At 42.5% G+C, this 72,089-nt stretch overlaps 3 protein-coding genes across 4 annotated transcripts in view; all 3 read left to right on the plus strand.

Moving 5' to 3' along the window:
- LOC123765622 (uncharacterized) overlaps positions 1-3,422 on the plus strand; it is a 5,172-nt gene extending 1,750 nt beyond the window's left edge. Inside the window, exons 2-4 of the mRNA XM_045754296.2 lie at positions 569-612; positions 1,607-1,766; positions 2,000-3,422. Coding sequence (XP_045610252.2) covers positions 569-612; positions 1,607-1,766; positions 2,000-2,896 — 1,101 coding nt within the window. The 3' untranslated portion in view covers positions 2,897-3,422. The remainder of the gene's footprint in view (positions 1-568; positions 613-1,606; positions 1,767-1,999) is intronic.
- A 6,553-nt stretch (positions 3,423-9,975) lies between these two features.
- LOC123765491 (endoplasmic reticulum-Golgi intermediate compartment protein 3) lies at positions 9,976-43,850 on the plus strand. Of its 2 annotated transcripts, none has more exons than XM_045754110.2 (11): positions 9,976-10,051; positions 11,826-11,954; positions 12,895-13,053; positions 19,262-19,381; positions 19,658-19,769; positions 26,236-26,401; positions 28,093-28,150; positions 33,715-33,950; positions 34,226-34,320; positions 34,700-34,865; positions 40,004-43,850. In XM_045754110.2, the coding sequence occupies exons 2-10, from the start codon at positions 11,852-11,854 to the stop codon at positions 34,833-34,835; spliced, it is 1,185 nt and encodes a 394-aa protein (XP_045610066.2). In that variant the 5' UTR covers positions 9,976-10,051; positions 11,826-11,851; the 3' UTR covers positions 34,836-34,865; positions 40,004-43,850. The 2 variants fall into 2 exon arrangements, with proteins under 2 accessions (XP_045610066.2, XP_069190026.1); XM_069333925.1 differs by lacking the exon at positions 9,976-10,051 and adding an exon at positions 10,266-10,287.
- A 27,477-nt stretch (positions 43,851-71,327) lies between these two features.
- LOC123765492 (myophilin) overlaps positions 71,328-72,089 on the plus strand; it is a 41,423-nt gene continuing 40,661 nt past the window's right edge. The window contains exon 1 of the mRNA XM_045754112.2: positions 71,328-71,869. Coding sequence (XP_045610068.1) covers positions 71,792-71,869 — 78 coding nt within the window. The 5' untranslated portion in view covers positions 71,328-71,791. The remainder of the gene's footprint in view (positions 71,870-72,089) is intronic.

Below are 72,089 nucleotides of genomic sequence, written 5' to 3' on the forward strand. Positions count from 1 at the left end.
CCTTGGTGCTGGTACCTCCCATGTTCCTTGGTGCTGGTACCTCCCATGTTCCTTGGTGCTGGTACCTCCCATGTCCCGTGGTGCTGGTACCTCCCATGTTTCTTGGTACTGGTACCTCCCATGTCCCGTGGTGCTGGTACCTCCCATGTCCCTTGGTGCTGGTACCTCCCATGTCCCATGGTGCTGGTACCTCCCATGTCCCGTGGTGCTGGTACCTCCCATGTTTCTTGGTACTGGTACCTCCCATGTCCCGTGGTGCTGGTACTTCCCATGTTTCTTGGTACTGGTACCTCCCATGTCCCTTGGTACTGGTACCTCCCATGTCCCTTGGTGCTGGTACCTCCCATGTCCCTTGGTGCTGGTACCTCCCATGTCCCTTGGTACTGGCACCTCCCATGTCCCTTGGTGCTGGTACCTCCCATGTCCCTTGGTGCTGGTACCTCCCATGTCCCTTGGTGCTGGTACCTCCCATGTCCCCTGGTTTTCACTGTATTTATACAGTATCTGAGAGATGTATTTTTACACTGCATGAGAGATTATTTATAATTTAATATATTCACTGTTACAGGTGTCTGCGGTGACGTCACAGGAACAGGACAAGCTGTCAGTCAGGTTAGTCAACTCTCCATCATGTTAGTCAATCCTCCATCATGTTAGGTAATCCTCCATTATATTAATCAGTCCTCCGTCACGTTAATGAATCCCTCCATCATATAATCGATCCTCAATTTTAATCAATTCTCCATCGTGTTAGTCAATCCTCCGTTTTAGTTAATCCTCCTTCATGTTAATCAATTTTTATCAGATAATCAATTCTCCATCATGTTATTCAATCTTCCATCAGATAATCAACCCTCTATCAGATAGTCTATCCTACACCAGATAGTCATCCTCCATCTGATTGTTAAGTTTTCAGTATAGTCAGTTCTCCATCATGTTAATCAATCCTTCAGTGATGGTAATCAATCCTCCATTAGATGGTTAATCATCTATCAAATAGTCAATCATCCATCAAATAGTAAATCATCAAATCGGAACATCAATTCTTGTTGAGGCTACGCAGTCATTCATCAAACAGTCAATCATCCATCAAATAATCAATCATCCATCAGAAAATCACTCCACTTTCAGGCAAGTCACTCCTCCATCAGGAGAACCGGTCCTCCGTGCTTCCTCCCCCACAAACAGCGCGTCCATAACCCCACAAAAGCCTCGACTGGAGCTTTTAGGCATTATTACAATTATAATAATGCCTAAAAATATGATAAATAAGAATATTTCTTCAGTATAATTTTTTTTTATGTAAAAAGTATTGATGAGAAGCATAGTGGGGTTGTATGGATAAATATGACGTGTTCCGTTGTGTGAAGCGAGCCACGGGCGTGAGCCAGGGTGTGGTCACTACACTGTGTTCAAACATTGTTGTTGGTATATGTAATTACCAATATTAATTGCTGTCAACCGGTAATATTGGCAGATCACTTTGACGTCAAATTATAAATAATAATAATGCATCAATTACTACAGGTGTAAAAGTGTACAATTATACAGGCGAAACAAATGGTTGACAAGACCCGACTAACGCACTCCCCCCCCCCCCCCCCAGCATGCGCTGTATGTCGCTGGGTCGGTTCCCGCACCCCAGAGACTGCGGAGGGTTCGTCGACTGTCTACCTGACGGCGAGGGGGGCCTGAGGGCTCGTGAGGGCTCCTGCAGGGGACGTGCCTTCCACCCCACACTCAAGAAGTGCGTCAGCTTGCAGAAGGTGAGTGTGGCTCAGTGTACTGTCTTGCAGATTGTTGAGGAGTTGGGGGATTCAGTTCTCATAATATTAATGATGTTTCGGACTTTGCAAAGCTTTAGTGGAGTGCAAGGGGGGGATCATGTTGGAGATCACTGAAGCTGAGAGTTTCAGCTTGCAGAAGCTGCATATATTAAGATTAAAGGCTGTAAGGTAATTGTGTACTTAAGAGTGAATCATTGCTGCTCCGGTCACAGGTGGATGGATGCCAGCCCCGCGCGGCTAGAGCTCTGACCTCTGACCCCAAGTTAGACTACGTGTGTGAGGGCGCCAGCAGCGAGTTCGTGTGTGCCGACTGCAAAACACTGGTCAACTGCGTTAACGGCACGGCGTACCCGGAGCCTTGTGCCTCGGGCTACCTGTGTGCCACCAAGGAACATAAATTTGGAGGTGGCGTGTGTTACCCTGACGAGCCTATAGGGTGTGCCTGCGAACAACCCAATCAGTTCAAGGTTGATGTATACGATGAAACTCACTTCTTGTTCTGCGAGGCCAAAGATGCGGACCCACAAATCTACCAGTGTCCTGATGACCATATCTTCGACCCCACCATGAGCCAGTGCACAAATAACAATGGGTTGCCGGAGTGTACCGCCATCGGAGTCTTCGCCAACGTCAACAACTGCTCCCAGTATTATAACTGCATTCCTACCATTGACGGTTGGGTACAGAAGCCTTTCTCTTGTAACAACGAATCTCACTTGGGACTTATGTATAACGAAGCTAGTGGCCAATGCGAGGACCCGTGCGATTGGAACAAGGGTAGTTTCAAATGTGAAAACGAAGGTCGCTTCCCCGACCCTCTCAACTGCCAACGTTACTACGATTGCGTGGCCGACTCAGCTCAGCCGTCAGGTTTCCGTCAGTCTCTGCACGAGTGCCCAGAAGGCTACGAGTGGGACCCTAGTGCAAGGAGTCAATTCGGCCACTGTGTGGAGGAGGGTAACAGCTTGGCTAAGTGTGTTCCCGTCACCGCTAACAAGTGCGTTGTCCCTGACGGCCTGTGCAACCCGGAGCCGGTCACGATCCAGCCTGAACAGCCAGAACAGTCTTCACAGCCTCCACAGCCTACACTGTCTGCACAGGCTGCGTAGTGACCCATACAGACTGACGTAAGTTACAACCCTCTCCCCATTTTAATAAGTACTAAACTGTATTTAAGGCATTAGGACAAAAAATAATAAGTACGATAGTAAATAATTATACAGTTCGTAAACCTCTCTTTCCCCTTCCCCTCAAAAAAATTCCATTGTTATTATCATCTTCCCAACATATTAATATGTACAATACCGTGCTTGAAGAAAACTAACTTCCACGGAGCAGCTATGGTTTGGTAAGGTTTGGCCTACTTGGTTAGGCTAGCTTAGGCAGTCAAAGTGCTAGGAAAGTGGAGGCTTCTTTTAGTCATTTTTTCCAAAAAAATATGTATAATTATGTATTGACGTATTTAGTATAACTTTCTACAAAAGCCTTGAATAGTTTTGTATTTATTAGAATGAGGTGAGATTGTTCATGACCCCGAGAGTCCACCGACCAACACAGTTTGTCTTTGTTATGTAGTATTAGTGACGTTAATTTATTCTTTGTTGACTGTAATCAAATAAATTCATGATAAGTAAATGATTTTTATTCACTCTGAGAGCTTTTTAGTGTGTGTGTGTACCGTCTCCCGGCGTACTGTTTCTCTAGACTGAGATCGAGACTTGGTACCAGACTGGTGTCCAGACTGGGTTCCAAGCCAGGTTCCAAATCAAACCAAACCAAGGTTGAGACTGGGTTCTGGATTGGGTTGGAAACTGGGCTTGAGACTTAGTTCAAGACTGGGCTCGATATAGGTTTCCAATCTGGGTTCAAGACTGGGATTCAGATTGGGTTTGAAACCAGCCATGAGATACCAGCCCGTCCTCCAAACAAAGACGCAAAAGTGATTCCATGCACCCGTCAAACCCCCTGTTTATGAATGAAAACCGGTTTACACACGACTCACAACTGATTTCGTTTGAACACTTCCGGAACAAGTGCTTCACTGACAAATTTTGTTCGAACCCCAACGCTATAAATGCTTCACCCACGTACTACAAATTCAAATAATCGCCAACAGAACCTAAACACCTAACCTAACCTAACTTAACATGTGGCTATATATGCACAATATGCTAATATATTATAATATCAATTTAAATTTGAGAAAATTCCCGTTTTAAATGAACAGCATGTTAAAATTTATGAATCCGTATGTGGGGGCGACCGCTATCTCGTTTTCTGTTTTGGGTCCTCTGGTAGGGTAGGATAGGGCACTTTAGTTGCCAGTTTCTTGACGGTTCCAAGGGGTTGTCATAGCCAAGGGGTGGTAATGGGAGACAAGCTCCCATGACCTATAAAATGCTCCTATACGGCATGCGTCTCAAATAGCCTCTGACAATCAAGTCCAACTCCTGGCCTGCATGGGTGGCTTAGTCTTTAAGTCCGACGGAACTGCTTTTACCGACAGGAGAAGGGGCGAGGGCGTGCCTCTGGCGCCTTAAAGCCAGCTGCTCCGGGTAGATGGGACTCGATAGCCTGGGAAGGCAGCTCATCTAGGGGAAGGAAAACCCTGATTTTAAACCTCCGCTGCCTTGCGGCCATACCCCTTTTTTGGGAAAGGCTTCAGGAGTCAACCTCGAGGAAAAATCCGGAGTTGGAGCTCCTAAGGCAGTTCGTTGTTGACGTCGATCTCGTTCTGGCAGCTCCTGCGACGTTGCTGGAACCATGTGTCTTTCATTTTGCATTTGCAAAAGGCATTTGCCTTTCTATTGGATAATTTCAGCAACGTAGAGAGGGGGGACCTGCTGCATGGGTAACAGCTTCTCCTCCATATCTACCTACCCAGGCTTTGCGCCTTGTCAGGGCGAAACTCCATAGTCTTAGAGTGAAAGACGCCTACTATTCTTGACGTTGAGAAAACTTAGGAGGATTAGCTGATGCATAAACCAACAATATACAGTAATATTTATTTAAATTTGGGAAGAAACTGTTTACCTGAGAGGCACTAAGACTAGTGGCCTCGACGAGGACAGGAAGCCGGCGGCTTGTCGAAGGTCCCCCCCATTTGCCTTGATCTTTTTCCAGTTGTACTTTAAAGGTTAACAGTGTTAACAGCATTTACGGCTTTGGCGGGTAGGCAGTTCCACGGGTTTATAACTGTTTGGGTGAAGAGCCTCCCCCGTTCTCGGTCCTTCATTGTGTCTTGTTGAGCTTGAACCCGTTGCTCCTTGTTTCTGTTTATTAGTATACCAAATGAAACGTTCATCCTGTCAGTTGTTGTCTTCTGTACAAAAATGCTGTCATCAAACGCCTCGTAAGTCAGTGAGGATAGTAATAACCTGGGTGAAGTTTAAACACCAACCCACACGTCTCAAGAAGAAAGAGCAGTATAGATGTTTCAGTTCGCGGTGGACCATTATCAAGTCGCGTCAAGAAAATTTTATTGATTGATGATTGATGAAGATTAAGCCACCCACGAGGTGGCACGGGCATGAATAGCCCGTAAGAAGAACAATTGGTAGACCAATTCAGTATAAGGCAAGAATGTGAGATGAGACGAGAGAAGGTGAGAGGTATACCATAGGAATAAAGAAAACAGCAAAAGGGCCTAATACCGAAGAGAAAGAAGGGAAATAGAGATAAAAAGAGATAACAACATTCCTACCTAAATTTACCTGAGGGCCACAAACACTCTAGTGGCCTCGAGGAGGACAGGAAGCCGGCAGCTTGTCATAGGTCCACCCATTTATCCTGATGTTTTTTTCCACGTGGATTTTACAATTCAACAGAGTTTTAGCATACCTTATGTATATACTGACTTTGTCTATCATTCCTTCCTTCCTTGGTAATGGTCCAAGAAGGACCGAAACGGCTGACTAGACAGCGCTCAGGATTCGTAGTCCTGAGGTTCCGGGTTCGATCCCTGGTGGAGGCGGAAACAAATAGGCAGCGTTTCTTTCATCCTGATGCTTCTGTTCGCCTAGCAGTAAATAGGTACCTGGGAGTTAGACAGCTGTTACGGGCTGCTTCCGGGGGGGGGGGGACAAAAAGGAGGCCTGGTCGAGGACCGGTCCATCATTTTTATTACTAATGTTTATATTGTCAATCTGAAGCTGAATTGCATTTGTAGATTTGCTTCCAAAAAAGATGTAGTAGGTCTTTTCTATGTTAAGTGTTAGTTTGTTGGTTGACATCCATAAGTGGACTTTTTTAGTTCCTTATTAACAACATTATTTAGTGTATATGGGTTGGGGTTAGAGTAGATGAGGGTAGTATCATCAGCAAACAATATAGGTTTCAGAATGTTAGAGACATTAGGCAGATCATTGAGGTATATAAGAAATAGGAGAGGTCCCAAGATGCTGCCCTGTGGCACTCCAAAAGTTATTGGTAGAGTGGGAGAGGTTATATTATTGATGGCTACACATTGGTGTCTATCACTAAGATAGGATTGGATATAGTCCAGTGCATGGCCTCGGATTCCATAATGATGGAGTTTACGTAAGAGGTAATTGTGATTACCAGTATCAAAGGCCTTTCTCAGGTCAATGAAGAATCCAATCGGAAACTCATTTTTGTCAAGGGCTGAGTGTGGGAACCGACCTGTGAGATTTATATTTATTTAATTTATATGAATTTATATAGAATTTATATTTACGTTAATTTGTATACTTCGATAGCAATTGGTATGATGGTAAGTGGACTGTATTTCTACAATAATCTCACAAATCGATCCTCTACACATTAGGGGGGTTTATATTAAATTTATATATATGCAGCCAATCAAACTACAGTATTAGACTACATACATTGAAGAGGTTCCTTATCTTATTTGTACAGCAGGCCTTAGTCCACCAGGTATAACTAGGATGTAGACACCAAATTATCCTCTTTGAGGTAGCTTCCATCACCCAGTAACTGGTACACAAAGCATGCTTCCTCGTCTTGACCTGTCAAAAGGGCGCTAGCTATGAAGCCAGAATCCTAATATATGACAGCTATATCAGAGAAAACACTGTACAAGGAACCATAAAGACCTAGGCTTAATTACCTTTAGTATGAGGCGATCTCGTGATCTAACCGGATCACCCTATCTAATGACATTAATGGCCACAAATGATAGATAAATGGGTTTCGGCAGAACACTTAACTTGTATTTGTTGACAGCGTGTTGATGATGGTACACCTTTGGTTTCCATAACACTTCGTCCAAGTAAAATTAACAGGAGCCGAATTGCTCCCGTGCCTCTGGTCTAAGTACAATAACAATGGCTGACCACTCCCTCACAACTGACGCTACTGGCCTACATTGTCCAGATGACAGTAAGTGATAGAAGGGTCACATTTACTCTATTTTAATTCTGATAATTAAGTTAATTTATATGAGATGTTTTTATGATGGTAAAGTCCAAAGACTAATGTATTTAAGAATAATTCCCACCATAATAGGTGGTGAATTTATAATAGTATGTGGTAATGATATCCCGTTTTCTATAGACGGAAATTCCACTACAAATTACATTTTCTATGGGTTAACTTGTTTATACAACACAGCAATATTATCTGCCTGTATGATATTATTAAATGGTGTCGGATTTTCCGACACTGAGTAATTTATATCAAGGAGACTAATAATTGCATCGTTGGTACTCTTTTGGTAGCGGAAGCCAAACTGACAGGGGTTAAGAATGCCGAATTTTACGAGGTAGGAGTAAAGCTGTTTGTAGATAACTTTTTTCAAATATTTTTGATAGTATGGGTAGGTTTGATATCGGTCTATAATTGTTTATGTCTGCCGAATTACCTCCTTTATGAACTGGTGTTACTCTTGCTTTTTTAAGGATATCAGGGAAGGTATGACACTCAAGGGATTTGTTGAACAGCAGAGCTATAGGTGGCGCAAGGGCGAGGGAGGCTCTCTTGTATACAATGGATGGGATTTCACTGATGTTCCCAGCTTTGGTTTTTAGTGAGTGTATGATGGACACAACATCTGTCGGGCTGACTGGTGAAAGGAGAAGAGAGTTTGGATAGCTGCCTGAGAGATCTGTGTTGATATGTGTCTGAGTCTGTGGGATTTTACTGGCAAGGTTAGCACCAACCAATAAAAAGAAGCTATTAAATTCATTCGCCATTTCTAAATCAGTTGACGGTGTAAGGCCATCCATAGAGAGTGTTATCTGGTTGTGGGAGTGTTGTTTAGTTCCTAGGATATTAGAGATGGTATTCCATGTGGTTTTCATGTTGCCTCTTGCTTCTTTGAATCTAGTCTCATAATATGAAAGTTTAGCTTTTCTTATGATACTGGTAAGCACTGATGAGTACCTTTTAACTACTTCCTTTGTAATAGGCCAATCCTAAATTTCTTTTCAAATTCATGTTTTTTTTTTGTTGATTGATTTGAGTATGCCACTTGTGAGCCACGGATTGTTTATTCTTTTGTCAGTTACTTGTTTGGCAAGGAGGGGACAGTGAGTGTTGTAGAGGCTTAGAGTTTAGGAGAGAAAGAGGTTAGTTAATGAGTTTATATTCTGTGTATTATTGAATTCAGATTCCCAGTTAATATTGTGAAGTGCATTAGAGAGATTGCCTAAAGCTGATTCACTGTGTAGCCTGAATGAAAGTTTCTTGCTTTCTGGTGGTATTGTGTCCATGTTTGCTATGAGGAAGGTAGGATAGTGGTCAGTTGTTCTGTCATAGATTTCCCCAGATGTAAGGGGAGCTGTTATATTAGTCCAGAAGTGATCCAGGGTAGTGGCAGATGTTTGAGTGACTCGGGTGGGCTTGGTGATTGTGGGGATTAGCATACAGGAGTGCATGCTGTTACGGAAATAGTCAACTTGAGGGTTATTTTGAAGACCCAGGTCACTATTGAAATCACCTCCTAGAATGATGTGATTTTTGTTGAGACTGTTATTTATGATAAGATTCCTTACGTTGTCTGAAAATGAAGCTATGTTGGTATTAGGAAATTTATAGATGGCACCGATAGTCAGGGAGGATTTAAGGGATTTACTGGAGAACTTGGCAAAGGTATATTCACAATAGTCGTCTCTATCACTAATGACACTATTGTAGATGAAGGTATCTTTGTAATGTATTGCTGTGCCACCTCCTTTTTTATTAGGCCTACAGTTATGAATGGCTTTAAAACCAGCTAAGTTGTAGAGTTGGGTATAGTCTTTACTTAGCCAAGTTTCTGTTAAAATGATCAATGATAATTTAGTACCTAGTGCTGTGAGTAGTGCATTTATATCATCAAAATGTTTACCAAGTGATCTAACATTTTGGTTGTAAACTGATAAGCAGGTGCTATTTAGGAGTTTGTTTTTTGCAAGATTTGCTGTGTAATACCTGCAATAATGATGATCAATGTGCTGATTTGTGTGGGTATGGGACAGAAGATTTTGATCAGGATCAATATCAGTATGCATATAGATACAATAATGTCACGATACAATAAGATAAGCAATTACAGGAACAGTTAAATACTAAATTGCTGTAAATAGAAAGTAATTATAGCAAAACACAACAATAAATGTAAGTACACAAAAAATGGAAACAATTAGAAGTAGAATAAAGATCACTAGATAGCCATGAAGGATACACAAGTTTGGTGGAGAAAACGTGACAGACGTGACATATATGTAGTATGTATATAAAAACCTGATCGGATGCGAATGGAACGTTGTGTGAAAATTTCAAAGCAATCGGTGAAGAACTTTTGGAGATTAGCGATTACGCACAAACGAACATTTCCAGTTTTATTTATATAGATTTATTTATTTATTATGCACCCCAATTCCCGGTCATTTGTGGAGGGGGGGGGGAGGGTGGTAGAGGAATAGGCTACAGAGGCACTTTTTTTTTTTAATTTAGCTAAGCAAGTTACAGTCTTGATATGTTAATTAAATGGTTTAATGAATTATTATGTCAACAATGGGTTAAAAAACGACCACAAGTAGTTTTTAAGTACAGTTTCCAGGTGAAGTAACTTACAAAAGCACTAAGCAAGTTTCATAATCTGATTTCCTTGACATGTAAAACCGTTTAACAGGCTGAGAAAAATACATAGTAATTCATTAAAGAAATCCAGTATGTCATATTATTACTAGATCAACATTTATCAAGCTATAGAATCTGCAACAGGGTGCTATGCGCAATGCGATAACATTTGTTTCAATGGTGTTTGTTTATAAGTTTTGTTTACGTGGTACAGATTACAGGTACTCTATGCGGTTTTTGCCCACACGGGTATAAGTCTTTGCCATAAGGCTAAGAGTTTTATTGTGCTACCCAGCAGTAATGAGGACCCCTGACTTATATATATGGGGGTCACTGAGGGGTCACTGGGGGTCGAGAAATAGCGTCTGTGACCGGCCAGGCTCCCCTCGCCGGGAGTGACCTGGGGTCCCAGGCGATGAATTTGTTCGGGAAGTTGTGTAGCAAAGCTCAATATCAAGTGAGGTGACCTTGCGGTTTTGGGGGGGGGGGGCATAGTCAATATCGACAAAGTTCATTTTCTTATTCATTCAGGTAAACTCTGGTTATTGTTCAAGTGGTATATCTTGAGATGATTTCGGGGCTTAGCGTCCCGGTGCTTGACCAGGCCTCCCTTTTTTTGTTTCACACCATAGGAAGCAGCCTGTAGCAGCTGTCTAACTCCCAGGTACCTATTTACTGCTTGGTAACAAGGGCATCAGGGTGAAACTGCTTATTTGTTTCTGCCTCCACCGGGGATCGAACCCAGAACCTCAGGACTACAAATCCGAAGTGCTGTCCACTCAGCTGTCAGGCCACAGCCCAGTAAACTCGCCCCAACGTTTCACAAGCGCTTTGGCCTTGGAAGATTGACTGGGCGCCAATCCTTAACCTGTGTGAGCCTGTGTTCACTCAGAAGTGAATGGGTACCTGGTTGTTAAATGATTTTGCTGGTCGTATTCCTGGGAAAATTAGGACTTGCCTGAAACGCAATGCGTGCTAGTGGCTTTACAAGAATGTAAGAACTCTTGTATATATAAATATAATAAAATAAATTTAAAATAAAAATGTTAAAAACTGTATCATTAGGTTAGGGTGAGTTCTGTTAGGTTCAACAGGCTCAAGTACAGTTATTTTGCACAGCCGTCATTTCATACAGGGGATTCTGCAATTTTTAATGCATTCTATTATTAAAACAAATCTTCATATTTTGTAACATAGGTACATGCTACACAATGCCTTACACATACTTCACATAGCTGTTTCATGTGTTAAATTATGTTTGAAAATCTCCACATAAATTGACTGATATACGAATTAACCTAGATTTACCTGAATTTGAATGTAATCATCTGTAGTGGGGATGATAAGGATAGAAATTTGGCGGAGATACAGGTCAATTTGCACGCGAAACTGTTTGCTAACAGATTTTAATACCTTGCCCAACCCATCCCGACCTACTAAACGTAGCTTAACCCATCTATCCTACTACTATATACATTTTGTTTTATTTAAAAACAGACTTTATTAAACATTTATGTGATATAAGGCCACATCATGCCTGTGGTTTGTGGGATTCCCCCATTTTCCTGAAGATTATTTCCAATTTGATGTTAGACTGCAGCATACTCTTGGTATTTAAAGCTTTGGCAGGTAACAGATTAAATGGTTTCGTTACCCTATAATTGAGAGAGTATCTACAGCTGACTGTCCTACAGTGAGGCTGTGTGTGCTTGAAAATGTTGCCATTTGTGTATGTCTTGCTGAACCTTTCCAAGTAGGCCTAGAATAGGCTGCTAGGCATTAGCAAACTGTGGTAAAAATACCCTACAGTATCAATGATGTTAGATAAAATTATACTAGTACCTCAAAATTATCAGCAAGTTTACAAATGTAATATAATAACATGCTGAAATTGCCTCTTTTGTTTCAAATTTGGTAAGAAAATTGTAAAAAAAAAATTCCAAATGTGATTAGGTTATTTGTATCCAAATAACTTATTTTACCTACATTTCCCAGAGAAGCTGCATGCAGCAGCAAGTAACATGTGGTCCACAGTTAAATCCCTTGCTGACAGACTCCGGCAGTTTGATGCTTACCCGAAGACTCTGGAAGATTTCCAAATTAAGACATTTTCAGGGGCAGCTGGTAAGTTTTGTTTAGTTCCATGTTTAATATATTGTACAGTATTATATTTTGTAATTTTTATCTTGTCCTTGGTTAAAAACATTGACTCTTGATTTCATGTACATGTGGATACAGTACAGAAGTGAAAAGATGAAAGTATAGAATTGACCATTCATTTGTGCATAACTAAATTAACAAAGGCCTTGCCAAAATTATATCTTGTTAGTACTGGCTGGGAGATTGTGAATGGAGCCCAAACTTGGCTAATATCAATGAATATGAAGGAAGTGATGGAAGGATTAAATGGTAGACATCACTGGCAAGAGGCTATTAAATTCTGTGCTATATTTTACTCAATATATTTTACAGGGACTTAAGAGAATGTAAGTTTGGGTCTAAAGTATTTAGTCACTTGAAATGTACAGTACAGGTATTAAGAAATTTAGCAGTGGTAAAAGATTGATATGATACTTTTGACATAAAAGTTTTGAATTTGCCAGATCTCACTGAAACCTTTGCCTGTATGAAGAACATAGAAAATATATTTCATATAAAGAAATAAGGTGTATTTTACAGTGCAAATCTTTTCAAGATACAATAAATAATTTTGGTACTTTTAAAAAAAAAATCTTTATTTTATTAATTAACGCAATATAAAACTGTCGCTGTATTCAGAAAATATTGTTATTTATCTTTTTGTTTATCTGTTTATGATCTATTCATTGATCTCATAACAAATGATTGAACATAAGCACAGAGGAGCCTCAAGTGCCTTTCTTGCATCTCCTAACTTAATGTTAGCTACTTTCTGATAAATTACAACTAATCATTTAAAAGAAAAAAAAAAAAGACTTCCCTAGACCTGTTTTATCATATGTTTCAGAATTACACGTACAGTATTTTCATCAAATTCTGTAATAACTATATGGGTAATTTACAAGCCTAATATAAATTTCAACAGTAACCATTGTGGCTGGAATTATCATGACCTTGCTCTTCATGTCGGAGTTGTATGACTACCTAACACCAAAGATTGCAGAAGACTTATTTGTGGACACTACACGAGGAAGTAAACTAAGAATCAATTTAGATGTCATCTTCCCAAATATTCCCTGTAACAGTATGTATTTCTCTTTATTTTTGTTATTAGCAATACAGTACTGTATTATTATTATGTACAATTTCACGATTTTGATTTAGGAAGAGGAGTGCCAGTACTCGAGTATCACTAGTGCTCAGATGCCTGCAACTTAACCCTCAGTCTGGCTATAACCAATACTGCCACATGGCCTGTTCGGAAAAATGTTGTATAATGATACATTTGCATGTAAAAAGTAAGGAAAATAAAACAAATCTCTACAGTACTTCTATTCTGGTTAGTGAGGCATAAAAGGGAGCGGGAGTGGCATGGTCAGCTGGGATCCACCAACACTGTATGCAATGTTTGTTGAAACAGTTGGGCAGGAAGGAGAACTCAAGTGTCCAGTTTGGATGTTTTAATATTTGTTGCTTCACTTGTAATTATTTTCCACAAAGTGTCTGTATTGATTAACACTAATTAATGCACATATAATTGACAAAAACAGTGATTGAATACTTCTTTAACCATAAATGTACAGGGGTACCTTGGTTTAAGAGTTTAATCCGTTCCTGGAGACAGCTCGTATTCCGAAAACTCAACAGCTCGTATTCCGAAAACTCAACAGCTCGTATTCCGAAAACTCATAAACCGAAGATAATTTCCAAATGAAAACAAGCAAACTGGCATGACGTCACTTTATTGTCGCTCCGCTGTCTACTCAACCCCCCCCCCCCCTCCCTGGGAAGGGGAAGGGGGAGCCTCAGATCTTCACGCTGACTACCCACCCTTCAGTTCTTGGCTGATGTGGCACTGGCAAGGTCATGGGCCTCTGGCTTCAGCAAATTGTTTCAGTTCTGTGCCTTGTTGTATTGTACTGTCTCTACGGTCGGTGTGCGAGCCAGGAGTAATTTCTTCAGTAATCAGGCTGCATGTGTCTAAGGTTTCCTTCCCTAGGTGTCCTGTAAGTACTGCTGGGGCTTGGGGTCATCTTCCAAAAGTAGCCTTGGGATCTACCTCTGCTGTGTCTTTTGCTGCTCGGTGATTGACCGCCCTTGGAGTCAGTTTAGGTTTCTGTGTTCCCCTGTTTGTCTCTGGGTAGGGGATAGCTTTTGTCACTGGTAGGGGTGCAGGGTACTGTGCTGCTAGTTATCACCTTACATAGCAGCCGGCTCTGTTCCGGCTGGGTACATTGTCCTCTTTCGGGGTTTTTCTTTTTCATTTTGTCTAGCTGCCTGGTTGGGGGGGGGGCTGTCACTTGGTTGGTCATACCCTATTGTTACTTGGTGGTCTTCAGCTAGGCCCCTGCGAGTGTACATGTCCCAAGGGTTCAGCTTTAGCTGTTTGCTTGGTAGTTTTGGGCGCCGGCTAGCAGTACCCTGCCTGGGCTTCCCTTAGCAGAATACCATGACTAAGGGCCTTGGGAAACACCGTTGGGGTTCAGTAGATGCGACCCCTGGGTCCCTTCTCTCTTCATCCAAGTCGGAAGGTTGCTCGGTCCCCTTGTCTCAGGGTGACAATCACCGGTTGCCTCTCCGCCATGCTGCCAGTTGGGTCAGTGATACTTTCGACCCAGAGTCGTGCGAGTTTTGTTGCTTGTATGTACTCCAATTCACCCAATCTACTGATGATCATATGCGGGTGTAGGCAGCTTCAGCATTGCATGCTAGGTTCCGGTTGCTGCAACGAAATAGGTTGGTTACTTCCCTGGATGCCCCAAGGCTGCCCTGCTTTGGCTATAGGGACCATGACTTGGGGCTGTTAGTTGCCTCGGCTTTGGTTCCGTCCGCACCCCGTTGTCTTTTCCATTCTGTTGTGCATCCTGGTCCTTCCCCCTTGCTTCTGGCCCTGAAGCGTCTGAGGGTTTCGGAGTTGGGGCAAAGTTTAGTTGGTATTGAGACTTGGCAGTCTCTGGGGAGTCCCCTTCCGGGGTGACGGCGGAGGCATTAGATCTTGGTCCTCCAGCCGTAGCTTCCTGGGTCTGACCAGTGGGCCCCCCTTCGTTCCTGCTTTTACGGCGGCTCTATTACTATTTATTTGCCTGTAATACCCTAAGGGATTTTCTGCTTTCTTTCGGCTTGCAATGTTATTCACTAACTCTATTACTAGTTCCTAAATCCACATTCCCGTATTACAATATATATTGCCAGCATATATTCACTGAAGGAGTATACTGTCACTGAGGGACGTCCCCTACACTGAGTAGGCCTCGTGGCTGTGGTGTAAACAGCCTAGTGTGATGCCTCCTGCCACAACTTTACATTTCTACTGTTTCTATGTACAATTCTCTGACACTATCCACTAATTTATGTGTTGTGTTGCACGTTCCACTTCACTGTTCAACGTATCACTGCTCGCTATATTGCTCACCCAGAAAATGGTGTTTCATTACATTCAACGCTGGTTTTCTTGGGGGGGGGGGAGCCACTACGGCTCCGCGAAGCTAACTACCCACAGAGAAAAAGCAGAGGGACTTACCCGGGAGATGGTTGCTGCTCACTCCTCAACTCAAAGTTGAAAGTAATGAAATGACATTTTCTGGGTGAGACCCAGAGGGTCCCTGCCATCCCTCCCTCCCTTCCCCTGGTCAGCAGTTTTTTGCGTGTTTTGATGTCCAGTCTCAGAACTGAAGGGTGGATGGCCGGCACGGGGGTCTGGAGCTTCCCCTCCCTTAGTTAGTTTCACGCAGCTGATGGGGCTCCTCGCATAAAACCAGCGTTGAATGTAATGAAACGCCAGTTTCTGGGTGAGCCTTGGAGGCTCCCTGACACCCTTCCTCTCTTTGGTCGGCGGCTTTCATCATTCGTTCTGGGGTGCCGGTCATGGTCATGGGACAGATGAAGGTAGTTCTTTTCCAATTTTGATGACGTAGCTCTCAATTTTCAACCAGACAGTGGTCTGTTTCAATTCGCCTACCTTTCTGGGTCCTTCCCCAGTTGATGGTAAATATGATATACTTTAACCCTTAACATGCTCGGGGTCTAATATCCTGCTATCCACACAGGCGCATGTCATTTTGAAAAAAAAAAAAATTTTTTTTTTTTGCTAATCTGTTAAGTTCTGTTCACTGATCACGGGAAAAATAAAAAAAAATTCTATTGTACTGTACTTACTTTTGTTGCAATAGAGCCGAGAAGCTCGGTGATGACGTCACAATCTGCATGTTCGCTCATGCAGTACACGCCCGGGAGATGTTGCGCGCGGTCCTCAAACAGCCAGAGTTGCCACAAATATATTTTCGCGCTATTTATTTACAATGTCTAAGCGCATTTTATCTAATTTTTTTTCACTAATTGTGTTTCAAATACTGTTTGAACATATTTTGTATCAATAATTGTTGCATATTTGAGTATACACAGGCGCACACAAATGTTTTCAATTACGGCAATATAATATGTCATTACAGTCTATTATATTGTATGTTCTGCTTATATTTGTATATATTTACACACACGCACACGCTATCTGCTTATATGTATACATATTTACACACTCGCACACGCTATACACACTTTGAAGCACACTTAGAAGATTTCTAGACTGTGGTAGTCATTGAAGCAGTCGACAGCACATAATGGGATACCACACGTTTCACACCATGTTTGCACAAGCTTCCGTTTCTTGTCTCAACGTGTCGTTGTTTTACACACCAAGCAATCACGTTGGGCTATTGCACGCTTCACACCAGGTGGCAAATACTTAAGTTTGTGTGCTAGGAAGCCTTCAGTGTGAGCGAGGCGTGGAGTACCAGCATGCTGCAACAGTGGGTTTATGATGGGCCGCTGAATACCTGGGACATCTTTTGCAAACTTTCCTAATAACTGTATTGCAGCATCAAATACAAAGTCACGGAAAGTGGGCTTACGTCCAGTTCTCACGAGGTATATGTTGAAACAGTTCAGCATGCTCATGTCCACAAGATGGAAGAACACTTTTTTCGTCCACCTACATGTCTTCCGCACACACTCTGCAGTGCCAATCATCATGTCTGATTTATCAATCAACCGCATGTTGATATTATAGTCTAAAACACAGTCTGGCTTATATAGTGGTGCGTTTGTTTTATGGCTCACTTTCCCACTGTTCACCATTGTTCCATCATGAATTGTTGTCAACAAGTTCACCTCTCTTTTGTCTTTCCACCAAACTGACAGAATGTTATCACTTTTCCTTCTCTGACACTCACCAACTGCAATGCCGTTGTCAAACACAGGCATTTCCCTTCGTTGTGGCTTTACTGTACCAACCAATCCGGTTCTATTTTCTAGCAAGAACCGAGCTAGCAAGGGACTTGTATAGTAATTATCTGTGTATAAAATGTGTCCCTTGTTCATCCACGGAGCCATGATGGTCTTCACTACACTCCCTGAGAATCCATGTTCGTCGTTACCGGGAATGTCTACATCACTAGCCGAGTACAGAATCATGTGTAACACGTATCCTGTCTCACAATCACAAAGAACAAAAAATTTCAGGCCAAATCGGTTTCGTTTTGAGGGAATGTACTGTTTGAATGGAACACGTCCCTTGAAAAGTATGAGAGATTCATCAACCACCAGCTTCTGTGCTGGTACGTAAAAATCTCTGAATTTTCCAATAACATCGTTCATGTAGTGCCTCACTCGCCACAGTCTATCATCAGGTGTTCGGTCCTGAACACTTCCAAAATGTAGACACCTGAGGAGTATCTGAAACCTGTCTCGTGACATATATTTCCCGAATAAAGGTGTTGGTATTGTCTTGTCCTTGCTCCAATAGTCATTTATTGCATGTTTGTGACAGTGCTTCATCAACAAACAGTGCCAAAAACACATACATTTCCGCAACTGTGGTATTTTTCCAACGCTGCAGTCGTGAAAATTCTGTGATTTCCCTCTCAATCAGGTAAGCAGCATGCAGGTTCGTTTGGTGTACAATGTATTCCATGAGTGGTTCATCATAGAATGCTGTAAAATATTCCATCTCAGCCATGTCCTCACCTTGATTAGGGAAAAGGTTTGTAATCCCTACATCTTTATCGTCAAAGTGAGGAATATTAGGAATAAAATCGTCACCATCACTCCACTCAAGTACACCAGGCGTCCTGCGAGATGCAGAGGAAAGACGGCGAGGAAGCGATGCATACCGGCGACCAGAAGCTGAATACCGTCTGCGAGAAGCACGGCGGCTACGTGCACGTGAGGTGGGTGCACGTGAACACGAGGGTCTTGGTCCCTCATGTGGTGCCATGCGGTGGCGCTTGGCCGGGCGAGATGCTGCTGACGCGACAATTTCTCGCCCAGTTACACCACTGGTACCAGCCACAGGCTTAATAAAACTTTGATCTGAGTCACTAAACCCAGAAAAGGAGTCACCTCCCTCTGACTCGTCACCCTCAAACAGAAAATATCCACAGGAACTGTGAGGTCGTGGTAGAATTGGGGTAGAAAATGGGCGAGGAGGCATGGGAGAGCGTATAGGCCTCGCCATGGCATGGCGGTCATTCTCACTTTCACTGCTGCTGCTACTATCACCCGACAACTGTGTATAATCCTCATCGTTGTCTGAATCGTCAAACACACTTTCTTCACCTTCAGAGAATAATTCGTGGGCTATTTGCTCTGGGGTGAGGGACTGAGTGGTGCATGCCCGTGAGGCGTTTGACCGTGCGCTCGCCATGGTGACTCTCGCTAAACTGAGGCCTCCCATGCCATCGAATCGTGAGCTGGATTTTTTTTCAAAATGGCCGCTGTTTACTAGAGCCCCTGGGCAGCGTATGGGACCCCCAGCTACACCGCGGGCCATTCAAATCGTGCGCGGTACCCATACACTTCATATGAAGTGAAGCGCAGTTGACTGGTAAAACGATTTACACTTCATATGAAGTGATGCGCACTTTAAGGGTTAAGGGTAAAGTGCTCATAGGCCATTGCTCCCTACACCTCTCTAAGGGGGCCAGGTTCTGGCTCTGGTTCCAAGTAAGAATTGAAAACTTTGCGACTAATGACCCCAACTAAAAATATAGCACTATATCAGTTCGGATAGCTTCAGGGAGTCTCCGGGGCTCACCCAGAAACTGACGTTTCATTAGATTCAATACTGGTTTTATGTACCTAAATTTAATCCTCAAAACTCAAAACAGTATTTCAGGTGCAGAGTTTTGTATAATTTGTTATTTTAATAGTAGCTGCTTAGGTCTTATTTTGCATTATTACTGTTTGTTGCTGTATTTTGTATTTTGGTTGTTTGTTATTTATGTATACATTTTCAGTGTTGAGTTTGGATGCCATGGATTTGAGCGGGGAACAGCATGTAAATATTCACCACAACATATATAAAAGGAAACTTGACTTAGAGGGCCGCCCAATTCAAGATCCTGTGAGACAAGAACGTGAGTTATAATGTTTTGCTATAGTTTGTCTTCATCCGAGATAGTCTTTTTTTGTTGTACTTTACTGAAGTAGTATTTGGATATATGTTTTTCATTCACTTAGAATAATAAAATACAAGGGAAAATTTGGAAAATCAGTAAACACTTGTTCATGTTAAAAAAAATATTTCACTTATCAGTGATAGCAACCAAGTGATACGCTCGGAAAAGCATTTTATCGTCTCTATTATTTTTTAATTAATACTCGAGTGCATTATTATACAAATTTGTTTTCAGAAATTGGTCATGGGACAAATGAAGAATTGAATGTTAGCTCTAACAGAACAGAAACCACAACTGCAGCTCCTAAGTGTGGAAGCTGTTATGGGGCAGAGTCAGAAAAAGATCAGTAAGTGTGATTATTTTTTCTTATTAAAAGTTTAGATAAATTATTTTTTCTAAGCAGGTCCCCCTTAATTGCTTCCCCAACCAGAGCCAGGGTCCGTGTGCTTTCCCACCTTGAATACTGTTTAGTACTTATTTCTCCTTTCAAATCAGGAAAGGTTTCTGAAATAGATGGAATACAGCGAACATTTAAAGCATACATAAACACCATAAAGCACCTAAATTATTTGGATTGCCTCTAAGCTCCCAAATTGTATTGTCTAGAAAGGAGATGAGAGAGATATCACATAATATATACATGGAAGATACTGGAAGGCCACAAATTTGCAAAGCAAAATAACAACATACTGATATTATAGGAAATACAGAATAGACCCAGGGGAGAATAGATATGCCATAGGCAGAAGAGAGAACACTATGAGTATCAGAGGTCCATGGCTATTCAATATCCTCCCAACAAACCAAAATTATTGCTGGAACATGAATGGATATGTTCAAAAAACAGCTAGACAGGTTCTTGCAAAGAGTGCCAGATGAATCAGGTTGTAGTAGATATGTGGGCTTGTGGTCACCTCCAAACAACAGTCTTTTGAACCAAGTTATCACAAGTTGTTTAAATGATAAAGTAAGGAATTAAAATGTTTTGGAAAAATGCAGAGTACAAAGGTAAGTAAATCATAGATTAAGAAGTGCTTAAAATTGTTGCATGATGATGGTTGTAAAAGAAGCTGGCATTTTTTTTTTCCTGGCTAAATACAATTATTCTGCTCATTGATTCATAGGCAGTCATTCAGCGTTTGTGCATTTTGAGAAATAATACAACTTTAAAAAAACCAGCGTTGAATGTAATGAAATGCCTTTATCTGGGTGAGTCCAAACAACCCGGAGGCTCCCTGGAGCTATCCAGGTTGAATGGATATGTATAACTTTCTGGCATCAGTCAATGTGCTTGGAGTTTTTGCCTACCGGGGACCAGGAGCCTGAATCTGGCCCCCCCCTCAGAGAGGTACAAGAGCAATGGCCTATAGAGACCCCCCATGTGGTTGGGAGTATTCTATGTCTGCATTCGTTACTTTCTTGATGTATGGTTCTTGCTGGATTGTAGAGACTACACAGTAGATCACTTCAGCAGTTTTATTGAGTAAGGTAACAGTGTATAGTTATGGCCTGCCGAGGTCCTACCTACTCTGGTCTTGAGAAAATACTGGCTTGCCACCAGAATGGCTATTACCAGCTCTTTGTAGAGAATGATGTCAGAGGCCTACTCAACTGTGATTGGCTATATCCCAACCATCATACAATTTGAGTACCAAGACCGCTCGGACACGCTACCAAGTCGACATCCCTTGTCGACAAACTCTGGCTAGCTAGATAGTTACAATGATATTGAAAATGACCTCGGTGGCATTCAATAATGGGTTACATGTGAAATTGCATAATAAACATTAAAGGAAGATCAGGTGTGTGGAATACTAAAACCGTTTGGCATGTGCACAAAATTAGAACATAGTATATCTTGAGGTTATCTTGAGATGATTTCGGGGCTTTTTTAGTGTCCCCGCGGCCCGGTCCTCGACCAGGCCTCCACCCCCAGGAAGCAGCCCGTGACAGCTGACTAACACCCAGGTACCTATTTTACTGCTAGGTAACAGGGCATAGGGTGAAAGAAACTGCCCATTGTTTCCCGCCAGCGCCTGGGATCGAACCCAGGACCACAGGATCACAAGTCCAGCGTGCTGTCCGCTCGGCCGACCGGCTCCCCACATAATTATGTCCCACATAATTACATTCTACCCACTTCAAGACCCCGAACCAACACAGAAGCAAGAAGACAAAACACGCAATGCACCCATCGATCCATGTCCCATCACCTCACCCTAAAAATGAATACTGTTTAAGCATTAACAGAGTATGTGTAAAATTGTCTTTGAAAATGTAAGAAGTGTCTTGCAAAACGCTTCTAGGCGTCAAACCATAAATTAAGTGTGAAAATTAACTTTGGAGAGTCCATTTTTCAACTTCCCCTGACAGTGAAGAAAAACATAAGAAATATTGAGAAGATTCGTGTTAGAATTACTAATCTTACCCTTTCAGTTTTTTCTAGCCATTTAAACAGCATTCACATTACAGCTAACCTTAGACTGTTGGCTTCTAATTGAATTACCTGGACTTAATGTGTAATCAGTTAACTTTTTATCCATGTTTAATAATTACATTTTCAAAATCAAATATAAATGAATATAACAAGTGGCTGAACTGCCTCTAAAGCACACACACATCATGATCAATATTCCACTGGTTTAAATCCCTCCTTATCCAGGATTTCCAACTCAAAAATTCCTGAATGTTATCAATGAAACATTATTTTTACTCAAGGACAACAAAAACCTGAGAGAAAAGAAATCATTTAACTATTATACTGATAAAGTTAAACTGCACAGAGAGAAAAAGGGTACAGATGTATTTCGTAATACAAATAGTAATTTCGTAATATGTAATAGTAGGTGAAAAATCATGGTTACAATGCTTGAATCAAACAAGAGCATGAAGAGCATTTACATGTGTAGGTATCAGATATGATCAATAAAATTCAAGGTGGTGCCTAAAACAAAATTATTAACATGTGTTAATGGCATGTGCTTTGAAAAAGAATTAAAGACAATTATCTGCTTTATTAGAACAAAAGTCCTGACCCAACAACCACAAAGGAATTTTAAGGCTAGATAATGAAGATTTTTTTTTTTTGTTATGTACAATATACAGTATTTCCAAGCTATATTAAGAATCGCCCGAAACGCTTTGCGTAATAGTGGCTTTAGGCATTGTATGCACTAAAGAACCCGGAACCAACCCGGGCGAGCAGACACCCCCTGTCCGGGAGGAACCCTCCTCCCCAGGACCCCTGAAGGACCAACAAGGCCGAAAACTGAAGAGCCAGGACCCAGGCTGAGGCCAATGAGGGAAAATGAGCACCGTGAACTAAAGCACGAGATGCAAAGCGAAAAACTGCAACCCTGCAACCCGCAGGAGCAGCGCAACTAGCTCCAGCAGAAAAAAACGACACACGCGTCTCCAAGGTATACATGAGGAGAACTACTCAGGATGTGTACCGCAGGAAAACAAAAATGTACGTTCCTGAAAAGGAACAAAGAAAAGCCGTAGCCAGGACTGGGAGCCTAGCTCCTCCCATCCCAAAGAAAAACAACTGAAGGGCAGGAGTGGATGACCAGAAGTCTACAACCACCCGCAGACAGTGCAACACAGAAGCATGCAGTGAGATACAAGGAAAAAATGAAAGAGCTAGGTTCCATAATTGAACTCTGGGGACAATCCAAAATCAGGGAACTGAACATGGACAGAGGCCCACCCCAACGCCTAACACCAGTATAGCCAATAAGCACCGACCAAGATACACAGCCATGTGTAGCATAGAGGGAGGAAAAACGGAATTAGGCAAGGAAAAGACCCGAAGTACAGCCCAAGCACCGGTAGCTAGGGATAACCCTGCAAACACACACCATAACTGTCCCTATTTTCTGCTTATTACAACTTGCAATAAAGTTGTTACATCTTGGTTTAATGTTTTTATGATTTAGAACGTTGTTACAACTTGTTAGGAGGTGTTAAAACTTATTCCAACATCGTAGCAACGTTGTAGTTTTGTCGTGTGTCAGGCGGGAAGAGAGTTCCATGAATATGACGAATGACAAGGATCCAAGTAGCAGCCGGTAATGCAATGTACACGACCAACCACATTGTGTGTTGTGGTAGGTCGCACATACACAGAGGGACTCCATGGATATAAGGGTGCAGCCAGGCACCAAAGATAGGCAAGGAAGCAGTGTCCAGAGATCAGAGACTGAGTCAAGGAATAAGCATACAGAAAGCATGGACTGAGGGAATGAAGGAGGGAGTATCCAGATATAGAGAAAAGACCCAGGTGCCGAAAAATTAAACAAAAGGAACCGAAATTCGGGGCTGCGCCCCACAGTACAACGAAGAACAAGATACACGGACAAAGTAAAGTCACAGTAAGACGCATGCAAAGTTGCCAAGCAAAACACACACAACAACAACACCTAATACCTCACCAAAAAGCGAGAATCAGCACCTGGCTGACAGAGTTGCCAGACAGTACAATCTCACCTGCAGAACAAAGACACGACTGTGTCACAACACAGCTAAGCCATGCAATGTATCAGGAGCACCACTAGTGGAGAACATCCAGAGGTGCGTGCCTGGTAGGAGAAGACACGCCCCAACGGCAGTACTTGCTGGGCACCTAGGGAAGAGAACCCTCGGGGCATGCAGCCAGAGTACCGTGGAATATTTCTCCTGGCTCTCATACCACCTGAAGAGACAGTCCACTCCACAAGGCACAGAACTGAAACAAAAACTGGAGCCAGAGGCACAAGACTGCACCAGACTCCCATCAGCTAAGAATTGCCAGTTGGATCGCCAGCGTGGGGGTCTGGGGCTTCCCCTTCCCCCTCCCAAGGAGGGAGGGGGGGGTTGTGCAGACAGGGGCGCTGTGACATGATGACGCCATGCTAGTTTGCTAATTTTGTTTGGGGAGTCTGTCCACTCATTTGGTTTTCGGTAGCAATATCTTCACCAGAATATTGGGTTTGTTTTGGGGCGCCTACCTTTCTGGGGTGCCTATCCCGGTTGATGACAGACATAGAATGCTCCCAACCACAGGGGAGGGTGTAATAACCCTTTCTCCTTTACACCCTTTAACCAGTAACGAATTGAGGGGTTCCCTAGGTGCCATAAACTCAGAGTCAGCCAGGGTCAGGGACTTCTGGCGCCAAGTTCGGGCATGTGAGCGTGGGAACGGGTGAGTACTCTGTCAAGGGTAATTGACCCTTATGGTCAAGCCTGGTTCTGATTGGTTGCAGCCATGGAGGCCTAGGATTCTTGGCCCTTGTTGGCTTAGGACTCAAGGGGCGGAGTCCCCCAGGGTAGGGTCTGACCATTCCATTGGCCAAGCTTCCAGAGCACCCAGTTGTGTTTAAATCCATTGGCTATAAGCCTTAAGAGGCAGGGCTTATTGGGCCTAGAAACTAGGTGGGTGGCGTTTGTTGTCCACTGGTAGAGATTAAGAAAATATTAAAATTAGTGTGTCTTGGAGATTCAACTGGGGTACAGATCTGATCTGTAGGGCAAGCCATTCAACATCGTTGGCGGATTGCAGCATTTAAGGTAAAGTGTGCTGGAGTATTATGTCCATCATTTGTCATACTATTGCCTCGTAGGAGATTTTATTAGAGTAGGATATAATTTCAATTTTGATTTAAATATTTGATTTCAATTAACGTGTTTAAATAATAAATAAAGTGTATAATTTAAGTTAATTTGTGTTTAGTTATCTGTTCCTTTTGATTAAAGCTGTGTTATTCATTCTTATTTGTGTTTTCATTTGCTGTGCTAGAAATTCCCCTGTGTTCTCCTCCATATTATGGATATTAGAGTTGTCCTTGAATCCTCAATCAGTAAAGTAAAGAATACAGTTTTTACTTCCAGGCATTTTACCCAGATTCCTATACCCCTTGAGTTCATGATTATTGACTTCTGCCCTTCCTGGGAGGTCACTAAAAGACACATTCAGATTCTGAACAGGGAGGTGGTGGCAGTGTTTAATGAGTTTTTAATTACTAGTTTTAAATTAATAATCCCTTAATAAGGGGAGCCGGTTGGCCGAGCAGACAGCACACTAGACTTGTGATCCTGTGGTCCCGGGTTCGATCCCAGGCGCTGGCGAGAAACAATGGGCAAAGTTTCTTTCACCCTATGCCCCTGTTACCTAGCAGTAAAATAGGTACCTGGGCATTAGTCAGCTGTCACGGGCTGCTTCCTGGGGGTGGAGGCCTGGTCGAGGACCGGGCCGCGGGGACACTAAAGCTCCGAAATCATCTCAAGATAACCTCAAGATAACCTTCTCTTGTTGTCCCCCCTCATTTAATATTTTCAGAGTTAACTAATTAGCCTGTAGTTCATTGGGGGTCACATTGATCTGCAAGCAGTATTAACCTGGGGTGTTGAGAGTGAGTAAAGGGTATAAAAAGAAGATAGAGTTATTACAAGGGTCTCTAATGGCCATTGCTCCTCGTGCCTCTCTAAGGGGGCCAGGTTCTGGCTCGTGGTCCCTGGTAGGCAAGAACTCCAAGCACATTGATGCCAGAAAGTTATACAGTGCATATCCATTCAGTCTGAATAGCTCCGGGGAGCCGACGGGCCTACCCCCAGAAAAGTTGCCATCTATATTTTCCTGAAAATACTGAGCCTTTATTGGAGATACAGTATGTCTACTAGAATATACTCTACAACATGTACAGTACTGTATGTTGAGCCCAGTCATTCTGTAACATTCACCATGAACTGTGCCCAAATTATTCTAGGATAGTGACAGTTTTCATAACTGTGTTAATATTGTATGTGCAATATAAAAACATTGCTCACAATTGCAGATGTTGTAACACATGTGAGGATGTCAAAGATGCCTACCGTACGAAAGGTTGGGCCTTACCACCCCTTAGAAGCATTGATCAATGCGTTAGAGAGGGCAAGCTGGTGGAATCAACTGATCTCCCTGAAGAAGGATGTCAAATATATGGCTACTTGGAAGTAAACAGGGTAAGGAAATCTTTTGTTTTGCAAGACGTTTACCACTCTTTTCTGTGGGGAGTCCCATTGACTCCCTGAAGCTTTCTGAATAAGTGTCACACTACTTGGGGTCATCAGTCGCAGAGTTCTTGTATGTCTACCGGGGACTGTGAGCCAGAACCCCGCCCCCTCACAGAGGCGCAAGGAGCAATGACTCATGAACGCTTTACATTTAAAATTTATCATCTTGTCATCGACCAGAGAAGTGCCCAGAAAGGTAGGCAAATCAAAACAAACTACTACCTGGTTGAAAATGCAACCTACGTTCTCAAAATATACAAAGAACTCCCTCATAAAGAAAACAACCAAAACTTCGTCCAACTAAACCCCCATTCGCACAGTTACCTGTTTTTAGTATTTTGCTTTGTACAGGCTGTTCCTTCACAATAATGGGCATTGGCCAGGAGTGTAGAGTACTAGAGCTGCATGCACCTAGGGTCACCTTCCCTAATTAGGGAAGGTGACTCCTGTGTTGTCTGGTTGTGTTCTTTGCCGTTACCTGCGTACCGTGTCTGCGGGTGCGCTGTGGTTGATCCGGTTCCCCTCGTTCCCTGTTATCAGGGCTCGGGTCTCCCAAGTCGTCCGCAGAGTTTTTCATTCTTTCAGCCTGCGGTCTGTCTTTGCGCCCGTGCTGTTCAGATGTTTGCAGCTTTTGCTGCTGTTGGCGACGTCTAGGGCTCATTTCGGGCGCAGGGATTTGAGGGTCGCACAGGTTTTTGGCCGCCCATTCTTATGCGCGTCTGCTCGTGCGCGTTCATGTTGCCTTGGGTCGCAGATTGTGACCTGTTGTCTTGGCTTTGCGTTGCAGAGTTTGTGGCGGCCGCCTCCTGGGTTGGCCCTTTTTCTTTTCCTTCTTTTTGGGTATGAAGCTCCAGAGAGCCGTAGGGGCTCCCCACAGAAAACCAGCGTTGAATGTAATGAAACGCCATTTTCTGGGTGAGCCCCGGAGGCTCCCTGGCAACCCTCCCTCCCACCGGTCGGCGTTTTTTTCGCGTTGGTTGAAGCTTAGCTTCCGAACTGAAGCTTGGCAGCCGGCGCAATAGGTCCGGGGCTCCCCCCTCCCCCTCTCGGGGCGGAGAGGGCTGCGCGGACGATCGGCGCGGCAGTAAAGTGTGATGTTTGCTTGTTTCCTTGTGATTGTAGGGAGTTTCTACCTCTGTTTGGGTTTTTGTTTTAGCTTTTTTACCATGTGGGGTTTGTTTTGTTATGCCTACCTTTCTGGGTGCCTAACCCCGGTCGATGGCAGATAAGGAAAACCCCAACCACAAGGGGGTTTTCCAGGGCCATTGCTCCCTGAAACCTCTCTGAAGGGGCCAGGTTCTGGCGCTGGTCCCTGGTAGGTCTGAACTCCTTAGCTAATGTCCCGGTCTAATATAACATACATTAGCCCGATAAGCTCCAGGGAGCCTCCGGGGCTCGCCCAGAAAATGGCGTTTCATTACATTCATTCGCTGGTTTTTTACCTTCTCACATGCCATCTTATCTGCCTACTTAACTATTTACTTGCTTACTTAGCAACTTATTATTGACTTATCTACTTTCCTACCTACCTATTTGCTATACTTATCTCATATCTTACCTACTTGCATCTTTATTGATCTATCTTTTTGAATACTGTAATCGCTTAGCACGCTTTACTTACATTTTGTGATTTTTTTCAGGTTGGTGGCAATTTCCATCTTGCTCCCGGTAAATCCTTCCAGCACAATCACTTGCACAGTAAGTTTTGATTTACAAAGTTATAGAATTTTTTTGGTAAATACCTAAAATATAATAAGAATTGTCTATTTATGTATTATTTATTGTGCTAATTCTTATGATGAATTCGATGTTTGTATCAGGAAAATAACTGATAGTAACTTCGCTTCATGAATTGATGCACTGAAATATTCTTAAAGCAAACTTTAATTGCTTAAAAAGAAACTTAAAAAAAAATTGCTCCTCCTCAATGTTATCTTGAACTGGTGTTGAGGCGCTTGTGTGCCACTCTCGGGTAGGTGTGAATGCCTTTTGCTTCCCTCTCCCGCCTGCTGTGGCAGTGGGCATGTGAAATACATCCACGTGTCTTAGTCACCTATGGATTTATTATGAATGGAAACCTGTATATTTTTTATTCAGTGATGAATTGGTTTGTAAGGAAGGGGGAGGGGAGAATAATGAGGAATAGAAATCAGAAAATATGATGAAGATAAAGTATTAGTGAAATGAAAGGAGTTCATGTGGTGGCCTGTCCACATTGGTTTGGTAGTGTTGTATTAGTGTGATGTAAATGATGTGTTGTGGGGATTTGTTAGTATGTCAGCTGGTCTGGCTGGTGAAGGCCATCAAGTGTTGGCCTGCTGTAGATATTATGGTTTCTGGGGGGAGCCCCGTCGGCTCCTAAAGCTATCCGAACTGATATGTGCTATATTAGTTTGGTATCATCAGTCACAGGAGTTCTTATGCCTACCGGGAACCACAGCCAGCACCTGATCCCCTCAGAGAGGCGCAGGGAGCAGTGGTGTATGAGCACTTTACATTTATAAAATGTCATATTCTGCCATCGACCAGCATGAGCACCCAGAAAGATAGGCGAACCAAAACAAACAACTAGCCGGTAAAATTGGGACCTACAGTCAGAAAGATTCAAGAAAATCCTGCTGAAGTAAAATAAATAATAGAAAACTAGCCACCCTCCACGCAACTAGTACTCCCTGCTCGTTCTCGTAACCCTTTCCCTTCGGAAAAAGGGGAGGGGGAGTCGGCCGTCTGCCACCTCACTTCTCATCCTGATATGCTAGCAGTCGCTCAGTCACCTCTGGGCTCAAGTTCCTGTTCTGGATTTTGCCGTGTGGCTGTACCAGCTCTGTGTGTGTGTGTGTGGTGTGGTGGCCAGGTGTTTTTGTACTTGGAGCTGCATGTACCTAGGTACCTTTCCATAGGTGCTCTGTAAGTACTACTACCCTTGCATGTCAGGGTACCCTTCCTTGGATGTTCAGGATTCACTCTTCGTTTGAAGGCCTCATCACTTGACGTTGTCTTGGCCCTTGGGGTAAGTCAGGGATCTGGGACTTCCCATCTTGCCCTGGGTAGGTGAGTGTTATTGTCTGGGAGTGTTATATGCACTGGTTCTGGCGTAGTCTGCTTCTACCTATGTGGTGGCAGACGTTTCTTTACGGCTGCTAGTTTTCTTAGGGTGTGGTTTCATGGGCTTGTTCTTTTTTCATTTTCGGGTACTTTCCCTCTGTGTACAGAGGAGGACTACTTAGCTGCTTATTAGGGTAGCATAGGTTGTGGTGGCTTTCTGCCTTCGTTGTCCCCGAGCTTTCACCACTGCTACTGGTAGTAAGTTTGCCTGCTTACAAGCAGGGGGTCTATCAGCATAGCTGGCCCCAATGCCTGGGCTTTCTGTAGGGCTAATGTACCCTGTGGGCCCTGGAAAACCCCAGTGGGCTCAGTTGGTAACATGAATCCATCCAAGTCCACTCATACCTTGTGCAAAGTTGATGGTTGTTCGTCGCCCCTGCCTCAGGATGACAATCACCCCTTCTGCCTCCACCATGCTGCCTGTTGGGTCCGTGACATATGTGACCTGGAGTCTTGTACTCACCTACTTGTGCTTGCGGAGGTTGAGCTATGGCTCTTTGGTCCCGCCTCTCAACTGTCAATCAACTGGTGTACAGATCCTGGAGCCTATTGGGCTCTATCAAATCTACATTTGAAACTTTGTATGGAGTCTGCCTCCACCACATCACTGCCTAATGCAGTCCATCTGTGTTAACTACTCTGATACTGAAAAAATTCTTTCTAATGTCTCTGTGGCTGATTTGGATACTAAGTTTCCACCTGTGTCCCCTTGTCCGTGTTCCACCCATGCTAAATAGTTTGTCTTCGTCCACCCTGCCAATTCCCCTGAGAATTTTATAGGTGGTTATTATGTGTCTTCCCTAACTCTTCTGTCTTCCAGGGACATGAGGTTTAGCTCTCATAGCCTTTCCTCGTAGCTCATACCTCTCAGTTCTGGGACTAGTCTGATGGCATACCTCTGAATCTTCTCTAACTTTGTCTTGCATTTAACCCTTAACACTTTCGCTCGGGGATGACGCAGCATTGCGTCATCCGTTTACTGGCGGTAATGCCGGGGATGACGCAGCATTGCGTCATCCACTTTAAAAATTCGCCAAAAATCAGGTTTGTATCCGATTTTTTGGGGACTGGTTTTAAAATGTGCGCCGATGTCTTCCCATTTCCTTTGTTGAGCCTCGTGGCCCTCAGGCGGCTTGGCACACGCCGTGGGCCCATTGTCTTTGCTCCACTGTTGTGACCAATGTCGTCTCCCCTCGCATCTCAAACGTGTGAACATTTCGGCTATTTTCCGTGGCTATATTTCTTACTGCGGCTTTAGAAACTATCTACGCTTACTCCACGATGGATAGTAATCATGAACAAGGCCCTTCCAGGAAGAAAATTGCGAAAGAAAGGCTGTGTTCACTGATCATGGGAAAAATAATTAAAAAATTGTAAGTGGCATATATTGCCCACTATAGGGCGGGGAAGTCTGGCAAAAAAACAGGCGCTGACTCAGCGTGCGTCCCAGGCGGTCTGTTGATCACCAGCTGTCAGGCCAGAGTTGCCACAAAGAGATAATTACCTAATTATTTCAATGTCTCTGATTGATTTTTCAGAGTTTTTTTGCTGTAATATTATTCAATAGTGTGTAGTTTGATATATTTATATAATAATATGAGTGAATCATCGCTGTACTCAAAAATATGGTGTGCATATTGTTGATTCAATTATGTTCATCAATCAGTGAACAAATACTTTGTCGGTTATTACACTATATACACAGGTTATATAAGTATCTGCATGTTTTGTTCAGCATAATGAACCACTAAGTTGCTATTATGAGTCAAAAAGTAACGAGGAGTGACCGCCGTGTACCAGCCAGCCACTCACGCCCTCCCTCAAGTCACCTGACTCACCCACATTCTCCTCCCACAATACTATTTTTGCTTTTATTCACTATATACAGACGCTATATATAAGTATCTACATTCGTGTTCACCATAACGAACCACTAAGTTGGTATGCTGAGTGGCAGTGGCAGTGGCAGGCAGTGGCAGCTCGCCACTGGCTGCCACTCCCTCCCTCCCTCACCTCACCTGACTTGCCACCATTCTCCACCAACCATACTGTTTTTGCTTTTATATACAGACGTTATATATAAGTATTTACATGTTTTGTTCACAATAACTGTACATCTAAGCTTGTATGGTGAGTAAAGGCACAAAGACGTAGCTACTCACACAGCTGATGGCTGCCGCCCTCAAGGCCAGACGCACTAATATTTCTCCTCCAACAATACTGTTTGTGGTGTTATTACGCTATATACACACATTATATATAAATATCTACCTGTTTTATTCACCATATTTGTACAAGTAAACTGGTATGGTGCCCAAAGACCATCATGGTCACCAGTAAACAACACCGTCGTCTGCACGGTGGCGTCATGCAGACGACGCCACCGCCCTCACCAAAATGGCGGCTCCAAACCTTCTCTTCCTGTTTATGCCCTCTATACACACGTTATATATAAGTATCTACATTTGTGTTCACCATAGCGAACCACTAAGCTGGTATGGTGAGTGCAGTCAATAAAAGGTGGCCACACACAGTCAGAAGACAACGCCACCACCCTCCCTCCCACAGCATTACTCCTCCCTCCATGGAGCACAGCGCTAAATATCACCACAATCCTGCTATTATAAGAACCCTGGCTGATAATAGCTGTGAGCTGCTGCGTGCTGTGAGCTCATGCTGCGTGCATCAGGCTTGGTAGCTCACTCAATACTGAGGCCCCTAACACCAGGGAATTTGGCCCACGATTTTTTTTTTTTTAATGGTGTCTGTTTACAAGAGCCCTGATGGTGTGGTGAACCCCATGTATCTGCGGGCCGTTTAAATCTTGCGTAGTACTCCAAAGCATCATATGATGCGATGTGCAATTTACTGCTAGTCGGTCAAAGCATCATATGATGCGATGCGCAATTTAAGGGTTAAGTGCCTGGCCCTGGTCGTTCTTGTGTGACTTTTGGGTCGCAGATTGCAGCCAGTTGTCTCGACTTCAAGTTGATGTGCACGTGGCAGTTGCCTCCCGGCCTCAGAACTAGAGGTGTGAGTAGCCAGCGCAGTGGGGGGGGGGGTCCGAGGCTTCCTCCTCCCAAGGAGGGGAGGGCTGAGTTGACAAGTAATTACCTAAGTGTAATTACCAAAGTGTAGTTACAGGATGAGAGCTACGCTCGTGGTGTCTCGTCGTCGCCAGTGGAAGTGTATGCCAGGCGCATACAAGTGGCACCAGGGAGGTGTATGATGTTTGCTTGTTTCTTTAGAATTGGGAGCAGGAGTTCTGCCTCTCTGCTTGGTCTTCGGTTACAAATTTTTTACCATGTGGGGGCTACTACTACATCACGAAGAGGGCCAGCACTTCGTTCGTTACTAATTACTTGATGACTGAGAAAATCCACAGGAGCCATGATGAGGATTCGAACCTATGCACTGGGTGTTCCCAGATGCATACTTTAAACGAAAATATGATTTCTCTGTGTCCTTGATGACTGTTATGATGGCACCAAATACCGATCTCACTACTCTTGAAAGGCTGTGGTGTTGAATACACCATTGACTCTGCTGCATGCCTTTGCACAATTCCACATTACATGACGTGTGTGGACCACTTATGGTGATGAGTAGGCATTTGTTGATGATCTCCAGCTGCATCGTAACCTGTATCAGTCTTTTGACTAAAAATTTCCCTCCTAATGCGTTTTGGCACACTTGTTGAGGTCCACTCGAAAACAGGCTTACCACCTAGCGGCACTCCTGCTCATTGGTAAAATTCCAATTAGAGCCATCAAAAATGTACCAATGATTATTAGCACTGGTACTGTTGTTCTCCTGCCCCATCTTTCTGTTCATTGCAGGGATACTTAAGGTAGACACATTCTTCTGGCTCTCGCATGGTAACCGTACTAGCCCCCCCCCCCCTTCGTACTGTGAAAATACTTTTGACAGTTGTACCTTCCTCGCCTCTATTGTATGTCCGTCTCCAGGAACCGATGCTTAGCACTCATCCTGATCACCTCCGTGGTTATACTCATTTTAACATCACTAATCTTTTCATTGGTTAGCTCTAGCACCTCTGTTCTTTTAATCCAAAAGGATGTTTCTTTTCTTCCCCTTTTCTGATTCTAAATGGCCAGCTTCTGTATGATATTGTCATAGCTTTAATTTCATTTCAGTTCATGATGTGCAGCAATACCGAACATCAGATTTTGACCTGTCCCATCGCATCCGACACCTGAGTTTTGGTGTTAATATACCTGGAAAAACAAATCCTATTGATGGTAGTGAATTTAAAACAGAGAAGGGACCAAAAACAATTAACTATTACCTGAAAATTGTCCCAACTACATATGAAAAAGTTGATGGCTCAACACTTTCTACTAATCAGTTTTCAGTCACTCAACATCAGAAGGTAAACATTTTTTTACCTTTCAGTATTGTTACAGAAGAAAATGCATATCAGTACTTTTTCAGGTAATGTTGTTTTCTCTTTGACTTATTTATACTTTGTTCAGTATATTAATACTGAGAGTGAAGACAATATATTTTATCAACCTTGTAATGGAATTGATCAGCAGTTTTTTTAATTTCTACTGTATTCTTTGAGATATTATATTTACGTTAAATATTTTAAGTACTATACTATATATTATTGTTTTACATTTGCTATTTCAAATGCTTCTTCAGAACATCCAGCTGGGGATGGGTGAAACAGGACTTCCCGGGGTCTTCTTCACGTATGAACTCTCACCCATGATGGTCAAGTATACGGAGAAGCACAAGTAAGTCACGACTAACCCAGTTCCATGTTATTGGGGAGCATGAGTTTTTCATCCCAGTTACCAGCAAAGGTAGAGGGTGTTATAAGATGTGTTTTCTTCACTTCTCCATACATACATTCATTCATTTATTCATACCCACACACTCCACTCCACACACTAAGGAAAAACTAAGCCCAACTAAGTTAGAAATGTTTGTTGTCAGTATACCTATACTGTTAAAATTATTTGTGATGTAAAATTTTGAAAGAAATATTTGAAAATATGAAAAAATCACTCTGACTGCTAGACTAAATGGGCTCTGCTCACCAGGCAAAGCAGTGCAGTTCTGTCTATACTGCATAGTATATTTATATCTAAAAATATTTTTTTTTTTTTACAGATCCTTGGGCCACTTCCTTACTGGAGTTTGTGCTGTCATTGGCGGGGTTTTCACTGTGGCAGGGATTCTCGATTCAATCATATATTATTCCCCACGCGCACTCCAACGAAAAATTGAAATAGGAAAATCGTCATAAAACAAAATATATCTAATTCTAGGTTTTTATGTATGTAGCTCACTATTTTTATATTTTTTGACTGTTACAATGTTTTGTTATAAGGTATTGTTTGTATTTAATTATAGTATAGTATTTTAGTTCAATTCATATTTTAACAAAATCCTGAGTGTTGAAATTTAACACATTTCATGTCCACTTGTAAAGTTTGCTTATAAGTATATGCTTTTATATCTGTAACACACATTATTTGCTTGTAGTTTAAGATAGCTTAAAAGAGCTATCATAGCTTAAAGCTGGATATGTTCTTTGTAATTTATACAAAAAATAACCCTTGAGTTTCCGTTATCATCAGTGCTGTAGGGAAGGAGAGTAAGGATATTCAAGACCGTCTGAGTAACACCCGTTCATACGTTTGTTCTTATTAGCATTACAGAAAACTAATTCCATTAAACATTCACAAATTATTCAAGGTATTTCTTGAGAGTTGTTCCAAATGAAGCATCAGCCATCCATTTTCTCTGCAATTTATTGTGTTTTCTTCACATTAACTCCAATTTTCTTCAATGCTGAGTATACTAATAGTCTAGAAGATCAACTTGCTCACTCTTACTACTGCTTAATCCTTCAACTGCATAATACAACCAGGGATGGTCTCATTAATTATCCAAAAGCTGTACAAAATCTGGGATGTTTAAACCCCCCCCCCGATCTGCACTGTGAATAGTGCTTTAAGGCACTTGACTGGTGGTGCACATAGCACCTTTTGGTGCTTGTGGATATATCTTAAGATTCAAAACTTGTGCACTGTAAGTTGGGTAGAAGATGGGGGCCTCCAGCGAGTGTCTGCCATTATGAGAAAAATTCCCAGCATGCCCCATGGCTGCTGGTAGGCTGAGTTTCAAACAAGCCACCATGGCTGATGCACGTGCATCTATCTCCCAGTCTTCCATGGGTCGCATGGTTGTAAAAACCATTCTCTGAGGATGATATACAGTGGGGCCTCGATTTACGATGGTAATCCGTTCCCAGAGACATATCGTAATTGGAAATATCGTAAGTCGAAGCAATTTTTACCATAAGAAATAAAGGGAATTGGATCAATCCGTTCCACACACCCAAAAATATTAACTTAAAAATACATTTTATACTGAATATAATTTTTTCTCTAACTGCAATACAGTACATACGTTTATCTTACCTTTATGGAGGACTCTTGATGCATATGGAAGATGGTGAGGAGGGGAGGAAGAGAGGTGTTACTGTTTCGAAGGGGAGTCCCCTTTCATTATAACATCCGGCAGTGATGACTTCTCTGGGGTACTCTCTCTCCTATGTTTTGCCTGCATACCATTAGAAGCTGGTTCTGGCTCACTGTTTGTTTTTCTCACTAAGAACCTTTCCATAGAGATTTGTTTTTCCATACGTTTTAATTTTTTTCTATAGTGAGGCATCACAATGTAATTAACCACCGTGCTGCGCTGAGTTTATTGTGAAATTCCCCCGATGCGCATGAAATAAAGTGTTCCCCAAAATTATTTTTTCTTCATAAAATGATAAATTCCCTTCCCAGAACATGTCTATGTAAAAATAAATACCAAATTCCACTTACTTTGGCTGTGGGGACGTGGACAAGGTGCGCTGTTACGTCATCAGGGCCTGATCGCCCGTGCGTGAATTGCCCAGACACGGTCGCGTGAGCCATTCAAGCACCGAGTGTTGCCACAAATATATTTTCAATTATTTGTTTTATGTATTTCTAATGCGGTTTTATTAGTTTTTTTCTGTGGGGAGCCTCTACGGCTCCCTGGAGCTTATCGGGCTAATGTATGTTATATTAGACCGGGACATTAGCTAAGGAGTTCAGACCTACCAGGGACCAGTGCCAGAACCTGGCCCCTTCAGAGAGGTTTCAGGGAGCAATAGCCCTGGAAAACCCCATATGGTTGGGGGGTTTTCCTTATCTGCCATCGACCGGGGTTAGGCACCCAGAAAGGTAGGCGTAACAAAACAAACCCCACATGGTAAGAAACTACAACAAAAACCGAACAGAGAGGTAAACTCCCTACAATCCCAAGTAAACTAGCAAACAAGCAAACATCACACTTTACTGCCGCGCCGATCGTCCGCGCAGCCCTCCCCACCCCGGGAGGAGGAGGGGGGAGCCCCGGACCTACCGCGCCGGCTGCCAAGCTCCAGTTCGTTCGCTAATGTCAACCGGGATTGACGCTTCTCTGGCCTCAGTTTCCTAGGCGGTGTTTGTCTTGTGTGGCAGTTCACTGCCGTGTGTTGTGTTGTGCGGTGACCAGGAGTACTTCATCAGTGCCGGGGCTGCATGTGCTTAGTGGCTGACTTCCCTAAGCGCCCTGTGAGTACTGCCCTTGCGTAACAGGGTTATCTTCCCTGGGGCGTTCGGGAACCATTCTCGTAGAGGTTCTTGCTGCTCGGCATTTGCCTCGCCCTTGGGGCCAGCTGGGGCTTGGGGCCCTTGTTTGGCCCTGGGTAGGGATTGCTATTGTGCTGGTTAGGGCGTCAAGGTGTTGCGCAGCCTGCCACCTAAGCGGCGGCCGGTTTCTGTTGCCTCTGGAGACGGTGTACTTTTGCGGGGTTTTTCTTTTGTTTTTAATTTTTCATGCCTGGTGTGGGTCTGCCTAAGGTGGTTATAGTTCCACAGGTAGTGTTTGGCGGCCCTCTGCTAGGCCCCCGTGATTGTACACGTCTCAGGGGTTTTCAGTGCTATAATCTACCCTCTTGTTATGTTTGGGTTTCTTAACCGGTTAGCAACACCTTGCCCGGGCTTCCCGTAGTTGTTACCCTACGGGCCCTGGAAACCCCTGTCTGGGCTCGGGGGACCATTGCATGGGTCTTCCGGGTTCCAACCCGTCTTGTACGGGATCGTTGGTTGCTGTTCCCTTGTCTCCGGGTGACAGTCGCCATTTTTACCTCCGTCATGCTGCCTGTTGGGTCACTGACACCTTGACCCGGAGTCTTGCGAGAGATTCTCTTCTTGTTCTCCAGTACTCTCCTGTTGTTATTACTGTTCAGAGTACAGGCGGCATCCGTGTTGCAAGCTTGGTTAGGTTGCTGCAACATGCTAGGTTGGTTTCCCACTCGAATGCCCCGTGGCCGCCCCGTTTGGTTCGGTGCTGTTCGCCCCTTTCCCTCCATGTTCCCGGCTCCGGACCGTCTGCGGGTTTCGGGGTCGGGGCGGGGTTTAGTTGCGGCAGAGACTCGGGCGGTTTTCGGGGGCTGCCCCGTTCGGGTTGGGGACGGAGGTTTGAGCCTGTGCCTCCTGCCAAGGCTTCTGGGTCTTACCAGCGGCCCTTTCTTGTTGCCTTTCCCATAGACTCTTGCTTTTCTTTAAGGGCGGAGGGCTTGGAGGACGGCTCTGCCCCGGGGCCTCTGTTGTTGGTTCCCGGGGTTGTGGGGGATGCCTGCTAGCAGTTCTGGGGCGGTTTTGCACCTGCCGGGGTTTTTCTGCTAGTTGGGCGACGTTTTTCGCCCATCCAGTCTGCTAGCTTCCCTACATTTGCTGGCGTGTTTTTGTGTATTTAGCGTTAGTCACAGCCCCTGCTGGCGGCCATTTTCGTCTGCCGGTTTCACGGCGTGGCCACCAGGGCGGCGTTGCGGTTTGTTTACATGCGTCTGGGTGACTACTCTGTCCCAGGTCCGGCTTCACTTGGAGCTGGGTGCTTGGATGGTGTCCCTGGACCTCAGGGACGCTTATTGGCACATCCCGATTCATCCGGGATTCAGGGACTGGCTCGGGTTTTGTTGTGGGATGTCAAGGATACTGCTTTTGTTGCCTTCCATATGGCTTGAATCTGGCACCTCCGTGTTTACACGCCTCACCCGGGTCGTGATAGCTCAGTTGCGTCTCACAGGGGTTCAGGTGTTGGCCTACCTCGACGACAGGCTGGGCTGAGATCCCAGCCAGTCCACTCCCAGTCAGTCTGTCTCTTTCAGATGATTGATCTGGTCCATTACGTGGCTGGTTTGATCTTTTCCTCGAGTCTTCGCATCTGGTATTTTTGACTCTAGTCTATCACCATCTGTATGATGATCAGGTGACTTTGTTGATGGTGTCCCACCTGCGGGCTTTGTCTCAGCGGCAGTCTGAAGTTTCCCAGTGGTCCTTCCATTTCTTTTTGTCTCTTCGTGGGTATACTTCACTTTCTGTTCTGGTTGTCTTGTCCTTCCTTTCGAGGTTGTTTCAGGACTGTGATCTTATACCGAATACTGTCACCTCATATCATGCGGCGCTGGCGGAGCCACTCCAGCTTTCTTTTAGTATTGATGTTACTTCTGTGCCATTTCGCAAGCTGTCTCGTGCGTTGTTTCACCTCCGGCCTGCTCATGCGCCGCCTGAGCCGTCCCTGGTCCTTGGATCGGGTGCTCTTTTATCTCGTTTCTCCTCGGTCTGTTGTGGCCCCTTCGGTTCTGGATTGTTTCTCCAAGGCTCTTTACTTGTTGGCATTGGCCTCTGAGGGTCAGGTCAGAGAGCTTCATGCTCTCCTCCGGCGCAGGGGTTTCTGCTCTTTTGGTCCTGGTGATAGGTTGTTTGGTTGCAGCTGTCTCCTTCTTTTCTGGTGAAGAATGAGGCTGCTGCTTTCCGAAGAGGTCCTTGGGTTGTTGATGTTGATTGGTTAGGCCAGGCGTGCATCATGTGTTGTGTCCAGTGTGGCTCTCCACCTTTATTTGCGCACCACGGCTTCTGTGACCGGGGACGCGCTTTGGATTGATCCTGTTTCCATTCTTCCCTGTTCCAGGGTCCGAGTCTGAAAACTTCCTTTGATGAAGTTTCTTTATTCATAATTCTTTTCAATTTAGTACTGATTTAAAAAGTTCTGAACATAGATTTTACAATAATGAAATTGAGTATACATTGTATATCTTGAACTTATTATGTAGTGTTTTGTAGCAAATCTAAAGTTGATATGTTTAAATTAATATGTTTAAAATTTTATAATTTGTAAACATCTTTAAAAATAAACAAGAGATGAAAAAAATTTCAAGCTATTTATTCTACCATATAGAATAATTAGTGAGAAATATATGAACATTTCATATTGCAGATTCAGTACAGTTCAGCTCACTTTTGTTTGATTATGTTGAATCCATAATTGTTGCCCACCAGACATTAGTCATACTCTACCTATATTAAATCGTCATCATTCATATGTTCACAGAGCTGGTTGGGGCCATCCTTGGGCCAGATGTACCAAACGCCCTTATCTGTGGAATATCCATCTCTGTCAGCTGTGATGGGGGGAACAACCTAGTTCATGGAACCACTTCTTGCCGTGTGGTGTGGGGGGAATACTATACTGTACTCATTAGCACACATCTTTGCTGCCTTTTATTTTGGATTTACTTCATAAGCTGTTCTCTTCACACCTGTTGGAACCTTTGTTTCACTGACTGGTACTGTGGTATAATTATTATTGTATATATTGGTAATATTAAAATTAGTGTTTCTGCAGTATTAATGTGAGAAGTAATCATGTCATACTTGGATGACATTAACCAAATAATTGTATATGTCTTATGTGAAAGTTACAAGGTTGTTTATTTTTAAGTAGTATATTAAGTTAATTCTTATTTAATACATCTTTTGAAAAGTAGTTAATGATTTCATCCCATTTTTATTGACAATTTACTTATTAGCTTTTATAAAAGTATACGCACAAAACATCCATTAGTGAGTATAAATAGTCCACATTGTAGCAAGTGCAGTATTGTACATACTTTGAGACATACAATATAAGGAAGTAAACAAAAAATCAATATTTAACACAAAAATTCCAACTCCATTTAGTGAGGAAACCTATTGCACTCTATAGCCATACTAGCCTTAGTGCTTTCTCTTAATAAATACGTATGTGGTGAGAATATTGAGACCTCAGTACACATGGAGAAGCTGACAGCTTGCCAAGAGGAGAAAATAACTGCACTTCTTCGGACAGAAAAGGGAATGCATGTGACATGCTTGATAGCATTTAAATGTATGTTCAGTATTTTTTTTTAATTATTTACTTCAAGACATTATTTTAACTACTCCAAGGAATTAGTAATATAACTATTTATTCCTTGAGAAATGTAAATATTTGCTGTCAATTCTGGAAGATAGCCAGGTGGAGCGTGTTAGCAACCTACTTTCAATTACAAACCCTAAATTTAAGTATTAATACAATTATTGCAATATAAATTTGTTTTTGTTTTCTGGGCGGAAACCCCTTGGTAGCTCCCTGAAGTTATCTCACTGAGATGGCTCCCCACTACTGGATCACATCAGTCACAGGAGTCCTGTTTAGCCTACCAGAGACTAGGGTCAGAACTTGGGCCCCACCTCAGAGGCATAAGAAGTAGGGGACTATTGTCACCCCCTCACTGAGAAGCATCAGGAAGTTAACGAAGGTTTACAGACAACTGCAAGGTTCATTGGAAACAAATGTTGAAATAGACAAATAGCTCTGCAAGTGATTCATTCCAGACAATTGTTTCACTCGAAACTACATAGTACGAACCCCATCAGTACTGATGGCCGCCAAAAGGGGGCCAGGAGCTCCTAGCCAATAGCCAGCTCTAAGGTCAGTCCTGTCACTGATGTTGACTAAACTTTCATCTTTTATTGTTTAGTGTTGGCAGTGCCACTATTGCTTGTGTTCAGTGCCGATACAGCTTTGGCACCGTTTCAGAAGTTGTCATTCACCTCCGGGCAGCTCATGCTGCTGCTCCTGAGCTACTGGGGTTTCTTTCCTCTTTCTTCCTCACAGTTCTTGATGGTTCCTCCTGTCTAGCATGTTTTTCTTAAGGGTGTGTTTTTGTGGGCTCTTGCCTCTGGCTGCAGGGTTGTTGAACATCATGCTCTCCTCTGGAGGCAGGGATTCTGTTCTTTCAGCCTTGGTGGGTGTTTATTTATTTGCACCTTTCTCTTTTCTGATGAATAAATTGGCAAGTTTCTGGAGGGATCCTTTGATGATTGATGGCTTAACTGGTCCAGCTAGGAGTGCATCATATGTTGTGTCTGTTGGTGTTCTTTGCTGCTACTTACGTGCCACCAGTTGTCTCTCAGTGAATGCTTTGTTGGTTGATCCTGTTTCCTTGGTCCCTGTTATGGCCGTTTTGAATCAGCTCGTGCAAGTGGCTGAGTTGACCCTAAAATTCCCAGAAAACAGACTGCACAAGACTACAGTACTGGAAAGGGAATTAAAATTCTGCTACAATTATACCAGTATATTCATACAGGCTGCGCATACACACATACATACAAATAAGATGATCATAAAATTATAACCAGTCCAGTGTTTAGAACCAAAGTAAAGTCAACACACTAAAATAGATAATGGCACAATAACTCTCCACTAGAGATCACCCTAAACTTTGAAACATCTAAGAATACTATCCTATAACCCCAAGACTATATATATATATAAACTAATTAATGATCTGAACAGAGCTCAAGGGTGGGTACTCATCTCCAACTACCGGCACCAGTTAACTGACGAAAATCCCGCTCTTGAGCTTACAGGCCGCCTACAACAGTACCAACACTTTGGAGGCAATAGGCCTGGTAACTCAAAGACTAACCATATCTCTTTAATCCCTTAACATTTACTAGAAACTCCTAAGTACAGTGATGCTTGTAATATACCTGCTTAATTCTACAGGTGAGGAATTATGTCTACATGACATATGCATATTTTTAATACATGTGGCTACTATCAAATTTGTTGGCAGCACTGACCGGCCAAGCTAGGCACCATACCATAGTTAATTACAATATCTGGTTACAATACTCCTAGACAAAACTAAGGGATGAACATACGGTCACAAATGATAAGTACTAACATAGGCAATTACACAAGGTAAGGTGTTAAGTGAATACTAGCATTAGTATTAGTATAACATTCGTTATTTTACCTGAATAAACATTTTGAATTTGAATTTTGAATTTTGAATTACACAGGACATTTCTGTAAATGACGGACACGAGGAATTGGCAACAGAAAACCACATGGCGAACATGTGATCTGACTGACTCAGTCCGCCCAACATAACATGGTAATCACTATTATGAATAATCATAGTACCAGTAAGTAACCTATATTATCTTATAAACATTAATGCACACACTTAATATATGATACCTTAAAGGTCCAAATTCCACATGTGGCATGCAAACATGACAGATCTCTCAAGAATCAAGTCACCACTGTAGGGGTTGGTATCCCTGCCAGCCACATCCGCTTACCAGCATCCCTAGTACCCTCAACAACTAGCTCTAACGCACACATGCACTCACTCCTATATTCATACAATATAGCACTACATCACCCACACTACAATTACATAACATAACCCAAGGACATCAATAAATGTGGGGATCCTAAGTAACTTTATTGTATCTATATAGTTAATTAATGGAGATAATTTAGGTCTATTAATTCATTACAGTGGTACCTTCGTTTACGAATTTAATCCCTTCCCAGAGACGGCTCGTAACCCAAAAATTCGTAATCCAAACAAATTTTTCCCATAAGAAATAATGTAAATTGAATTAATTCGTTCCACATTCCCAAAAATATTAACTTCAAAATACCTTTCATGCATAATAAACACAAATATTTTGTACTATAGTATGTACAAGTTCATAGCTTACCTTTATTGATGACTCTTGTTGGTGTATGTAAGACGGTGAGGAGGGGAGGAGGAGGGGGAGAGGTGTTAGTGTTTGGAAGTGGAGTCCCCTTCCATTATAACATCAGGCAGTGATACTTCTCTGGGGTACACTATCTCCTACGATTTGCCTGCATACCGCTAGGATCTGGCTGTGGCTGACTGCTTGTTTGTTTCACTAAGAACCTTTCCATAGAGACTTGTTTTTCCCCTATGGTCATCCTCACATGTGTTTTCATAGGTTGAACCTTACCACTGACTTCCTTGGGACTCCATGGCATCTTATCTTGAGGTTATCTTGAGATGATTTCGGGGCTTAGTGTCCCTGCGGCTCGGTCCTCGACCAGGCCTCCTTTTTGTTACACACCCCCAGGAAGCAGCCGTAGCAGCTGTCTAACTACCAGGTACCTATTTACTGTTAGGTGAACAGGAACATCAGGTTGAAAGAAACTGCCCATTTTGCTTCTGCCTCCACCAGGGATCGAACCCGAAATCTCAGGACTACGAATCTGAAGCGCTGTTCGCTCAGCTGTCAGGCCCCTTCCGCTCAGCTGTCAGGCCCCCTAGAATAGGCATGGTATATAATAATTACTTTTATGTTTAGAGACCAAAAAAAAAAAAAAACAGAAAATAATGAAATTCTTTACACAGAATTAAAGCTCGATCGTCATTACACGAGAGGCACTGTTAAACTGAGGTGCAGTCGCCGTTTCACCAGAATCCACGAGCTCGGTCAACCCATACATGTACAGTATCAACAAACTCGCAACTCGAGACAAAGCTCATAAACCGAATCAAATTTTACGAAGAAATTGAGCTCGTAACCCAAAATTTTTTTAAATAAGGGCATTCGTAAGCCGAGGTTCCACTGTATTAGAAAAAGTTATGACTCGGTTATTTATTCAATTAAACAATTGGGTTATAACAGTCCCCTGTTCCAAAGCTAGTACAGTATTTCTAAGGCCGATATTCAGGCTTAGTGGTTTTGGAGATCCAACAGGGTCTTGGCGGCTCAATATTTGGTCAGTGTTCCTGGACACAGTCAGTCTTGTGTTGCACGGAGCAGGGTTTTCTGGCCCACTATTTCTTCTTTGACGCTAGTACCTGTTGTCACTCCTCTAACCTGGTAAGTCCCTTTTTGTTTTCTGTGGTTAGTTAGCTTCAGGGAGCCACAAAGGGGCTCTCCCAGAAACCAAGCATTGAATGTAATGGAACATCTTTTTCTGGTAGAGACCCAGTGACTCCTCAATTCCTTCCCTTCCCTCCAGGTTCGTTGGTTGATTGTTCATCATCTCCTGAACTAGCTGGTCAAGGGATCTGACTGCAAGGTGGTGTTGATCAGTACTAATGAGTCTTCTAGCTAGTTTGAGTGAATCTGTTGTTCTGTGTGGATAATTTGCAGAATCATTTGACTGTTTTAAGGCTTCATTTTCTGTGAACCCTCCACTTGTCTTGATAGTTTCCCTGACTTTCTAGATGATTTCCCGGTGGAGTGGTAAATTGGCACTTGCTCCATGTGCCTTTGTGAGGGGGACCAGGTTCTGTCAATGGTTTCCAATAGGCCAGACAGAACTTCTATAATTGGTGTGACCTCTTAGTCTGGAGTAGTCTCAGCAAGAAGGCTTCAAGGAGCCACCGGGGCTGTAACAAAAATGACTACTCATTACATTAAATACTGTGTTTTAATTTGGCATTTTTATAGTTCCATAGGTCATATAAATTTGAGTTTTAATATGTTACAAATGTTCAGTCCTGATTGGTTAGATTGACTAGAATTCTGTTGTATAGACATTGGTCAGGATCTCACTACTGGTGCTCATAAATATTCCTTAGCTTAAACAGATATGATGCAGAATGCCTGTGATGGATGGTATTCAAAGAGCAGATAGTAAGAGTGAAAACAAGAAACCATAGTTAATAATGCAGATATGGAAGTGTAAAAGTGCTAACTATATAGATAAAATTATAGGTGTTTCACTTGTAATGGGATTTTGGTGTTTCAATGGACTACTTTATTGTAGAAAGTGAAGAATATACAAGCTTTGGTAGTTTACCTGTCACTTTGAAACCTGTCACTTTGGTTCATAATTCTTGAATAATGCTTGTATGATGTATATTTTGTATACATGTAATTAATATTTGTTAATAATTTGAAATCTCACAAAATGTTGGTTTACTTTTGTATGAAAGTCTCAGAAGAGACACATGTTGTTTATTAAAGAAGAGATGATTTGTTGAGCAGAATTATTTATTTTCTGGGCCATTTACAGGGGGTAATAATATTGCCATTGAATGACTTACAAATGGAGACTTACGGGCTCACCATAGCCCGTGCTACTTGGAACATTTTGTTCCAGGCAGCGAATCTTAAACAACAACAACAACAAATGGAGATATATACATGCCAAAGAAATTTTTCATCCATTCGTCACAAGTTTAAACGTGATAATTTGTACATGAATCATAATTATGCAAGTTTAGTATAGGTAGATACAGTACACTTAGTATTATATTTCAAGAGAATATAAAATTATTAAAAAGAAAAAAGATAAAAGCATAGGGTGCTTTCTTGTTTGTGTAATTCACACATTTTGTCAAGTTGTACCATACCATACAAAAATTGATATGGTCACTACTATACAAAAATTCCATTTTTGAGGGAAATTTCAAATTATTAAACAATATTAAAAGGAAAGTGTAGCACAGAGATCCCTTAGTAACAGATTTACATTCCATGTATTTAGTATAAAGGATATTTATACTGAACATTATATATGCAAGATAAATTATATTTTATATATAATAATACAAAACTGGAAAAGTAATAAAAGGTAATTTTCATTAGATCAGTAATTTGCAATAATTTACTTTAAAAGTGAAAAGATGTTAGGAAAAACTTTCCAAAAATACGGCAGTAAACATTAGTTGCTGAGTGATAATCTTGCCTGTATGTATAAGAGCATCACTTATTATAAGAATAAGAATACTATATCCTACAGGATCCTTTAGTAATTCATAGTTTAACGAAGAGCATATAAGAATGCATCATACAATTTAATAGTTTATATAAATGTTCTTTTGTGAAAACCATCATGCTGGTTAAGGCTGAGAACTACTTCAACTGATCTTCAAATGTATCAGTCTAATTCTGAATATATTTTATATTGTGTCCTTAATGCTTAATATGGTTTATTATATGAGGATTTTATTAATCAAAAACTTTTATATAATTATCTTAACCACTGCACTGAGCAGAGCGCCTTAAGGCGCCCGATCAGGGGTGTGCAGAACGCCATATAGCATTTTTAGGTATTGGGAGTAATTCAGAACTCCTGCTGCTTCACGGGGCTCACATTCTGTATCTCGAGACTCCAGTAAACAGACACCATCTTGAAAAAAATTTATCAGCACACATACTGGCTTTGAGAGCCTTAGTACTAAGAGAGCGACCAACGCTGGCGCAGGCAGGATCAGCTCTCGGCACCGCTGTGCAGCTAGGGACCACAGCACCACATAATAATGATGAATAAATTAGGTAACTGTAATTATTTTGCGTTGAGTGTCATAGATGATCCTGACTGTGATAAAGCCTATGTAAAACATTCAGATATCAGTGAATACAATGCTAGTTATGATAGCCACAGCATGAGGTAAAGACATAGCACCCAGCCATTGTTTCCCTGAATCTATGCATTATGAAACAATCTCATGTTCCTTCACAATATAATCCTGTTGAAATGGATTCATATTCAGGATTATGTGACAGGAATGTTGTAATAATAGAAATTTTGTAGTTGATCAAAGGTGATGTCTGGTTTATATTTGTTTATTTGTGGTATCACCTAAGTTACCATAGTCATTATAATCTAATTGACAGGTAGGCTGATCAGTTAAATACGATATTATTACAAGTCTTTGTTCACATATAATGTTAGTTTTCACATATTTTATTTTCAAATCTTGTTTTTCAGTTTTTAAATTGCTTTAAAATTGTAAAATTTATTTTAAAATTTATTTTTAATTTCCTAATATATTTTATATTAAATAATTATATCTTTTAAAATAATGTGTAGTTATTACACATTTTTATAGCTCAAAGCTGTAGGTCACTTGTTTGAGAGTTGCTGTATATTATTCTTGTAGGTGCCTTGGGTTAGTGAAGTGTGCCTGTTTTAATTTTCATGTTAATGTAATTTTTTCACCTTAGACAAATTTTAATTAGCCTTAGATATGCTAACCAAAGTAAAGGAGTGTGCGTGTTCTGCAGATAGAGTTGCGTGTGTTCAGAAATGTGTTGTGTATTTTCAGTGAATTCTTCTCATTTGAATCGGAAGACTACAAGTTGTTGATGTGCATCACAGTTTTACAACTCACAAACTTCTAGTAACTTCAGCCTTTGCCTTTAATATTTTAGCATTTTTAGTGTTTCCTCTAAATTGAAAGCTTTTCTACTTGTACTCACTTTTTTGTTGTTGTCATATATCTGAGAATTTACACATGCTTTATTAGCATGATAACCAAGCTATACTGCAGAAGTGAATTCTTTGACTCCTATTACTAGAGCCTAAATAAATTTAAGTGTTTGTAAATATTATAGGTACACCATTTACCAAGGAAATGGATAATATTTAGAGTGTGTGTGTTACTATCATTGTAGTTGCAGAAGGAGAGCTATGCTCATGGTGTCCCACTTTGTAAAATTTATTGTATGCAATCTTTAAACTACTGTACCTGTATTTTTGCCACATACATCCTTTTTCTAAAGTTTGTTTTATCCCTCAACTACAGCATTATTTCAAGTGATGATCATGTCTTCACGTTTTCTTTTATCTTGCAAATTAGATACCTAAAGTAAATTTAATCTCTGTAGGTCAATTGTTTGAGTCACTGAATCCACTTTGTTACATGCCTTTGAAATTTTTAAAATTTACATGTTTCTTTTAATGTGGGCACCACACCACTCCTGCACACTCTAATTTCAACTTCATGTAAGCAGTAAAATAAATTAAATCATCTCTATTCTTGTGAATTGCTGTCCTGAGTTTGGCTAGCATTTCATAGATTTCTTGCACTTGCTATTGATGTGGTTCGGTGGTGAAGTATTGCTTGTAACAGTAATTAATATTCCTTTTCGTTTCTCATTTTATTAGAATTCTGTTGCATGGGTGGGTTAATGTGATGTTTTTGTGTATTTGTTACCCCCATTCCATTTGCAAGTCATTTTTCTTCATTAACATTCCCATCCTGAGATCTGCTGGTGCACTACCCACTGAAGTGAATCCTGGGTTGAATGGCCATGTATGAAGGCTTTTAATAATGTTACGTTTGATCGTGTTTATTGTCATACATTGTTTTATTGTACAGGTACATATACATGCTAAAGATGATTGTCTTTTAATTATACAATAGAACAAAGAAATGCACTCATTATAATTTGTTATAACAAATTGAATAAAATACTGTATGCCCTTTTCCGTGGAGAGCCCCTTCGGCTCCCCCAGAGCTATATCGGGCTGATGTGTATATATTAGACAGTGGCAACAGTCAATCGAAGGAGTTCTAAGCCTACCGGGGACCAGAGCCAGAACTCCCTCAAGAGAGGCACGAGGAGCAATGGCCTAAAAACATCCCCGTGTAATTAGAAGCAGTCTTTGTCTGCCATCTACCAGGTCAGGCACCCAAAAAGGTAGGAATTCCAAAACAAACTACTGCCGGTCAAAAATTGCAAACCGATAGCCGAACTAGCAAACAGAACTCCCCAATCAAAAACAAGGAAACAAACATGACATCACCACAACTGCCGTGCATCCATCTACACAACCTCCCCCTCCCTGGGAGGAGGACGAGGGGAAGTCTCAGACCTCCACGCCGGCAACTCTTCTCAGTTCACAGGCTGTTGTGATGGTGAACGGCCGATCGCTCTGGCTCCACTCTTTGCGCAATGCTGCTTAGCGGTGTTGTTGCTATGTGTTGGTGGTGTGTGAGCCAGGAGTAACACAAGAGTACTGGGGCTGCATGCACCTAGGGTGCCCAGGTGCCCTAGGTGCCCTGTAAGTACTGCCTTTGCAGTTTAGGGTTATCTTCTTTGAGCCATTCAGGAGCAGCTACCTCCGTGTAGTTCTGTCGCTGCTTGGTGATTGCCTGCCCTTGGGGTTCAGCTGGGGTGGTTCTTACTCCTGTTTGCCCTTGGGTAGGAGGTAGTTTCATCGCTGGCTGGGGCTTGAGGTATATATGCATAGCATCCAGTTCTGTTCAGCTGGAGACATTGTGCTTTTGCGGGGGTTTTCTTTGATTTGGCTGGTGGGGGTCTGCCTTGTGTGGTAGTAGGACCACTTGTAGGATTTTGGTGGCCCTCCACTAGGTCCCTGTGCTTGCACATGTCGCAGGGGTTCAGCATTTAGTTTGTTTGCTTGGTAGCTCTGGGATAACCCGTTAGCAGTACCTCGCCTGGGCTTCCCTTTGCAGTCAGCCTAAGCACCCTGGAAACCCCCAATGGGGCTCAGTGGTCCTATGGAGGAGAACTCTTGAGTTCTACCTCGCCTTGTGTTAGTTTGAAGGTTGCTTTATCCCCTTGTCTCAGGGTGACACTCACCATCTGCCTCCGCCATGCTGCTTGTTGGAGTCAGTGACACCTATGACCCGGAGTCCTGCGAGTGGGGTTCTTTGCTTGTACTCTATTCATCCAGTCCACTGAGACTGAAATTCGGGTGCAGGCAGCTTTAGTGTTGCATGCGAGGTTTTGGTTACATTACATTCAACACTGGTTTCTTGGGGGGAGGCCTGTTGGCTCCCCGGAGTTATCCAGGCTGAATGAATATGAATATCTTTCTGGCATCAGTCAATGCGTGGAGTTCTTGCCTACCGGGGTCCATGAGCCAGAACCTGGCCCCCCTCTAAGGCACGAGGAGCAATGGCCTATAGAGGACCCTCCCTCCCCCCATGTTTGGGAGCATTCTATGTCTGCCATCGACTGGAACAGGCACCCAGAAAGGTAGGCTCCCCAAAACAAACTCCTATTCTGGTAAAATTATTGCAAAGGAAAGCTGAACAGGTGGACAAAACTCCCCAAACAAAAATTAGCAAACTAGCATGACGTCATCATGTCGACGTCATCATGTCGCTGCGCCTCTGCGCAATCTCCCCCCCTCACCAGGAGGGGGAAGGGGGAGCCCCAGACCCATCTGCTGATGAACCAACCTACAGTTCTTGGCTGATGGGAGTCTGGTGTGGTCGTACCACACCAGACAGTTTACAGTTTAGTGCCTTGTGGTGTGGACTGGCTCGGTTTTGTTGTGGGGCGTCAAGTTTACCGCTTTTGTCGTCTTCTCTTCGGGTTGAATCTAGCACCTCGTTTTTTCACACACCTTACTCCGGTCGTGGTGTCCCGCCTGCGTCTGTTAAGTGTTCAGATTCTGGCCTACCTCGACGACTGGCTGGTTTGGGCTCCCAGCCAGTTCGAGTGTCTACTCGCCAGGGATTTGCTTCTTTCCCAGCTTGCCAGGTTCGGGTTCTTGGTGAACTGGAGGAAGTCCCATCTGGTTTGGGACGCTCACACTGCTTCCTTGTCTCTGCCTCTGGTGGCTCTGCCTCTGGTGGCTCTGCTTCGCTTGCGATCCCACCTTTGTGTGTTTCTGAGGGGTTCCCAGGTCACGCGGCGGTTGCTTGAGAGTTTGTGCGGGAGCCTGAACTTTGCCATGATGGTCTACCCGCCGGGTCGGGTGTGACTTCGTCGGCTGTTCTGGTTCCTTCGGGGACGTCCCTTCCGCCTCTCTCGCAACCATTGGGTTCGGCCTGCGGGGACTTTGCGTCGGTTGCTGCGTCGCCGGCATCCTCTTCAGATTCTCCCTCCCTCCTCAGGGAGGGAGCAAAGCATTGGCAAAAAATTATAGACCAGTTGCACTAACATTGCACATCATAAAAGTATTTGAGAGAGTGATTAGGAGTCAGGTCACCAATTTCATGGAGACCAATGACCTTCACAACCCAGGCCAACATGGATTTCGAGCGGGAAGATCGTGCCTCTCACAGCTACTTGAGCACTACGACAAAGTCACTGAGGCATTAGAAGAAAAACAAAATACATGTAATTTTTACATGTAAATGTTCCCAAATAATTGCTTTATTGCACAATAAAATTTAGCAAATTTTACATAAATTTATATTTCTTAAATTTTCAGGATATAACTTGTAGTACATAACTTCTTTATCAGTTACTTTGCTTCTTTATTTTGCTACTCAGTGATAAGAGTTATATACAATATCTAATACAGCATCACTACAATCCTGAAGACATAACTGGTAAAGTTTGATAATGTTTGAATTACCAGTATTGGGTACCGGTTAAAAAATAATAATAATAATATGTTGAATTTGTTAAATAATAAGTTTTTGGTTAGTGTCAATGTAATAATACAAATAATGCTGAAAAATTAAGCACTTGAGTGTAGATGTAGACATCACTTAAAAGGAATTTTGTTCATGTCACAAGATGTGGATGAATATAGGAGAAAGTATTATTTGTATGCTGATATGTCTATCTTTATTTGGTACTATTTGTTAAATAGAGATAACAAGAGCATATAAGAGTATTACGTGTTAGTTTCTTTGCATGATTCATTCAAGGATCAGATTCCTTCACCCTGGTGATCAGTTTTTGAAATGTTCTTTTAAATTACATTGAGGCCCATTTAAATTGCTTGCATATAGGTATTTATGGCATTTAATTATGTTGTGTAATAAATAGAATTCTAAACCCTGGTGTAAAAAGTCTAATCTTTTAAATGCGAATCATTTTCTGTGGGGAGCCCCGGGGCTTCCTGAAGCTTTTCAAACGGATATGTGCTATATTAGTTTAGGGTCATCAGTCACAGGAGTCCTTATACCTACTGGGAACCCTGAACCAGAACCTGGTCCCCTCAGAGAGATGCAGGGACCAATGGCCTATGAGCACTTGACATTTAAAGTATGTTGTAATTGTCATTGACCGAGGAGAGCACCCAGAAAAATAGGCGAAACAAAATAGACCACAATCTGGTGAAAACTGCGACCTACGTCCGAACATAGCAGAAGAACTCCCTTCTGCTATGAAAAGAAAAAGAAGAAAAAAGCAGAAGAACTTTTTAAAATGGCGTCTGTTTACAAGAGCCCTGATGAAGGTGAGGTGATCCCCGTGTATCCGCGGGCTGTTTAAATATTGCGTAGTACTCCAACACATCATATGATGTGTTGTGCAGTTTAATGGTTAATGCATTCCATCTGTGTTAACTACTCTGATATTGAAAAAATTCTTTCTAATGTCTCTGTGACTGATTTGGGTACTATGTTTCCACCTGTGTCCCATTGTATGTGTTCCACCAGTGCTAAATAGTTGGTCTTTGTCCACGATGCCAATCCCGCTGAGAATTTTACAAGTGGTTATTATGTCTCCCCTTACTCTTCTGTCTATCAGGGATGTGAGGTTAAGCTCTCATAGCCTTTCCTTGTAACTCATACCTCTCAGTTCTGGGACTAGTCTGATGGCATACCTCTGAATCTTCTCTAACTTTGTCTTGTGTTTAACTAGGTATGGATCCCAGGTTGGAGCTGCATACACCAGATTTGGTCTGACATAAGTGGCATACACGGTCTTGAACAATTCCTTACACAAGTTTCTAAAGGCAGTTCTACCTTTGTGTTTAACTAGGTATGGATCCCAGGTTGGAGCTGCATACACCAGATTTGGTCTGACATAAGTGGCATACAAGGTCTTGAACAATTCCTTACACAAGTTTCTAAAGGCAGTTCTTATGTTGGCCAATCTAGCATATGCCGCTGATGATATCAGCGGCATGTGCTAGATTGTCCAACTCCAATCTGGGAAATTGGGCTTCTGGGAAAATGTGGGTTTAGGGAAAATGTGGGCTTCAGGGAAAATGTGGGTTTAGGGAAAATGTGGGCTTCTGGGAAAATGATCGGTGTGATATCAACCCCCAGATTTTTTTCTCTATTTGACTCTTGCAGGATTTCACCTCCCAGAGTGTACCTTGTGTTCTGCCTCCTGCTCCCTTTGCCTAATTTCATTACTTTACAGTTTCCTGAGTTAAACTTTAGTAGCCATTTTCTAAACCATTCCTCCAGTTTGTCCAGGTCATCCTGTAGTATCTGTCTTGATTCTTCTCATAATTTCTGGGGGAAGCCCTGTCGGTTCCCCGGAGCTAATCAGGCTGATATAATAATATTAGACTTTTGGCATCAGTCAATGTGTTTGGAGTTCTTTGGCCTACCAGGGACCACGAGCCAGAATCTGGCCCTCTTAGAGAGGCATGAAGAGCAATGGCGTATAGAAACCCCCATGTGTTTGGAAGCATTCTATGTCTGCCATCGACCGAGTCAGGTACCCAGAAAGATAAGCATCCCGAAACAACCCCTTATTCTGGTTAAGAAATTGCTACTGAGAGCCAAACTAGTGGACAGAACTCCCCAAACAAAAACAAGCAAATGAGCATAATGTCACCATGTCGCCGCATGTGGGGCATCAGAGTTACCGCTTTCGTTATCTCCCGTTCGGGTTGAACCTGGCACCTCGCATTTTCACACGCCTTCCTCGGGTTGTGGTGGCCCGTCTGTGTCTTTTAGGAGTTCGGGTGTTGGCCTACCTCAACGACTGGCTGGTCTGGGCTTCCAGTCAGTCCGCTTGTGTGCTTGCCAGGAATTTGGTTCTTTCCCAGCTCGCCGGGTTCGGGTTCTTAGTGAGCTAGAGGAAGTCTCATTTGTTTCCCTCCCAGGTTTGGACTTAGCTGGGTCTTGTGTGGGACTTTTGGACCGCTTCCTTGTCTCTCCCTACGGAGTCTCTCCTTTGGATGTGGTCCCACCTTTGCCTGTCACTGGTGAGCTCAAATTCCTTCAAGGTTACTTGGTTTGCCGCCTCCTCTCTTAGTACAGGGGATTCTCCTTGCTCTATTGTGAAAACCTCCTGGAATCTCTTGTTGAGTTCTTCACACACTCACTTAAACCTCACTTCGTTGGAAGACAGAAGAGTTAGGGGGGACATGATCACCACATACAAGATTCTCAGAGGAATTGACAGGGTAGATAAAGACAGGCTATTTAACACAAGGGGCACATGCACTAGGGGACACAGGTGGAAACTGAGTGCCCAAATGAGCCACAGAGATATTAGAAAGATTTTTTTTAGTGTCAGAGTAGTTGACAAATGGAATGCATTAGGAAGTGATGTGGCAAAGACACCATACACAGTTTCAAGTGTAGATATGACAGAGCCCAGTAGGCTCAGGAACCTGTACACCTGTTGATTGATGGTTGAGAGGCGGGACCAAAGAGCCAGAGCTCAACCCCCGCAAGCACAATTAGGTGATTAGGTGAGTACACACACCTCCTTGTCATTCTCTGTGTATCTGTTCTCTCCTTTTCTCAATTTCATCACTTGTTCCTTCACTGCTGTTTTCCTCCTGATGTGGCTGTGGAGAAGTTTTGATTGGGTCTTAGCTTTACTCGTGATGTCATTTTCATACTGTCTCTCTGCTTCTCTCCTCACTCTTGAGGTATTCATTCCTGGCTCTCTGGTGTTCTGTTATTCCTGTAGTTTCTCCATGTTCTTGTACTCAATTGCTTCATTACCTTACATTCCTGATTGAACCATGAATTCTTCTGTTGCTTTTAATTTTTCTCCTTTTGGGCTGGGATAAACCTGTCTGCAGTTTCTTGACACTTCTGGGTGACATTATCCATCATATCTTGTGCAGTCTTTTCTCTTGAGTTCTGTTTCCCATGGTATTTCCATTAGGAAGTTCCTCATCTCATCATATTTTTCTCTTCAGTAATTTAGCCTTTTCCTTTTCTATCCTTTCCTTGGATAGGATATCCCTACCTCCACCAGATACTCAAATGTCAATACGCTGTGGTCACTCGTTCCCATGGGGGGCTTCAAATTTGACTTCCCTTATTTCTGACTTATTCAAGGTGAATATCAGGTTAGTCTAGCTGGTTCATCATTGCCTGTCATTCTTGTGTGTCCCTTGACATGTTGGCTCAGAAATTTTCTTGTTGCTACTTCCAAGAATTTAGCTCTCCATGTACCTCATGGAGTACCACCTCCATTGTACCTCAATGTGGTTCCCAATTCTCCCAGTCTACCGTTCCGGGGTTGAAGTCACCCATGATTCAGAGTCTTAATTCATTCCTGCAGACAACTGAATCTGCTCTCTCTATTATATTAATGATTGCCATGTTGTTTCCTATCAAACTCCTGTCTGGGTCCTCTTGTCATTTAATGGAGGGTTGTGTTATATTGTGGGTTGGGGTGTCGTTGATCCTTCTTTATGGACAACCCAACCCAAAACTCGGTAGAGTGCTTATACTTTACCAGGAGATCACCCTGGGCGCTTCTGGCTCTTGGAGAGGGGCTCAACGTCATACGTTTAGGGGATGCGGCTCCAATACTTAGCCTCGTTGTCACGTGCACACACCCACTCGAGCCGCTGTGACTCCCCACTCTCTAATTATGTGATATGATCTCCTCAATCCCCTTTGTTTTATTAGTTTCCCATTCTACCCTGTCCACAGCTGTGGTTCTTGGTTCTTTCTCTCTCTCCTTTTTTCCTACTTCCTGGGAAGCCTCACTAGGACAAGGGCAAACACCAGCAAATTTGAATATATTTACTGGACAAAGCACATACACAATACATACACACATATAATGATAATAATAATGAATCCTACACTCAATACTATTTCAGTCAGGTTGCACTCCAACACCATTAGAATTCTATCATCTGCTTATCAAGTGGTATCCTATCTCCTGATTCACCACCTAATACTACCAACCTCCTCAAGTAGGCCAAGTCTTATAACACAATGTTGCACTATCAGCAAGAGAATATATATCTATAAACACATACAAGGAAAACCAGCGTATGGCTGCAATAACATAAATATTAGTATAAATGTTTCTTGATATACAACAATGATCAATCGAACACCCTATCAGTCCTAGAACACATATGTATGTCTCTGCAGGTAATCCAGCCTACGACTGTAACCTTATACTTCAGTATAAGTACTCCTTGGCACAAAAATGGCAAACAATCACTCACCTTTCACTGCGTCTTGCACACTAATGACCACCAAACACTCTACCAACTCCCTACAAGTTGAACCAACCAGAACTTCCCTTCCACATCTGGAAGCTCACTACCCTGATATCTTCAGGTTCTTCCGGGTTTATCTACCAGGATCCTCCGCAGCTCTTCCAGGCTGCTACACCATGAAGTCTTCCTTGAGCAACTATGGTGCTCCACCACTTCTACCAGGGTCCTCCACAGCTCTTCTGGCTGCTACACCATGAAGTTTCCTTGAACAGAACTGGAGTTTCACCACTGGTATTACAGAAGCACGTGACACTCCTCTTCACTGCTTCTCCTCACAACTCGAGGTCCTACTCTTCACTGTGGGGCTACTCTTCCTCAGAGTACACTACTTCTTCAACAATCTTGGAGTCTCTTCCACTAACTCACTCTACTGGCTCGAAGTCCACTCAGCAACTTCTTCCAAAGACAAACCTGCAACCCATTGACACGCCAATAAAAATGTTTCCTTATAAACACACAGACGAAATAATCCACACTATATGTTTGCATCCAACATCTATCTGCTCTCTACATACTTTGAGAGTGGACTCCCCTGTTTGGGCTGGTCCATGCTCCGCCTTGCCAGGAGGCCCTCGAGGCAGCTACCCCGCCAGGAGCTGGGCTCCCTCAGTCACCTGCCAGCGCTCAGAGGAGACGGACATCGCTCCGTCCTCCAGGACGTTCCTCCATCTCCACTCTCTTATTTTAGGCCTTCTGCCTTACCAAAACATGTCTAACTTATCAATAAACATTCGCTACTGTCGCTGGGCACACGACCAACTACAAGTAATCACTACAAACTGGCTTAAAATTGTGCTTACCACAGATTGTCTAGTCGAGGGCGCTCTCCCTCTGACGGCATCTGATCAGGGCGCTCCCACGCCCCACGATAATGTCTCTGGGCAGCTTCACAAACGCTCCTTGCCGTCCAGGACTTGAGACCTCACGTTCCTAGCTCGATTCCACAGCTGGAACATCTGCACACTTCTTTCCTCTTGAAAGCATATCCAACAGGGGATCCTCTCCAACGGGAGCTCAAATGGAGCGCAGCTTTCCCTCACGATGTCTGGTACTCAAGTGGGGTCAAAGCCCTCCAGAAGCGAGCCTCATGCCTCCAGCAAATTATCCACATCTCATAACCAGTCATTTATCTATTTTCTTATTCACTGCCCATATTCTTAAACTCTCTGTAAAATTTACCCAATTATTTTTACATATGAATCTTCATGTCTGTATATCTCCAACCTCCTAGTCAGGTCAGGCTTGATAGAATAATTCTCAAAGGGGAGACTCGTTTTTCGGCTACCTGGGAACATAACAATTGTAAATGACTCCTACTATTATCTTAGGTCCACCCATTGTCATAGTTCCTGTTATGTAGTCTCTGAATATTTCACAGCCCGGAATTTCCATCTCTGCAAAACTCCAGTCCTTCCTTATCAGCAGAGTCACTCCTTCTTTTCCTTCCCTCTTTTGCCCTACTATATAGTAGTCCTGTGGAAACACTGCATTTGTTATGATGCCTGACAATTTTGTTTCTGCGAGTTCTTTTACATCTGGGGTTTCTTCATGCACCCCTTCAGAGAGTTCACTTGCTTTATTAGTAATCCCATTGATGTTTGAGTACATTACTCAAGGGGTAGGACTGGTCAGGGTAGGGGGGGGTGTTCCTGTACCTTTTCCCCCTGTCCAGCTGTTACTCCAGGTTCTGATTCGGCTGTGTTAGTGAATATGTTTTGGAACGGTATTTGGGCACTGGGGTTTTGGAGGTCTAATATGGTCTTGGCTGCCAGGTATCTGGAGAACATCCTTGGCCCTCTACAACCTTGTGTTGGTTTTGAGCGTCTGTAGCAGCTGAATGTCTCTGAAAATGATTGATACCTGCAGTGTCTGCCGCCTTCTTGGTAAATCCCTGTTTTTTTTCTTCTCTGTGCGTAATTAGCATCTGAAAGCAGACGGGGCTTCCCACAGAAAACCAGCGTTGAATGTAATGAAATGCCAGTTTCTGGGTGAGCCCTGGAGGCTATCTGACACCCTCCCTCCGGTCAGCAGCTTTTATATCATTCTAGAACTGACTGGTGGGTGGCCCACCTCACCCAAGCTGACTCCCCCTTCCCCCAACGAGGGTACTAACGAGTGGGAGATTAGTGTGACGAAGTTTTGCTTGTTTGTTTTCTTTGGGGCGGAGCTCTTTTTTTATATTTTCAGGGCGTAGGTCGCACTTTTCAACCAAGTAGTAGTCTGTTTTGATTCGCTTACCTTTCTGGGTGCCATCCCTGACCGACGGCAAGATGACATATTTAAACGTAAAGCGTTCATGAGCTATTGCTCCTCGTGCCTCTGAGGAGACCAGGTTCTGGCTCGTGGTCCACGGTAGGCATACAAAACTCTGCAACTGATGACACTCAAGCAGTATGGTACTTGATCAGTAAGATAGCTTCAGGGAGCCTCTGTGGCTCACCCCAGAAACTGGCGTTTCATTACATTCAACGCTGGTTATTTTTATTAACAGGACTTGTGATCTGTTTTAGTGTTAGCATAAAGAGGCTTGTCTATGTTGTGCATATAAAAGTGAAATACATTCATAAAGATTGCTCCATACAATATTACTACTGCACTGTATATATATTGTGAATTATAAATTTTGCTTAAAATTGATCAAACCACAATTATTAGTCCGTATACATAAATATACATGTAAGTATGCTGTGATGTTCTTTCCAGTTATCAGACAAAAGTGCTTAAGGTTGTATGCATTAGAAATGCTTTAAGATCAGTGGACATTGCATCTTTGCTAACATAGGAGCTCATGATAATAAATTCAGCTTGTTGCAACACACACAGGTTTTTAACTTTATGTTTATATCAAGTGTAAGTAACCTATTATTATATTTATTCTATTGGACATTATGTTGTGATTTTTCCTCTAGTCGTCGCACAGATGCATATTGTAGGTTATCAGTGTTGATATATTTTAAGATCAATGACTACTCTGGTAATACTTCTCCTGATGTTTGGCCCTTTAACGGTGCAAGATGCTTCTAATTTTATGAATATGCACAGTGAAAGGAACTTAAGATGCTGATTTTGCATTTTCTATAAAAGACAGTGTTATTAAGAGATACATAAAAGGGCTTAGTGATATATAATATTTTAAGTTAAAGTGTACTGGTGGTTTGTTTGTTTATATATATATATATATATATATATATATATATATATATATATATATATATATATATATATATATATATATATATATATATATATATATATAAAGTTAATGAAAAACTGAGTTTTGGCTGTCAAGAAATGTATAGAGATTATTTTGAAAATACATTACATGTAGTTGTAAATTTAATTGTATTTTTTCCTTTAATCATTTAACTGCACAACGCACCTGCAGGCCCACGTCTGGGGTGCGCTACGCGCACCCGGGTCTTTGTATTTTTCACTTTCCATTCAAAACTCCCACGGCTACATGGGGTTCACATGAGCTTCCTCAGGGCTCTTGTAAACAGACGCCATGTTTAAAAAAAATCGTGGTCCACATTCCCGGGTGTGAGAGCCTCAGTAGAGAGTGAGCAACCAAGGCCGGCGTATGCAGCATGAGCTCACAGCACTGCTGTTCAGCGTGTGACCACAGCATCGCCTAATAATGTCAAAAAATATATATAACTTGTATTATTTTAGCTATGATAGTATTACAGAAGAGTCTGAGTGTGATAATGACTGTGTACAATGTTCAAATATTAGTGATTCAATGCTGTTCATGATGTTCACAGTACTAGCCACAGCACGGCAGCATTATTTCGTCCATCTAGGAATCTTCAAACGACTTCTTAAGTTCCTTTACAAAATAAACTTGTGGTAAATTATGTATTTACAAGATTTAGTGACCAGTATTGTGATAACAGCAGGATTGTGGTGATAATGAGCACTGTGTATAGTATTGTGGGACGAGGAATTGTGGTGAGGGAGCGAGGGAGAGAATCGAGGTAGCTCACTGTGGGTGGCAGCCACTCTTGTTTTGCTTATCATATTAACTTAGTGGTTCGCTATGGTGAACACATATGTACGTGGGTATAGACAATGTGTGTATATACCCCATGTACATATGTGCATTGTATTGTGGGACGAGGAATTGTGGTGAGGGAGCGAGGGAGAGAATCGAGGTAGCCTCACTGTGGGTGGCAGCCACTCTTGTTTTGCTCATCATACTAGCTTAGTGGTTCGCTATAGTGAACACATTTATACATGGGTATATACCATGTGTGAATATAGTGTAGTAACAGGAACATGAGTATGTTGGGAGGAGCTATTTTGGTGAGGGAGGTGACGTAATTGTAGCGTCGTCTGCTGGCTGATGTGTGATTTCTCATGCAGTGTATGGTGGTCATGCAATGTAACGAAATAATACTTGATTTAAATATAATTTTGAAATATAATAACAAAACCAATTAGTCCCTCTAAGATGTGATAAAGATTATGGGAGATGATGGGAACCGGTCGGCCGAGCGGACAGCACGCTGGACTTGTGATCCTGTGGTCCCGGGTTCGATCCCGGGCACCGGCGAGAAACAATGGGCAGAGTTTCTTTCACCCTATGCCTTTGTTACCTAGCAGTAAAATAGGTACCTGGGTGTTAGTCAGCTGTCACGGGCTGCTTCCTGGGGGTGGAGGCCTGGTCGAGAACCGGGTCGCGGGGACACTAAAGTCCCGAAATCATCTCAAAATAACCTCAAGATAAGACTGTATTATAGGGAAGTTGTAATAATAATAATAAGTATTATTTACACACAGGAGTCACAAGAGGTGCAGGCTCACTGTCCAACGTGAAGTGAACAAGTGAAGTTACGCTGCAGTAATGACTGATATACCAGTCACCACTCCCAAAGTCCACAGTCCACAGTTAACAGTGTTGCCAATTCAGTCAATTGAGAGCAGGACCTCAGCCGCGTGATTCGTCACAACCAATGGCGAGACAGTCCCTCGTGTGGTTGTACTATCGGGGTCTTGCGAGTAGGCGAGGTGGCAACCTCAATGTTACAATAGGTAAATATGTATTTGTAGTATGTATTTAAGAAATATAGGAGAGAGAGAAAGAGAGAGAGTCTCTTGTATATTATACAGACACGTGCAGGTGAGGATCTCGTCCACCCCTAGACACCTGTCCACCCAGTAGTCCACCCCTAGACACCTGTCCACCCAGTAGTCCACCCCTAGACACCTGTCCACCCAGTAGTCCACCCCTAGACACCTGTCCACCCAGTAGTCCACCCCTAGACACCTGTCCACCCAGTAGTCCACCCCTAGACACCTGTCCACCCAGTAGTCCACCCCTAGACACCTGTCCACCCGATAGTCCACCCCTAGACACCTGTCCACCCAGTAGTCCACCCCTAGACACCTGTCCACCCAGTAGTCCACCGCTAGACACCTGTCCACCCAGTAGTCCACCCTTAGACACCTGTCCACCCAGTAGTCCACCCCTAGACACCTGTCCACCCAGTAGTCCACCCCTAGACACCTGTCCACCCAGTAGTCCACCCCTAGACACCTGTCCACCCAGTAGTTCACCCCTAGACACCTGTCCACCCAGTAGTCCACCCCTCACTTAAATTAATCTCGTCCACTATAAGGTGGACTGTCCACCCAGGTTGAAAAAAAAAATTAGATTTAGATTTTAGAAAAAAAAAGATTTAGTAAATGCAATACATAGAGCAGCAAATCACGCCATCCCCAAGATGAAAACAATCACCCAACAACACAAAGACCATTGGTATTACTGTGATAGGATCAAAGAGCTACATAACAGACTAAATCGTGCACGAAAGAATTTCAGAAGAGATAGAACCGAAGCTAATCTAGGACTTCTTAGAGCTGTCCGAGATCATGTGCACGAAGAAACAGCAAAAATCCAAGAAGAAAAATGGCTCGAGTGGTGTGCCAAGCTAAATCAGCATACGTCCTTGGGCGACATCTGGAGGCAGATCAACAAGGCCAAAGGAAAATCGTCTCCTGCTCCGCCGCACCATGTTCATCCAGAGCAAGAAGCAGAAAGGCTAGCAAATCTATTTGCTTCAAGAGCCAGTTCCACTCAACTTCCTCAAGCAACTCTGACTCACCAACAAAGACTTCAAGCAGCAAGATGGAAAAAAATAGATGATGCTTTAGCCTTACCTGACGAACTAGACCAACCTTTCAATCTAAAAGAACTCAGAAGTGCTACAAAGAAAACTAAAAATACAGCTCCAGGCGAGGACAAAATCACTTACAACATGCTGGCCAAGCTAGGAGAAAAGGGTGAGGAAGCCTTCTAGAATCTCATCAACAGAGTATGGGTGACAAGAACTCGACCACTCTCTTGGAACAGTGCAATTATAGTTCCCATTCCAAAACCTAAAGACCCAGGAAATCCAAGACCCATCTCATTAACAAGCTGTCTGGCTAAAACTGCAGAAAGAATGGCTCTTAATCGAATTGAATGGAAAGCCAATCCACTACACCAAAATATGTTTGCTTACAGAAAAGGTGTTGGAACCACAGAATGCCTTACCTCCCTCCTGGATAAAATCAATGACAAACCTGGAATCCTTATTTTTCTAGACCTTGAAAAAGCCTTCGAGTTAGCCAGTGCTCCAGCTACACTGAGCTGCCTTGTGGATAAGGAAATCAAAGGACACGCTCTTGCTTTTGCCAAAGGAAGCCTGCTTAACCGAGAAGCTACAGTCAAATTCCAAGGAAAAACATCGACCTCAAAGAGGCTGGAAAATGGAACTCCGCAGGGAGGAATACTAAGCCCCTTCCTCTTCAACTGTCTCATGGAACAATTCATGAAGCTCAAGCTACCAAAAGCCAAACTTCTTAACTATGCAGACGACTTTGTGGTCATCATCAATGGCAAAGGTGCAAGGAACCATGCACAAAAATGCCTAGATATTATCAGCAGGGAAGCGGAACGTATAGCAGTGAAAATAAACAGCAATAAAACAAAAGCAATGGCCGTTAAAATGAGAACTCAAGACATCAGACTGGCAATACAAGGACAAGAAATTGAGTGGGTTACCTCTTTTCAATACCTAGGAGTCATAATAGACAACAAGTTGAAATTCACTCAAGAAATTGAATATCTTCGGCAACGCTGTAAAGCCAGAAACTCAGTTTTGCGCTCTCTGACCAGTCTTAGAGATGGTGCATCTCTACCAGTACTCAAAATGTACTACGTTCAAGCAGTTAGGTCACTCATCGACTATGCTGCTCCTGCTCTTACATCCCTCAGTGATAACCAATGGGAGAAACTGGAAGTGTCTCAAAATGATGCTCTGCGAACAATGCTTGGAGCACCTATATGGACGCGTAGAGAGAACCTTAGAATGGAAACAAATTTACCAGCATTAGAAAACATGATGAAACAAAGGATAGCCACCATAATAGGAAAACTTACTGGAACAACTGCCAGGCTGTCAATCAAAGACAGCATACAGAGATCCTTTCAGAAAAACCTACAGTATAGAACAAGCTCATGGATGGATAATGTGGTCAAGATTTTAGAGAAAATGGACATGAAATGGACCATTAAAAACAAAGGGGAAGATAGACCATATCAACACTTTCGACAGCCTCCTCCATGGGAAGAATCGACTTTAAAGATAATCATTGAAAGATTATCAGTTAAAAAATCAGCATGTGACCCGCAGAGGCTCAAGGAAGTAATAGAGCAACAAATGGAAACTATCTCTAGACCCACAACGACTCACATCTTCACAGACGGATCAGTTGATCAAGAAAGAGGTTCTGCTGGGGCAGCAGTTTACACTACCAACCATGAAGCTTACTGGAGCATGAATAGTGGGTGCTCAACATTGCAAACAGAATTATATGCCCTGAAGGAGGCAATAAACTATACAATTGAGAATAATTTACATGATGTCATCATTCATACAGACTCTAAATCTTCGCTCCAGGCATTGTTATCCAGTCAGCACAGAGATAATATACATCTCCTCACAGAAATTCAACATATAGAAAAAGATGCCCATAATCGAGGGCTGTCAATCACCCTAAATTGGATACCAAGTCACATTGGCATAAAGGGTAATGAAAAGGCAGACTCACTAGCAAAAACTGCCACTTCTCTACCTGTTGTACAGGTTCAAATCCCTCCAAGTTTCTCACAGATAAAGGAGCAAATCAAGAAGAAAATATTCTCAACTATCAAAAGTCGCCACAGAGCCAAAGTAGCGGAAGGAAGATCCACTGCGATATGGTACGAACAAGCCACTGGTTACTCCTCTTTCAAGCCTGGCAAAAAGATATCCAGAGACATTCCAGTAGCCATACACAGACTCAGACTTGGGTACAAGTGCTGCTGGGAGGTAATGAACCCAATAGTTAAAGAGTGTCACATCTGTGAAACTGAGGCAGAGGTGCAGCTATTGCACTACTTACTAGAATGTGAAGCTACTGAACCCCTGCGCATCAAACTCAACATTAATCCAACGACAGCAGCTGCATTAGATGCACATTCCACCGCGACTACAATGATTAGAAAAGCTGTTGAGGAATGGGACTCATTAGTGAGCATTCTGCATCTACATCCGCCACCAAGATAATGTTAATAAAAAAAGATTAAAACCAGTGCAATAAAACAGAAGCGACAAAATAAGCAGGGAAAAAGGAGAAGTCCTCTCCTCCATTTTAAACTTAGACCTAAATATCACAGGAAAAAGGTTATCATGTATATCACCAAACTCAATTACGGGCTCACCATAGCCCGTGCTACATGGACACTCCGTCCTGAATAGCTAAATCTTTAACAACAACAACAACAACCAGGTTGAATAGCACTGATATAGAGTACACATGAGAGGATGTGCAGTGATTTAATATCTAACATATTAAGAGATTTGAGTAAGGGTACCGAGTGATGTCTGAGGCCAGACATCCCCAGTTTGTTCATTTCACCTACATTTCGTCTACATTTCACCTTTGTAAATGCACATTAATGACACTATGTAAAAGACACATCGAACACTTTATGTAGGTCATACGTAAATCTGAGTGTCTATGTATTTACGTATGTAGGTTAGCTTAGCATTTTAAAAGCACCGAATCACCTTCTGTGGTTGATTGTTCAATAAACCCCTGAACTATATGTTTAACACATCTCTAACCCTGTCCATGGAGGACAGAAGAAAATGTATATATGTTGGTTAGCATTGTAAATGTGTGGCCACGTCTGTGGTAGAAAATAATAATAATAAAAAAATCCCCAGTTTGTGTCTCGCAGAGGCTGAGGGATCCGTGTGAGCGCAGTAGCACTTACGGTTGCAGTTCTTTTGACCATGTCGTGGCGTAGTCGACTAATGCACATCTGGATCATCCCGGACGTAGGTTCGAACCCTCATCACGGCCCTTGTGGATTTGTTTACTTGAAACCATTGATTCCTTTATAAATAACTTACGGCCTCACGAGCACTATGCTTACACTGATGGGTGAGGAAGGGTGTCAACACGTCGCACTGCAGCAGCCTGGAGAATATACAAAGACAACATATGTACACATACTACAAGTGTGAGACTGAATAACTGGCTAATCCACACATGCAGAATTAGCTGCACTACAACTTGCCACTAACGCACTGAAGAACAGTGGAGGAGTAATTTTCTGTGACTCAACGTCAGCTCTTCAGGTCCTTAAAAACCCAACATGCAAAATAGATACTAGGAATGTCGTAACATACATTATAAAGAACATTATTAATGCAAAGAGCAAGAGTTTCAGTCTCATATGTATTGATACCATCTCACATAGGTGTTGTCCAGCATGACACAGACAAGGTAGCTAAAACTGCATGTGATAAGAAATGGGGATTCTGCCTGAAATTGAGTTGGATATGGGCATTCCAATCTCTGCTGTAAAAGCCCCAATATTTCAAGAAATTAAGGAAGACAGAAGAGCAGTCACTGACACACAAAGGCCAGAAAACATGAGTATAAAGAGCTATGATATGTTTAGAAAATAAAATTTTATGTACGGGCAGCATAAAACATCCATTAGACAGTGTGACATTGTAATTGCCAGAATTAGGCTGGGAGACCGATATCTATGGCACTTGGCTGCAGGTAATGAATCCTCCGATGGTGAACATTCCAATTGTAAACTATGTGAACAAGAGCTGAGACATACTCTCCAACACTATATCTGTGATTGCCCTGTTATAAGTGACTTCAGACCAAATGGTATGTGGAACTTTGAGCTCTGTAATTACTTCATACACTCAGGAATATTGGAAGATATTCTTATGCTGTACCCTGATTTTGCCAGTGGAGGCTAATAGATCAGCTTTACATTTTATGTTCTCACCTGATTTTTAGTAAAAGTTGATTTGTTTTTGTATTGAGGCTGGTATTTTCTTATCTGATTCCATGTATAACTAACGATTCTGTGAGATGGGAATATTAGACGAACTTATAGTTATTTTTTTATCTACACTGTGAAATCTTTCATATAGAATAGATCAGATCAGATCAGATGTTTATTCAGGTAAGGTATATACATACAAGTGATGTTACATTAATGGATTGATATATAGATAGAGCTAGTACATACAATGCCTAAAGCCACTATTACGCAATGCGTTTCGGGCAAGAAAAACATTAATATCTAGAACTTAATACTAATTGAGCATAAAGAATAAAAGGTGTTGAGAACAAATACAAATAAAGATAAAAAAAAGGGGGAACATGACTGAAAAAGCAGCACAAATACAATAGGTTGACAGTGTTGATTAAAAAAAAAAATAATAAAAAAAAATAACAGACATGGGTTGACAATAGAGGAGTGAGGTAGATTACAGGGAATTTATTAGGTAGTGTTTAGTTTTTATCTTAAACTGGTTGAGAGAGGCACAGTCTTTAACATGGTTGGGAAGGTCATTCCACATTCTGGGCCCCTTGATTTGCAGAGCATTTCTAGCAGTAGCAGCACATTGCTGTGTATACCTAAGCTTGTTAATAAAAAAAAACAGTAACAATATTGTTAAATTTGGAATATTAAACTGCATGATTTTTTTCTTATTTTATTATATTTTATTTTATTTTAATTTTTTTATTTTATTTTAATTTTTTTTTTTTTTTTTTTTTTTTTTTTTTTTTTTTTTTTTTTTTTTTTACTTTGTAGAACGTCAGTCATTCGAACACGTTGCTTCAAGTATGTTTATTGAGATAAGCAATAAATACATCTCAAAGGGATAGAGTAGCTTAGGCTATTTCTACCCCCCAACACGTTGCTGACTTATGAGTTCGAATCAGTGAGTCGTCAATAAGTAATTGAGCATTTCGTAAATTTCATGCCAAGTTGAATTTACTTCCGCGTGAGTTTATCAGCATCGCGACCAGCAACTGCTGACTAAGCATTTCCCGCCCAAAATACCCCTTGGCAGCTGGTGGCCGCCGGCCCGGGTGGGGCCATGCACTGCGCCTCGCATTTTTCATCTTTCCGTAAAAACTGTCATTCCCGTCATTTCTGAAAATTGCTAAGAAAACAATGACTTATTATAATGAAAACTATTTAATAAATGATTTTTATTATCAAATTATTTTCACAGGAAAATTAGGGTCACATTAATACAAAAAATTATAAATTACGTAATTTTTATGATAACAGCAATTTGAAGATTAAAAGAATGTCGGATGTAGGAGAAGCTCTTAGAGCAGTAATGAAGAGGTTGACTGCTGCAAGGTTCCTTCACCTCTTGCGCCATTTTAAGCGTGTTCAAATTCCTGTTATCGTACAGTCATTTTTTTTCCGTAAAATGTAATTAAAACAAATTTATTGCATAATCTAATTAGTTTATGATACCCAGACTAACGCAAATTACGGATTAGTAACGAAGCTTTCTTGATAGATTACTCTGGATTTTAATCCAGGATAGAATTAATCAATCGACACTAAACTAATTGATTTCCCATTATCGGGTACAGGAAAGCCCGTATTAGGTTTATGCAAGTCCCCTTAGACTATCTATATTGACATTTCCCAGGGTACAACCCACAACATATAGTTATCCAAACCCCTGGGTATCTATATTTAGTATTGGGTGAGCAGAGGCATTAGGTAAAAGGAAACCTGCCCAACCGTCTCTCTAATGTCACGGAAGCAAACCAGAGACCCTCGAGTGTAAGCCGACGATGTAGCCTACTGAATTACAGGATCTATAAATTTCTTTGGTATTTATATCGCGCAATTTTATACTCAAAATATGACCAGACCACACACTAGAAGGTGAAGGGACGACGACGTTTCGGTCCGTCCTGGACCACAATCGACTTGAGAATGATCCAGGACACTCAAAATATGTATATTACAGTGAACCTGCTTGTGAAATATTTCACAAGCAGGTTCACATTAAATTATTTGTACAAGAAAGGTTGTAGCTCTTGTATAGAGAACTTTCTGAAACCAAATGTTTACATTTGAGTAGAACAAAATAATACTAATTCTGGTTGAGTAAAGAATTACGTAAAAATAAGACGCTGTGTTCCTCGGAGACCGTCCTTGCTTCCGGTAATCTCACAACACCAGCAGTAGCCAAGAAAATAAAGAGACAATTTAAGTACCTCAAAATACATTGAATAAACATACATGTAGTTAGATGAGTTTGAATAACAGTTTTTGAACATTCGGGCTCTATAATACGTATAATTGCTACCAAAGTCAAGAATCTCCCCAGGGGAAGTTCAAGTTCAAGTATGTTTATTGAGATAAGCAATAAATACATCTCAAAGGGATAGAGTAGCTTAGGCTATTTCTACCCCCCAACCCCAGGGGAAGCCTGTAAGACAACGCAGCAGCATTATCAACAGCATAAGTGAGAGTATCAACTGTCTGGATTATGGTTCTCTCTCACAGATTGTTGGTTGGATGAAAATTTAGCCACCACCAGAGGAGGCACGGGCATGAGTAGCCCGGAGGTGGTAAATGTTTGGATTGAATGTGGTCTTTGGTCCTTACGGGCTATTCATGTCCGTGCCACCTCTTGGGTGGCTTAATCTTCATCAATGAAATCGGTCAGTTACAGCCCCGCTTCTGTGCCAGGTAAGTCCACTCCGAGCTCACCATAGCCCGTGCTACTTGGAGCTTTTTGTTCAGAGTAGAATCTAAAACAACAATAACAACATGGTATTTCGTGGTGATCCTTCACAGCACCAGCACGGGAACAAATAGTTACTATTTGACTATGGTTATAACAGGGAATTTCCCGCCCCTACCACCACTATCCTGTACCCCCCCCCCCCCCCTCATCACCACTAAATTATACAAATGCTCAGGATATCGTGCATTGATTTCAAATATTTAGAAACAACAGAGCAACTATAGAACACGTAACACTGCTGGTGCGTAACTTACATTCTTGGATAGCTACTATAGTATATAGGTTTGTTTGGGCACCATTCATTCCCCCGTCCCATCCCAAATCCTTATCCTGACCCCTTCCAAGTGATATAAAGTCGTAATGGCTTGGCGCTTTCCCCTAATAATTAAAAAATTACTATATAGGTTAATTTATATTAATTAAATCAATAAAGAACACTGTCCTCGAGTAACTTAAAATCCTCAACATTTTTATTATATTTACCGCGGCGCCGTAGCCTACGTCATTACTATCGTGGAAGTAAACACTGGCGACGCTAAATGGTTGATTGATGAAGATTAAGCCACTCAAAAGGTGGCACGGGCATAAATAGCCCGTAAGTGGTGGCCCTTTTGAGCCATTACTAGTATCATTAGCTGATACTGGAGATTTGTGGAGGTACGACTGCACCCTACGGAGAGGTCGTGACCTCTAAATGGTTGAGTCTATTGCTCGGGCATGGGTCCACGGTTAGAGGATTGAGGTCTATGGCTTGGAGAATATGAGGGACTATGGTTACGGAACAGGGGTCTATAGCTACGGAGTGGGGGGCCTATGGCTACGGGATAGTGGTCTATGGCTATTGTGATTTGGTGACAACAGCGTCACCACCTGTACATGGTGGTACAGTTGACTAAGGCGCGTCTGGGAGCATCCAGTGCGTAGGTTCAAACCCTCATCATTGGCCTTGTGGATGTGTTCATTTGATATATCACGCTATTGTAATTTGTGTGTGTAGTAGTCTATGGTTACGGGATAGGGGTCTATGGCTACTGGATAGGGGTCTATGGCTACGGAATAGGGTCTATGGCTACGGGATAAGGATTTAAGGCTGAGGTCAGGAAGTCGGTAAAGGATGTGATTTTCGGTCTATCCATGCGGACACAAAAGTCTCAAATCCACCTTGTTAACGTCATACAAAATACTACACCCTTCAGGAAAGGAGGGGTAACGAGGTGGGGGCGTAGACCACTACTGTGAAAGCATATAGTGCCCGAGCACCGTTGAACTGGTGCCAAGTTGTGACTTTCCCGCGCTTGCCGCGCCTTCAACTGCGTGCTTTTCTTGTCGTTGGTCCTGAACTGCCACACTCCCCTGAGCAGCATCATAATCTTAATTTTATCACAACAATGTCGTTATTCTGTTATAGTTGCCCAGTAATTCTGAATTGCATAGTATTTTGTGTCAATAAGAGTGCCGCTTGATTGCTAAATGAAAACTGATTAACAATGATATACCCAACTAAGGGTTGCACTTTGGCCTTTCTTGGCGGCGTTAGTGTGGGAGGGTTGCAGTCCTGCCCGGCCACAGTCACTCCTTTTCTGACCAATAGTGTGTATGTACCTCGGACCACGTACAGCTGCTTCTGGCTTCCTCGTGGTGGGTCGATCCACAGTCAACAGTGATTTGAAACGGAGACGTGGAGGGTGACCTTTATTCAACGGTACCCTTTCAGAAGAGAAATCTAGTTGCTTAACATACAGCAGTTGACAAGACTATAGCCTCGCCTGTAGGTGACCAGGACAAAATTGCGACTTCCTCTCGCCGGAACCCATCCATCAACAGTAGGCTTCCCCGTTGTTGACGCCAAGTTCCCCGGCCCGTCGACAACAATTGTTGTTTGATGTGAGATTTTCCCGTAAACGTCAACGCCAAGTTTTCTCGTCGACACTAAGTGATCCCACCGACACGTCAGGCCCGCCCGTTGACAAACAGACACGCCTCCCTTCCCATTGCCCATCACGCCACCTTCAAAATGCCAATGAAATTTGCAGGTCAAGAAAATGCTAACCTCAACTGCGCCGGGGACCCAGATACGCTGGAGCCCCACATGGTGAGTGTTCCAGTACTGACAACTTTCTGGACACCAGCTAGGCTAGCTCGGACATTCTCAAAGATCTTAGAAATGGTTCAAGAGGAACAATATTTCAATTGCCTTCTGTAGAATTATTTCTGATTAAAATGGCTTTGTTCTGGAATATTTTACACAAAATATCACCAAAAACCCCCAAAATTATCTCAACAACTAGTATATAAAAAATTACTTCCTAAGG

This window comes from Procambarus clarkii, chromosome 30, assembly GCF_040958095.1.
Source record: "Procambarus clarkii isolate CNS0578487 chromosome 30, FALCON_Pclarkii_2.0, whole genome shotgun sequence".
NCBI classification, from domain to species: Eukaryota; Metazoa; Arthropoda; class Malacostraca; order Decapoda; family Cambaridae; genus Procambarus; species Procambarus clarkii.

Coding starts and splice junctions, on each gene's coding strand:
- LOC123765491 (XM_045754110.2), top strand. CDS start 11,852: ATGTGGTCCACAGTTAAATCCCTTGCTGACAGACTCCGGCAGTTTGAT. Junction 26,402..28,092: donor GCTACTTGGAAGTAAACAGG/GTAAGGAAATCT, acceptor GATTTTTTTCAG/GTTGGTGGCAATTTCCATCT. Junction 34,321..34,699: donor AAGTATACGGAGAAGCACAA/GTAAGTCACGAC, acceptor TTTTTTTTACAG/ATCCTTGGGCCACTTCCTTA.